Source organism: Microtus oregoni, unplaced genomic scaffold, assembly GCF_018167655.1.
Source record: "Microtus oregoni isolate MIOR12 unplaced genomic scaffold, Mior012 000020F_ref0000438, whole genome shotgun sequence".
Classification (NCBI taxonomy): Eukaryota; Metazoa; Chordata; class Mammalia; order Rodentia; family Cricetidae; genus Microtus; species Microtus oregoni.
In genome coordinates, this window is record NW_024543079.1 from 11234866 (window position 1) to 11295813 (window position 60948).

The 60948-nt window shown below is 50.2% G+C and overlaps 2 protein-coding genes across 3 annotated transcripts; both read right to left on the reverse strand.

The window, feature by feature from the left end:
* Positions 1-14735: 14735 nt before the first annotated feature.
* Positions 14736-48144, reverse strand: Arhgap40 (Rho GTPase activating protein 40). The gene is made up of 15 exons (XM_041670761.1): positions 48011-48144; positions 32190-32386; positions 28153-28370; positions 27579-27654; positions 27084-27235; positions 24586-24751; positions 22806-22897; positions 22250-22327; positions 21723-21882; positions 19652-19734; positions 19048-19251; positions 18375-18515; positions 17558-17727; positions 16174-16223; positions 14736-15278 (listed from the first exon to the last, which is right to left on the reverse strand). The coding sequence occupies exons 1-15, from the start codon at positions 48142-48144 to the stop codon at positions 15187-15189; spliced, it is 2013 nt and encodes a 670-aa protein (XP_041526695.1). The 3' UTR covers positions 14736-15186.
* A 4967-nt stretch (positions 48145-53111) lies between these two features.
* Adig (adipogenin) lies at positions 53112-60120 on the reverse strand. Of its 2 annotated transcripts, none has more exons than XM_041670043.1 (3): positions 59888-60120; positions 57484-57595; positions 53112-53353 (listed from the first exon to the last, which is right to left on the reverse strand). In XM_041670043.1, the coding sequence occupies exons 1-3, from the start codon at positions 60012-60014 to the stop codon at positions 53326-53328; spliced, it is 267 nt and encodes an 88-aa protein (XP_041525977.1). In that variant the 5' UTR covers positions 60015-60120; the 3' UTR covers positions 53112-53325. The 2 variants fall into 2 exon arrangements, with proteins under 2 accessions (XP_041525977.1, XP_041525978.1); XM_041670044.1 differs by having other exon boundaries at positions 57466-57595.
* Between the last annotated feature and the right edge of the window lie 828 nt (positions 60121-60948).

The following is a 60948-nucleotide window of genomic DNA, read 5'->3' on the forward strand; positions in this document are numbered from 1 at the left end:
GCTAATTTACAGAGCTAAAGGGCAGCAGCAACTGAGCTGGGACATCCTGCTCCCTGGAGATCCGTATGCGGTGGCTGAGTCACAGCATACACACTGGCTCCCCAGGCCCCAAAAGAAGCATCCTCTGCTCTTTCATAAGGGTCTTCTCTGCCAGGCTACTGTGAATGTGGCCTGTGGTTTGGCTTTTTTTTTTTTTAACTGTCTGTAAAATGGGATGATGTAATACCCATGCCAGGTTTGAAAGACACAGTGCCTACCTGAGGCTGAGGGAGAAAGATCACAAAGTCAAGGCCGCCCTGGCTACATAGTAAGTCAAAGTCATCTTGGGCTACAATGTGAGAACTGTCTCAACCAATAAATAAATGCAACAAAGGACATGGTGCCCAAAAGTGCCTCAGCAAGAAGCTTAGTGTAGAAGAAGCATCAGTCAGAGACAGCACAGGGATGGTGCAGACACTGGACGGGGTGCCTGGCATGTCCCAGTACAGTGTACATGGTCCCAGCCTTGTGTCATTAAGCATTTAGGGAACAGACAGGGAAGGCTGACAGGTCAGGATGGAGAAAACAGGGTGTGTGTGCTGCTGGCTGAGAGAGAGGCCCTCAGGGAAGAAGACCGTCAAGCTCAAGAAGTGAGACTATGCTAGGTGTCTTTGCCTTTAACCCCAGCACTTGGGAGGCAGAGGCAGGCAGATCTCTGTGAGTTTGAGGCTAGCCTGGTCAACATAAGAGAGTTCCAGGATAGCCAAGGCTACACAGAGAAACTCTGTCTCGAAAAACCAAAAAAAAAAAAAAATCAACAACAAAATAAAAAGAGGAGGAAGAAGAAGAGGAGGAGGAAGAGTTGAGTCTACACCCACATCTAACAGAGAGAGGCTGGAGTGAGGGTGAGGGACACTGTCTGTCACCATCGATGCCCCAGAGTCCGTAAGCACACCCATAGGCGAGACCACTCGTCATGTACACACTGGCAGTTAATGGCAAGCATCTTAGAAGTCAAGCTGGGTTGAGCCACCAGAGTGGCTGATGTGATGTTTGTTCACAACATCAGCTCATAAACAAGAGAACTGGCCATGAATATGTCCTTGTGGCTGGTGCTGTAGCCGTGATCAAGATATTTTCTATAATTTAATAATTATTAATATAACATATTATATAATATATGATATAGTATGAATATATGATAGCATTAATATGTAAATATTAAAGTTATGCTTCTACGGTTGCATAAATTATGTAAATATATTTTAATGTATAATTTATATTTATGTTAGCATCAGAAAGGGCCTGAGGGAGAGGACAGCCTAGCTTCTTACCCCCTGAATCAACTGTCAGAGTCTCGGGGCTCTACAGGAAAGATTATCTACATCCAGGCCCCCAAATGCTCAAGAATAATAATTATTATAATTATTATTATTACTATTATTATTACTTTTGCTTTTTTGTGACAGGATTTCTCTGTGTAGCCCTAGCATGTACCTTTATTTTCAGCACTTGGGAGGCAGAGGCAGGCAGATCAGGTAAGTCAGAGACCAGCCTGGTCTACAGAGTGAATTCTAGGACAACCAGGGCTACAGGGAGAAATTCTGTCCCGAAAAACAGCAACAACAAAAAACAAAAAACAAGGAAAAAAATTATTGGTATTTTATAAAAGATAGGGTCTTTACACACAGTCTGTGCAGTGCTGGGGATCAAACCCAGGGCCTTGCGTATGTTGGGCAAGCATGGTACCAGGTAAGCTACATCAAGCCCAAAATTAGTTCTTAAGGAGCTGGGGAGAATGTTCTGTTCCCAGAGCTGGCCCAGGCTCCCCAGCTTGTGCCTGCTGCCCTGATCTCAGGCTGTCCTACCTCCCTGAACACATTCCTCATGCCCATCACTCCCCCAGCAGCTAGAAGGGCCATTGCCACCCCAGCCTGGCAAGTGGGAGATTATCAATGTGTTGGGGGTGGGGATGCTGTTTTCTGCAAAATAACTGCACAAGGACAGAGAGGCTGGGCTGCCCCAGGCCCATCTCCAGCTCATTCATTGATGGAGACTTGGGAAAAAAAAAATACTGATTTTTTTTTTTTTTTCCTAAGCACTGGAGACAGAGAGCAATCTGGGTTGCTATGCAACCAGCGCCTGTGCCCAGCAGATAACACCAGAGGAATTAACTGTCCTTGTCCTGCTCAGGCTCCAGTGGAGGGGCTGATGCCAGTGGCTGGGCCACAGCCTCCCCCACCTGCCAACCTCTGGCTCCATTGTGGAGGGGGAACCTGGAGCCAGGTCCCAATCCCTTAACAAAGAGCATCCGAGGGGGACCCCTTCCTGTTTAGGGGGTCCCTGACTGCAGGGTTTGCAGGGGCCCTCTGAGCTCTTGGATGTCGGATGACCCTGTCTGCTTTGATCTTCAAATGAGCTGTGAATTCAAAACAAACCTGGACTGGAAGGGAAGCTGTGAGGAGGCCCTGGCTGGTGACAGGTTGGTGTGGGGCTGGCTAGGGCCTGGAAAGAGATGGGCAGAATGAGGCCATCTCCTGGAGCTGCAGAGAGGTCTGTGAGCTCGCTGGCCCCACTCCTGCAACAACCTTCCAGGCCCAAGGAGGAACAGCGTTGGGAGGAGGGGCAGGTCATCCTGGAGAAAACGGGGCCTCCTGAAGTTGGCAGGGCCTTGGCATGATAGGAAGACCAAGGACTGTCAGATCCAGGGTTGGAGACCTGAGCACAGCCTGTCTGAAGGACTTGAGATGCAAGGGTAAGACCTAGGGAGATTCAGGAATACATGCAAGGGCTTCAGACTGAGCCTAGCAATGGAGCTCCCTGCAGAAAAGCCCTGTGCTGTCTGTGAACGTGGGCCACCAGCAGCCTGGACACCAGGAGCCTGGACACCAGCAGCTTGGACACCAGCAGCCTGGACACCAGGAGCAGGACTCATCTTTCAAGGAGCAAGGTCATTGCACTTACAGATGCTGTCCTAGCTTCTTTCTTTCTTTCGTTCCTTCCTTCTCTCTCTGTCTCTCTCTCTCTGTGTGTGTCTCTCTCTGTGTGTCTCTCTCTCTGTCTCTGTCTCTCTCTCCCTCTCTTTCTCTCTCTCCCTCCCTCTCTCTCTCTCCTCTGTGAGTTATAACCCTAACATGGGCAATGAAAGACTAAGAGTCTATTTTCAACTTTTAGCCCAAAAGAATGGTAAATATGTTCATTTTTTCACTTTTGTATAAATAATATTGTTTTCTCTTAGTGCAGGCAAACATTCAGACCTAGAGTCTGGCCTTATGGTAGCAAGACCGGGATTCAAATACTCTCAGAGCTGTGTGATCTTGGGCTAGTTACTTTGCCCTCTGAACATTGGTCATTTTTGTCTATTTCACGAACTTGTGGTAAGGATGAAAGGGGCTGTGTGCCAGGTTGAGCTCATGACAAACCACCTTGCTGTGAGTGACAGCAGGTTGGATATTAGTTCTTTCTTTTGGCTCAAACTTAAGAGATGTACATTTTGGTAAATGGGAGCCATGGTTGCTGTCCTCTGTTGTTCTGGGCCTCTGGGTACCGAAGGACTGCAGGGTCTAAGCCACAGGCTGCTGCTCCAATGCCAGGGCTGCAGAGTGGTGATCAGGGAATCTCTGACCCAGGGGAGTCCCACAGCATCAGAGGCCAAGTTCAGAGGCTGGCCTTCCCTCGAGGCCAGCAGCAACCCCCACCTGGCCTCTATGTTCCTTTCTCTCCTTGTCCCACTTACTGAGCAAAAGTCTTGTTTCCGTGTTACCATGGTTACCATTTACCCTCACACCAGGCTCCAAGCTAACAGGCTTGGCGGGCATTATTAACTCATTTATTCCTAACAGCAGCCAAACTTGAACCTTATTTTTAACCCTTTGAGGTCATCTAAAAACTTTATCTATCTTGTGCGGGCATCATTCCTGAACAGCAAAATGCACTTATTCCCAAAACACAGACCTAGGAGTTTGGACAAACATGGCCATAATCCACGTGATCGGTTCTGGTCTAAGACTCTTTCCTCATCCTAGATTGCTCCCTGGTCCTCAGTCTGTGAGTTCTCCCAGATCCCCCCCAGGCCTTTCCTCCCACAGGCTGTCTGCCGGCCTGTCTGTCTCTGCCTTCCTTCCTCTTTTCCTTTATTCCTTTCTCCTTTCTTCCTTCCTTCCTCCCTCCATCCCTCCCTGACTCTCTTCCTCCCTCCTTTCTTTTTTTGCAGAGCTAGTGGTGGGGCACAGGGCCTTGGACACACTAGGCAAACACTTGAATCACTGAGCTACACTCTGGAGCCTATAAATGTGTTTTCTATCTTGCAGGTTAGTTTTGACTTTAAAAGTTATTTTATTGCCGGACAGTGGTGGTGCATGCCTTTAAACCCAGCACTCGGGAGGCAGAGGTAGGCGGATCTCTGTGAGTTCGAGGCCAGCCTGGTCTACAAGAGCTAGTTCCAGGACAGGCTCCAAAGCTACAGAGAAACCCTGTCTCAAAAAAACAAAAATATATATATAACGTGCATGTGTGTGTATAATGTATCTGTGTGAACCTGCATGCCACTGCTTCTTCTGTATAGACACCAGAAGACAACTTTGCCGAGTCAGTTCTCTCCAGGAGTTGAACTCAGATCATCAGACTTGTGCAGCAGGCACCTTTCTAACCTAAGACCTCTCCCAGGCCCCTCATTCGGACTTTTCTATGCCATAAGAACTGAATGGGGTTTGTTTCCTGCCTGCTTTCTCTTGCCTTGGGCTTGTTCCTTTTCAGAAGGATGATTTTGACGTGATCACTGTACTTTAAATACACGTGCCCCTCCCCTTTAATTATGGAGTAGTTGCTCCAGACTGATTTGTGCTGCACAGGAAGCCTCTGGGGAGCTGCACAGGCCAGCACCAGCCTTGGCCCTCTCTCCCCCAGAGCTGCGAAGGCCCTTTCTGTTGAGGCCCTGATTGTGTTAGGTCAGGCCCGCCTGATAGTTTATCTCTCCTTGGAGGCTTTACACACTGGGACCTGAGACCCAGCAACACCCAAGGAAGTGCCCAAGGCTCTGAACTTGCCCTACAGGGACTTCCCAGCCCCGGAACCCCAGGGCTTTCTGATCTCAGACCAGCTAGGATACAAGGGCCTCTACTACTTTACATATAGGTGAAAAACTAAGAATTGAATCTTTAACTGAGTCTCACTTGGAGATCTGGCAACCCAAGAGGAGAGCGGGCCAACACCCCCAAGGACCTGTCTTCCCTACCTTTAGCTGGCAGATTGTGTAGGGAGGAGAAATAGTGGAACATTTTAAGGTTTAGTCTTGCCCCTCTGGTCAGATTCTCGTCTGGACTCTGAGATTTATAGGGTTGTAAATGCCATGGCTCCCAACTCACACTTCTGAGGCAGGCAGGTCATTCGGATGGCATCTAGGCTGAACTCAAAACAAGCACATTTCAACTATGTGCAGAAGGAGATTTCCTCCCCCAGAATGAAGTGAAGCGTGCCCTGTGGCAGAGAACATCAAATGTGCCTGAGGCTGAGCCCTGGTCACCTCCAGATCTCAGCAGAGGAGGCCAATGACATGGAAGTAGCCATAATGGAGCCCACTTGGCAACAGGAAGCAGGATATATTACTAAGCATATGAATCCTGATGAAGTTAGGGGGCCATTTGGCCTCGGTGTGAGGTCTTTTATCTTTGCCCAGCAGCGTTACCTTGGAGTTGTAGACAGAGAGGACTAGTGAGGACAAGCAAGGTCAAGGCCAAGTTCTGGAACTGGGGCTCTGGGTCAGTACCCTCTGTGTTGACCCAGACTTGTCTTCACTCTGGTCTCAGTGTCCTTCAGTCATGGGGAATTCCCAAGTCCTGCTGACATCACTGCTTCAAGAGGTAGGGCACAGAGGGCTTGGCTGCCTGGTCCTTCTTTATTTTTTTTTTTAAGGCCAAACAGTTTCTTTATTACTTAACCAATGAAACAACAGATAGAAAGATCACCCTCCTCCATCATTTCCCCTTTTTCAGGGAAGATCTTAACCTGCGTCTGTCTTGAGTGGGAGAATCATGGCGACTCACTCTGCCTGGTCCTTCTTAAAGTCACTGTAGAATAGCAGCTCGCCTCAAACCAGTTGGAGTATCTTAGAAAGTTGCTAAGGTTTCGTTGTTTATATTTTTATTTTCTGACACAGGATCTCGTTAGGTTGTCTGGTAGCTCGGAGTGGCCTGGAATTCATCTTCCTCTTACCTCAGCCTCCCAGGTACTGAGGATCAGAGGCAGGCACCCCATGATCTCCTTTGAAGCTGTTACACAATGACAACTCACTTAGCTCTTAAACTCTCCAAGACAAACAATGAAATATTTTGTACATTTTCATTTGTGATAGACCATGCTACAAATTTCATTAAATATAACATTAATATTAAAATTTTTAGTGCTCAGAAACATACAACTGTAACTGGCAACACACTATGTGCTTAAATGAAGATCCAATAAAGTAGAAAGCTATTAACTAATAAAATATAGTATTGATGTTGAATATTAGAATTTTATTTTTATTTTATTTATGTGGGGGGGCGGTTAAGACAGTTTCACTGTGTAGCCCTGGCTGTTCTGGAACTCACTCTGTAGACCAGGCTGGCCTTGAACTTAGAGATCTGCCTGCCTCTGCCTCCAGAATGCTGGGATTAAAGGCGTGAGCCACCACCACCGTCCAGCGAATATTACAATTTTGGTACCATACAAACAAATCAGTGTTACTAATTTGAAAGGGTTACTACTGACTGCCAAATATTGAGGTGACTTTTGGCATTGCTTTCTGACATGACTTTTTAAAATGTGACATGCATGCATGCCCTGACACACATGACATGTGGGTGTCAGAGCACAACTTTCCAGAGGCGGTTCTCTCCTTCTACCATGTGGGTCCCAGGGATAAAACTCAAGTCTCCAGGCTTAGCGGTTAGTGCCTTACCCCATTGGGACATCTTGCTGGTCCTGGTAGTTTTCAAAGGGACTATGTGACACACACCACCAGTGTGATTTAATAAATATAACACCACAGAATGTCTTAAAATTTGAACTTTAATAAAAGTTAAATTAACTTTAAAATATTAATTTGAAAAAAAATCTAGCCGTAAACTGTAGGAATTACCAGTGGAAAGTCCAAAGGCTTTTCCTGAGGCCTGCTATTCATAGAATTCTGGCTGGCTTGGCTGTGCCAGGCATCCCTAGACCCTAACATCCCTTAGGGTGCCAAGCAGAGCAGGGGAACCCAAGGAAAGCAGCGTAGAGCCTGGTTCCTGGAGTGTGCAGAGCAGAGAGCATGTGAGCCATGCTCGTGTGAGGGGAGACCAAGGCTGCTTCCCAGGACCCGAGGACACAGCTTGCTAAGGGCTTTGCTCAGGGCCTGGCTCACAGCCAGAGTCAGGGGTCATTTGCCATTTCCCAATCGTCTGACTTTGAACTCTCTGAGGATGCAAACAAAGTTCAAGTTAAGTGGCCACGGTCATGGGATTCTATGCAACGTAGAGGATTCAGAGGGGTGTGTGTGCGCGCGCGCGCGCGCGTGTGTGTGTGTGTGCGCGTGTGCAAGGTTGGCAGATATTTTTCATAAAGAAGTTTCAACGAGAAGGGAAAGTGGGGTCTCATTCATTTCTCCGTCCCCACCCTTTCAACTCTGTTCATTTTGCTCCACCCACCGACTCTGTCACTCACTTCCACCTCCCCTCAGATCCATCAGGGCCGATTGTTCTCTGGTCCTCAGTCCAAAGCTCTTGATGGATTTGGTAATTGGGGTAATTACGGTAATTTTACCTTAAAGACAGGCAGCTGCGGATTCCCTATTGGGGAGCTCCTCCCTGGGCCTCCTGCCAGTGTTCAGGGACAATGGCAAGTGGCTCCCATTCCCCTCCCCCCCAGAATACAAAGTAACTGGGTAGGGGTGGGAGAGATGCGAGACAGCCCCTCTGGCAGCTCAGGGTGGGGGCTGGGACGGCACAGCGTCATTTTCCTCTCCACCACCCAGCGCTGGTTCTAGGGATCTGTCAAGCTCAACGCATACACCCCTCCACTCCACCCCCACCTTTTTCCCTTTCAGGCCTGAAAACCCAGACAGATAAAACCCACTGTCTCTCATGCGTGGATGAAGCCCCTTAACGATGCCTAAAAGCTCTTCAGCACCCATCCTTCTAATCTCCAAGGATGAGGAACCAGAAAGAATGATGGATCTGCACCTGGAGTGTCATTTGCCCGAAACCAGGGACCTGGAAGCACCTGCCAGGCTTGGAGGAGCGGGAGCCAGCGCTGCTCTGCCCCCAGCGGCATCTTGAGGAACTGCATCCTAAAGCACTGCCTGGGACACCAGAGCCACCCTGCGCTGAATAAGGTCGCCGACTGCTCCGTCTTCGGATTTTGAGCATAAAAGGCATCTCCAAGAGCAAAGGTGTCAACCAAGGCCACCAAGAATGTGTGTGATTCCCCGCTGGAGTGTTTGGCAGTGAGAGCCCCACACAAGTGCCCGGAGCAGACCAGCAGGGCAGGCTCTTTTAGGGATATTGCGGTTGTGTTTAGGGGGAGCTGAGGCAGCCCTGAGGTAGGTTCAGAATTTCAAGTTGGTGGCTTCCCTCTTCCAAACCCTTCTGGAATGCATCTTCTGCACCGTCCCAGGCAGCTCACTCCTTTGTCGCCGCTGGGCACATCCTAGCCTGCAGTCTCTTCAGGTCAGGAACAGTCCTTGCTATGCTTGAACTCTAAGAGCACTGTTCCCAGCTGCTTTCGGGGGCCCTTCCACCTGTCTCCTGTTTACTCTCAAGTCTCACCTTGAACTCCACTGTGCTTCAGTGGCACATCCCTGGAAACTCACCTCTCCCCAAAGGAAAATTCCAGGCCTGTTTCAGCTCCGGGACTCCAGACACTGAAGGACCCTGCCCCGCCCTCCATCTCGTTTGCCAATTGTTATCACACAGCAATTGGAGTGGTGCCTCGTGTTTAGCAACTCTTTCTCCACCGGACTGCAGACTCAGCAGGAAATTCGGCCCCGATTGACATCCTGTAGCTGAGAGAGAGAATTCTGTTGCTGCCTGTTGGAGGTCCGGTCACCGACTGGCCAGAGGCTGTGTCTTTCAGCATTGGGCAAGAGGGGTGGGGTGCGGCCTCGGAATTTGTCAGTTTGCCCTGCAGCCTCCTTGCCCTTGTCCTCTACTGGTTAGCTCTTCTCGTCTCTCCCTCATTGCATAACAGAAAGCCCTCATTTCCTGGATTGAGCCCCCCAAAGCCCCACCTCCTGTATTGGATAGCCAATCCCTGACTCGACTGAAAGTTGGGGGCGGGGAAAAGGAGGAAGCCCGACTACAGGTAGGGTGGAGGACCTGGATAGGAAAGCTGTGGGCATAGATTGAGCTGTCCCTCTGCCCTGGCAGCCTGAAGACCTTTCTGACTCAAACACCTGGGTGAACTTCAAGGCGACTTGGCTAGAAATTTTCAGCTCCTTCTATGTGCAAGTCTTTGCGGTCAGCTGTCCCCATGGCTGCCGGCAGTTTAAAATCCATTCAAGTGTCACCTCTTTGGTAATGTCTCACGGGCCCATTCCATCACATCCCCTGGGCACCCATGACGCCTGTACATGCCACGGGGAGCTCTGTCCGAGGTCTTGCCTGTGACGGAGGTGGTCAGCCTGTCTGCACGTGGGCAGAGCATGACACCCACCCCACCCCCCAGCTCTTGACTGGGAACAGAACACACGACTGAGGTTCAGAACTCCCACCAGCACTGAGCCCCAGTTTCCCACAGGCCAGCTCTAGGGGGCCCAGCTCCGGACCGCTCGAAACGTCACACATTCCTGGCCTCCTCTCTCCTCTCTGCCCAGTTGATTTTCTCCACTCTGATGTCTTTCATTTCTGAGTTGATGTCTGCCTTGCCAGTCTATGAGCTCCGTGCAGGCTGCGTCATTTCCTGCCCTTTGCAATACTCTGAACTTTCCAGCCTAGTGCTGGGCACACAGAAGGCATTCAGTGCAGCCACTGAGAGACTGTAGACCCCCTCATACATCCTCATAGTTCTTGCTACAACTTGGAAACGGTCTTGTGGCTCTTTAGGTGCACAGAGCAGTTGGTCAGGCTACCTGCAGTCTGCACAGGTGGAATAAAGTCCAAGGCTTGAGTGTTCAACCCGGCATAGCCCTGCTAAACGTTGGGAGAGGACCCCTTCTTTACTTCAGGGCACCAGCCCCATCAGCCTAGTACCCCACACAACTGCCTCCTGGAATTTTAGCCCCCTTTAAAGGCTTCATATCCAAACGTAGCCACTTGGAGGTCAGAGCTTCAATATTTAGGTTTGGGGAGGATGTGATTCGGTTCCTAAAGCACCGGGTAAGAGATGCAGGACTCAAGCCCAGACTGCAGAGAGCCCGGACAGCCGAGCCCCCACTGTGAGCTGTGCTAAGCCTGCAGAGGGGCGGCTGTGGAATCATCAATCATGGAGACACCACTGCGTGGAATACGATGAGTTCTCAGATAGCTCTGAAGATGAATGGGGCAACTGACATGCGATTAAACGGGGGTCCTCCCCCACAGCCAGGACTTGCTGCAAGCCGAGGCTCCCGCACATCTTTGAGTGTGTGCCCACCTCCAGCCTCGGTTAGTAAACTACAGAGTTTGTGGTCAGCCTGGCTGGGAGAGTGAGTGACAGAGGTAGGCAATGAGGCCAGCACAGGGACTGAGCCCCATGCAGGGACAGTGTTAGTTACCACCTTAGGCTGCCTGGCTCACGTTAATAATAATAGTACTGACAAGGAGCTGTGGGCACGCCCCGTGAGTTTTCTCCTCTGTGGTCACCAAATAGGCAGGTCAGAGTAAGGACAGGTGGAGACTGTAGTGGCTTCTGGAGCAGGCAAGCAAAGGTCCAGAGGACAAAGAATGAACACATTCATTCATTCATCCAGTCAATCAGTTTTTATTATGCACTTATAGTGCCATCAAATCTACAAAGGTGAGGAAACCCCCACGTGACATCTGCCTCTGAGGAGCTGATCCCCAATCACAGAGATAATTTCATTCAACTAGATTATCTCAGGCAGTGTTAAATGCTAAGAAGAAAATTAATGATGGAAATTCACATGTATGGGGAGGGAGGGAAAGAGAGGAAGAGAGTGAGGGAGAGAGTGGGAGAGGGGGAGGGAGAGAGGAGGAGAGAAAGAGAGAGAGAAGGAGGGAGGGAGAAAGGGAGAAAGAGAAAGAAAAAGAGAGAGAGGGAGAGGAAGAAAGGGAGAGAGGGTGGGAGAGGGTGGGAGAGGGAGGGAGAGAGGGAGAGAGAGAGAGAGAGAGAGAGAGAGAGAGAGAGAAGGGAAGAGGGAAAGAACACAAGGGAGCAACTTCAGGTGGGGTGGTCTCTTGGAGGAAGGAACACTTGACCTGAGACCTGAAGGTGGAAGGGGTTGGCAGTGGGAAAGGATTCTAAGTGAGATAATTACAAGGGCAAGAGCCCTGAAATGGGCATGGACTTCGGTTTTCTGGGGACATGAAAAGAGTTGCATGTGTCTGGCAAACACAGGTCACTGTAGAGATAGAGTCAGGGACACTAGACAGTCTAAAGGTCCAGAGAACAAATAAAAAACTGCTTTAAATGAGAGTCTTCTAGGTCTTCAGTGGGAAAACTTTCAACAGGATTGAGATTATCATCATCATCGTCATCATCGTCATCAATTACTACCAGCACCATTATTCTCACTAATCACCATCCTCACCATTAGTACCATCATCACCAATCATCACCACCTACACCAGCATCATCAACCCCAGTCACCACCACCACCATTACCCATCATCCTCACCATCATTGTCACCAATCACCACCACCACCATCTTACCATCATCACCAATCACCACCACCACCACCATCTTACCATCATCACCAATCACTACCACCACCATCTTACCATCATCACCAATCACCACCACCACCATCTTACCATCATCACCAATCACCACCACCACCATCTTACCATCATCACCAATCACCACCACCACCATCTTACCATCATCACCAATCACCACCACCACCATCTTACCATCATCACCAATCACTACCACCACCTTACCATCATCACCAATCACCACCACCACCATCTTACCATCATCACCAATCACCACCATCACCATCTTACCATCATCACCAATCACCACCACCACCATCTTACCATCATCACCAATCACCACCACCACCATCTTACCATCATCACCAATCACTACCACCACCACCATCTTACCATCATCACCAATCACCACCATCTTACCATACCAATCATCACCATCTTACCATCATCACCAATCACTACCACTACCACCACCACCACCTTACCATCATCACCAATCACCACCACCACCACCATCTTACCATCATCACCAATCACCACCACCACCATCTTACCATCATCACCAATCACCACCACCACCATCTTACCATCATCACCAATCACCACCATCACCATCTTACCATCATCACCAATCACTACCACTACCATCTTACCATCATCACCAATCACTACCACTACCATCTTACCATCATCACCAATCACTACCACTACCATCTTACCATCATCACCAATCACCGCCACCACCGCTGCCACCACCATCGCCACCAATTACATTCTCACTATCACCGCTATCACATCACCAACTGCCATCAGTACCACCATCATCAATGCCATCCTAGCCATCAATTCCCAACACCACCACCAGCATCACCATTACATAATTAGGCCTGAAGAGGTGTTTTCTGCCGCACACGTCTTTTCACAGTGATTTGCAGCACCACTCTGTGAGAGCCTAACTTAGGAGTGCATAACAGCTGAGTCTCGGACCGCCACAGCCGCTGAGTGCCCAGCAGGGACCATGGCCAGCTGACTTGGGAAGGCAAAGGCCAAACTGAGAGCAGTTAATCTGTGTCTATGCCATTTCAGTTTCCTGTCTGTAATGTCTGACCACATTCAATTCCTGAGCTCTTTAAGGCCCTTCTAGTTTGGAAGCCTGCTCGTTTCTAGAATCATGAATGAAGCCAATGTGATATTTTAATCTGGGAATGAAGAGATGGCTTAGTGATTAAGAGCACTGGTTGCTCTTTAGGGGATCTGGGTTTGATTCCCAGCACTCACATGGCAGCTTACAACCGTCTGTGTTTCTAGTTCCAGGGGATTGGATGTCACCTTCTGGTCTCTGTGGGCACCAGGCATGCAAATGGTGCACAGACATACATGCAGGCAAAACATCCAATTGCATAAAAAAGATATTTAAATTCCCCATCTTTATACAGTCATAGCATTCAACATGGCACCACCACCATTGCCACCATCACCATCATTGCCACCCCATGACCACCACCATTATGACTTTCATTGCCACCATCACCACCACCATTACCACCATCATCATCCTATTGTGATCACCATCGTCATCATCACCATCATCCTATTGTGACCACCACCATCATTATGACCACCATCATCACCATCATCCTATTGCGACCACCGCCATCATCACATGGTCACCCTCATCACCACCATCACCATCACCCTGTTATCACCACTATCATCACAACCACTATTACCACCACCGTTAGCATGCCATAGGATGACCCAGACGTTATCAGTGCCAAGCCATCTCTCTTCCTCCAGAATTCACAGAGTCAGTGCCCAGTAACCATTTTGAACTGCATCTGTATCTTTAGCCAAGAGCTCTTCAGCAGTCGGAGCCAACTCTACAAAGCCCTCAGGCAGCCTGGAAGGACAAGGGAGCACTCCCCTCATAGTCAGTGTAGTCTGTATCCAGTGCCTGGACTTGAATCTTTCCCCTCTGCTCCCACACACCTTGTTCTCTACCTCTGGGATGGGGCAACCCAAATGAACAGTTTCTACCATTGTTTCTTGGAGTCCCTCAGCAGAATTAAGCTCTGTCTGCCTATTTCGGCAATTTGTGTGATAATGTACCCTCTAATGGTGGTCTTCCCTTCCATCTCATGTGCTCAACCTCCAGGCCTCCAGGAGCACTCATTGGTCTTGAATCTGTCTCAGAGTCTACTGGGAAGAGCTGAAGTGGAGACACTAGAGTATGGTGAAGGTGGAGTTTGTAAAACTCTTAGTATAATTTAGAGGCTCAGCACCCTCATTACTGAATGAATGAATGGATGAGGCTTCACTTCCACTGAGGAGAAGGCAGACTCGGGCAGGAAGAGGAAGGGACAGAGCTGGAATCCTAAGTGACAAGTACTGGGAGTGCCAGAAAGTCAACCCTGCCCTGCAGAGATTGCTGTCTATAGGCAGGGCAACCAGAATAGGAGAATTCTGGGAAGGGGAAGGGCTCAGTCTGTAGTCCTCATCCTAGAGGAAGCAAGATGAGAATGCCTCACTGATAAAAGATACCAAACCACGTGGCTAACACAGACAAGAATTATGGGCTAATTTAAGGTGTAAGAATTAGTAAGAAGCCTGAGCTAATAGGCCAACCAGTTTATAATTAATGTAGGCCTCTGTGTGTTTCTTTGGGAATGAACAGCTGCAGGACCAGGTGGGACAGAAACCTCTGTCAACAGCTGTTCTTCCTCCAGCAGCCCTCCCTGCTCTGGAGTTCCTTAGGGTCCTGCTGGATGGGGCAGGTTCAGGTGTAGCCAGAGCCCATGGGAAAAAAGGCACAGTAAGGTGTTTCATCTCCTAGCTCCAGTCAGCTGCCAGAAAGACAACATCCACCATGAGCCAGACTGGGAAGAACAAAGCAAAGGTGGCAATGAGCTAGTGATGAGTTTAATGTTGACGCAACTTAAATATGCTATAAAACAACACGTTTCCATAAAACAGCATTTAAGATACAAGAGGGCAAATCAAAGTTTGTTATCTGTCCAGGGCATCGTTGGGGTCTCAGAGAAGACAAGGGGTCCTCCATGGTCACAGTGGTTTCCCACTCCATACTGTGGGGTTGCCTCTAAAGGAACATTCTCCGGAAGCTCCCACCTGTTCTTCAGAGGGGTGCTACAGTTTAGTTCTCCGTTTCTGGAAATTGTGGACAGACACCTGTGGAGATGCAGGTGCCCTGGGTGGCATCCTCGGGGGCTCTGTGTGTGCGGCGAGGAGGGGGGGAGCAGACCCAGCTCTGTGTTGTCTGGCATGGAAGAGGTATTTCCTGGGAAGACCCAATCTTTCCACGTGAAGAGCTCTGCTCCCAGGTTGGGTGTTCCAGGCTGTTTCTTAGGACTCGAGGCTTAGGTGGGGCTCTGTCTAATGACCCAGTCACCGTGGGGGTTGGCACGGTACAAATCTAAGAGGTAGGCGTCTGGGTCCAGGCGATGTTCACCTGTAGGAAGAAGGGAACCCGGAGGTTGAGAGTGTGATTGGGAAAGATGCTGCTGTCTTACCCAGAGCCTCTCCCCAGACAAGATACCACCCTCTGGCTATGGGAGCCTTGCTATGGTTCAGAGTTACCCCCTTTCTCTGAGGTGATTTCTGATGGGGGAAGATGTTTTGCTGGGAAATCTAACCCCTCTTCCCCAGGCGTCCACACCAGAGGTTGTGGTTTAGCCTCCAGCTGATAAAGCCATGCAGCATGAGTTCCAGCGCCCCCTGGTGGATCCCACAAGCTCCTGAAATGCCTCCCTGAGCCTTCTCCACTCCTTCCACACAAGGCTGTCCTTTCAGCCACCACATACTCCTGGACCTTGTCTTGTCTCCCCTTCTTGGCCAGTGGTTCTCTGAGGGTAGTCCAGTCCTTGGACCAGCAGCTTCAGCGCATGAAGGAGCTTATTAGAAACATGAGTTCTCAAGACACAGACATTTGTCATTCCGGCCCCTGGAGGTGACTCTAAGGCCCCAGTCAAGTTTGAGGGTCATTGCTTGTCCCTGGTTCTCACAAAACAAGGACCCTAGGAGCTGGATGCTGGTGGGCCTACAGCATTCCTCAAGGCATTCACATGCAGGACTGAGATTTCCCTTCCCTGGGGGTGTCCTTGACACATCGTGGTAACACTGACAACTTTCATACTAAACACGGGTCATTCGTCTATCTGGGAATCAGCCCTGTGTAGAGCTGTCTGTGCAGGAAGAGTTCCTAAATCAGCCATGCTCATCTTGACCCTCACAGCAGTGCCTACCAGTTGCAGGAGACAGACCTGGAGGGAAGGCTCTTTCTCTTTCAAGGTCAAGGAGCTCTCGGGAGCCCAGGCTTCGGGCTCACTTCCCACATGGGAACTTACCAATATTCCCTCCAACTTCATAGACAAGGAAGGTGGCTGGCTTGGCGGTGCTGTGAGACAGAGAGAAAAATCTACTGAGCTCTGCTGGAGAAAGCAAAACCACCTCATGCCTGGAAAGGGCGTCTTCAAGGATTTGTGGTTCCAGTTGGAAGAATTAAGGACCCTTCTGAGAGACCTGGAGCCCCTGAAGGAAGCCAGCAGCCAGCAGCAGGGAGTGGCATCCAGATAGACCTTGGCAAAGACCAGCCCCAGGCGCTCTGCCACAAGGTCCCTTCGTGCTAGACATCGGAAATAGGCTTCTGAGGGGTGAGATGGGGTGTCACATGGGAAGAGACACCTCTGCCATGAGAGGCAGATTCGGCATCAAGGTGGAATGTGGGCATTGTATGATTCTGTGTGATAGCTATCATGAATAACTATGGGGATCCTGAATTTAGCTTCAGGATCTGCCCCTGACTCTCTCTGTGGCTTTGGACATGCCCTACCCCCTCTCTGGGCCTTCGTTTTCTCATCTGTAGAAGGAATTGGATCAGACACTTGGTAAGGACTGACACTTTGAGGGTCTTTGTGACAAACCCATGAAGGAAGCTGCTGAGGGCTCTGGCTACTTCTCATGTCTGGGAATGACGCCCACATCTGGGTCTCTCCCATGCAGCCAGCTGTGCTGCTCCTTGCCGCCTTGGGACCCTCTGCACGTGTAATCTCTTTTGCCCCGAAGCCTTGTTTTTTCCTCAGACTACAGTAGGCACCCATTGCCTGTTCTTGTTGCTCTCTGTATCTCTTAGAAAAGCTAATACAGTTTTTAACTTGACAGTTGGTGGCAACTCTACTTATGTCAGTCTCTTCCATGTATCATGAGCTTGTAAGGCCAGGACCTCTTTGGATTTTTTTTATAATCCGTTTTAATTATGAGTATGGGGAGGTATACGTGCAACTGTGTATGAGTGTCTATGGAGACCAGAGTCGTCATGTATTCTGCGGCTGGAGCTACAGGTGGCTGCGAGCTGCCTGACCCGGGAGGCTGGGAACTGAACTCGGGTCCTCTGAAACAGCAGTCAGTGTTCTTAACCACTGAGCTGTTTCTTCAACCCCTCTGGTGAGTCCTTTCATTACTATTTTAGCATTCCACATGATGTCTGACCTATACTAGCCATTTATTAAGCGTATATATTAAAACCAATTATGAATGGGGACTCTCGTAATTATTATTTGAAGAAACTCTATAAAGGTTGGAGAACCTATTGTAACCACCCAGAAAGAGGAAGGCCAGGGGCAGTCAAGGACACATTTAACTCCTCATGGCCTGGAGCTGGGAGGGATTGAGCCCTCCCGGTACCCTGCAGGAGAGAAGGGAGGCTTGGTGCCTCATGGAGGTGGCCCTTACTCTGAGAGAATGCTGCCTGAGTCTTCCCTGCCGTCTTCAGGCTGTGACCCAGGGTTGAGGCGCTCTGTGAACAGCTTCAGGATGTGGGTCACTCTGGTGCTAGGGTTCAGAGGCACCTGCAGAAGATCCGTGCTAGGCCAGGTCACCTGGACCTTTGCCACTTTGGGAGTCTGGAGGGAAAGATGATGGAGATGAAGAACAGAAGGCTCTTTCATCCCTGGAATTCAAACACACGTGTGCTTGGGCCAGTATTCACATGCATACCACATACATACACAAACCCACACAGACATCCAGGTGTGGAAATACATGCACATCGGAGCACATGCAAGCTATCTACAGATGTGCACATATGCCCCCAGGCTCATGCCTGCTCCCCCCTTACACACACACACACACACACACACACACACACACACACACACACACACACACACACACACCCTTTCCCAAGGGACTGTGTTGTGGACTCTACCCTGCTGTGTCCTCCAGAAAGACTCTTCTTCTTCCACAGCCCTGTCCCACAAAACGACCCCGTCCACTTTCGGACCCCCGACACAGACACACAAAGTGCCTTCTAAAATTAAAGCCAAATATGTTCTTCCAGGAGAACCCCCACCAGGCCAGCTTCCCAACCCCAAGGCCTCAGCTCTCTAGTACTCCACCGGCTCCTTCACCTCTGCGATGCGGCTCGGGCGCCCCCTGGCGGTCACAGACTATGATACCAGGCAGCTTGGCGGCAGGGATGATGGAAACCCGGATGCCCTCCCCCAACAAGGTGCCTTTTCTCCATTCGCTTGGCATGGGGGGCACTCACCGCCTCAAGCCCGTCCCCGGTCTTGTCCCTGTCTACATGTGTCCTCCGCAACCAAGTCTTGAGGCCCCCATCACAGAGCTGGGAACGACGGCCATTACTGTCATTCAGTTTTCGCACTTGGGCTACCAAGAAAGAGGCAACCTGGCCAAAAGGAATCATGGGTCGGCTGGGGTCTGTGGTGCTGTGGGCAAGAGGCCAAGCAAGGCCCCATTCAGGCCACCGCGGCTCCTCCCACACAGGGCTTGGAAACGGACTCCTCGAAGTGGCTATTAGTGGGACAGTTGCTAGGTGTTCAGTCCCACAGAGCACCCTGGAGTATTAGATTCAGAATGGAGTGGTCCCTGAGGTTTCTGGAGAGAACTGCTTACGTGGGGAGCTGTTCATTGGCACCTCAGGCAGAGATGTCCCCCGAAATACACCTGGACTGGCCTCCTGCTCTGAGAACCCCAACCAGTGGGCCTGGGGGAGTTCCTGAAGACCTGCAGGTCAGCTCAGCCACGGTGCAGTGAGAATCTAGTAAAGACTCCAGGATCCTAAGAGGAGCCCTAACTAGCAGCGTGAAACATGGCGCCCGTGACAGATAGCCGCAGGTAGGTAGCTACACCAGGGAGACCAGGTGGGTGGAAACCGTGGACAGCCCGCCCCTGAGCTTGCTGTCATGGCTGCCACTCACCGTCCAAAGCAGGTCCTGGTACTGCACCATCAAGCACATCACTTCAGCTGCGCCCTGCGCTAGCTGCTTCTCACCCTTGGGGAGCTTGGGAGGTCGTCCCCGGGGCAGGAAGAGGTTGGGGGCCATCACTGTGGAAACATTCCACAAGGTCATCTTGTTGTGCTGTTCCTGGGCTGCCACCTTCCTGAGGAATTCCAGGAGCGCCTAGGGAAGGGCACAGAACCTGCCTCGAATTCCAGCACAGCCCTGGGCTTCCCACCCTCAACAGTACTTCACCCTTCTTCCCTGGGCAGAAAGGGGTAGTTCACAACTGCCCCCTATTGACGCCTTGTCCTTCCGGCCCAGCAGCTAACCGCTCACGCGGGGTTGCCAGTTCACTGATGGTAAGACGGCAGAAAGACCGCACGGGAAGTTTTACTGTTGGACCCATTTTGCAGAGGAAGAATCTGGCTTAGAAAATGTGCCAAGGGTCACATAGTAAAGATGAAAGGAGAGAGGGATGGGTGGACGGCGTGGCTGTGGGATTGAGTCATGAACAGGGTAGGCACCTTCAGAGCCAGCACTGAGGCTGAGGGCTGAGGCAGGGCACCAAAGCCACTTTTACCTTCAAGGTGTTGCGGTTGGGTTCAGGCAGGAGGAGGACTAGCAGGTGGAGAGCCTGCAGGCGCTGCTTCAGGTCAGGGATGTCTGCAGAAGAGGGAGGGAGAGACAGAGAGGCTCCTTTATTCCTCCAGACTCTTCCTAGGAGAAATTCAGTGCTGGGAAGCCCAGCGGGTCCTTTTCCACAGCTTGCCACTACTTTCTGGCTAGCATGCTCAGACAGAAGCCCAGCCAGTACTGGTCAAGACACCACACTTCGCTAGTGAAAAGCAGGCACACATGTTCAAGGCATGTGACTCATACATGCACATGTGTGTCTGTATACATGCCCAGATGGAGAGACACTGAGTTGAGCTATGTCCCAGGGTCAAGAATGCCAGGGGCAAGAAAGTCATCGCCGGGAGGGGACATGCGTAGCTCACTGTCCAGGATGGAAGGTTTTGTGATCCCTTTTGCAAGATGAGGGCTGGAAAGGAAGCTGGCCCGCACCTGAGGTCAGAGTCTCTAGGAGAAATAGGGGTGGAATTTATAGAAATACATCTCGTGTCATTTCAGGGGGGGCTCCTGAAATTTGAACTTGGGCAGGTGGCAGTGGTGTGTGGGGAAACCTCTTCTAGTCAGAGAGCAGTAGGCTTGGAGGACAAAGAGACAAGATGAGGAGGAGGAGCACCCTCTGTAGGCATTTTACCCACAGAGGGGGGCCTAGGAGAAGGTGGGTCAGGGCCTGGGAAGGAGTCAAGTCCTTTCGCCAGTGTGTTGGGGATGGTTGGCTTGATGCATGTTTGAAAGGAGGCTGTGAGACACAAAGGCAAGAGAGACACTCACTGCCCTGCTGCAGCGGATGGTGGAGTTCAGACAGCCTAAACGTGAGTGTGTGTGTGTGTGTGTGTGTGTGTGTGTGTGTGTGTGTGTGTGCTTATGTGTGCCAGCCAGAGGTGGACACCAAATAGGGGTCTTACTCAATTGCTCTCTATCCTGCATTTTGGATCGCTCACTGAACCTGAAGCTCGCTGACTGGCTAGGCTGGCTGGCTAGGTTCTCTTGCCTCTGATTTGCCTGTGCTAGGATTGCAGAGGCCTGTGGCTCCATATCTGGGGACATGAACTCAAGTCTCTACACTTGTGTGGAGAGCCCTTTATTAACTAATCATCTCAACAATCAACCCCACCTGGAAGGAGAGATGGGGCGGAGAGAGAGAGAGAGAGAGAGAGAGAGAGGGAAGGAGGGAGAGAGAGAGAGAGGGAGGGATGGATGGAGGGATGGAGAGAGAGACGGAGAGAGAGAGAGAGAACCTTGTCAGATTTTCCTGGGTTTGTACAGGAAGGATCATAAAGAAATTCAATGAGGAATTTATGTGTGTGTGGAACAGGAGGGTCTGACCTGTGTATGCACAGGCAGAATGACCAACACACACAGGTGTCCAGTTACATAAACCCGATAAGCTCCAGCCCATGGATATCAGGACCATGTCCTCTGACCTCCACATGTGCACCATGGCATGTGCCCCCCACATCCTCTGACCTCCACATGTCATGTGCCCCCCCCAAACAACAAAACTTTTAAGATGCAATAAACATTTAAGAAAAGAACTAAAGTCAGCTAGCCCCCTGTCCATGTCAGGGCTGATAACAGATCCAGTTCCCAAAGCCCCAGCCTCTTCATCTTCTCCTGTCACCCTATGCAAATGTGTACAAAAGACACACCTGACAGACACACATACCATTATGCACCTCACAGGTGCCTGTGCATACATGGACATGTTCACATACATGAAAACACACTTCCTGCCCCAGCAGCTTGAGACCCCAGGAGACGGACATGTCTGAATAGGTGGAACAGTCTGCCCACCACTGCCCTTCTCCACTTTCTCCCAACTACCAAGGCCAGGGGCTCCCAACCTCCCACGGTGCCCTTCACATCACAGGACTGCTACAACCCCCCAACACACACACATGCACAGGACTGCCACAACCCCCCCACACACACACATGCACAGGACTGCCACAACCCTCCCCCCCACATGTACGGGACTGCCACAACCCTCCCCTCCACATGTACGGGACTTTCACACGCACTGGGCACTGCTGCAAAAGCTGGAAGATACTCGGTTGTGAGCAGAGGTGCCGGCAGCCTCCGGAGGAACCTCTTGAGCAGGTCGGATGCGTCATTGGGATGAACCTTGTCCCAGCTCACGAGGCCAGCATAGAAGCCTCGCTCCAGCTTTTGCTCCAATCCCTAGAGAAAGGAAGGCCACCAAGAAGTTGCCCACAGCTCCCATGTAAACTGCTCACCCTATCTGGGCTTCAGTGTCTGCTTTCAAGGTGGGGACAGCCATGGCACCTTCCCAACATGGTTACTATGAGTATCAGATGCCATTTTGAGTCAAGCTATTGAATGCAGGGATCCATTCCACAGGTGTGGGCAGCGTGACCCCAGAGCCCCCCCAGAGCTCTACTGGCCCCCTACCTATCTCCTGGAATCCCATAACCACACCAAAAGCAGCTCACAGATCAACCAGGACTCAAATTCTCTCCCAGCCAAACACAACATTGGGCTTGGAGAGGAAAGGCAGCCTTCAGAGATGGAAGAAATCAGCCATTACCTTGACTCTGGCCTGGGATCCAGGAACTCTGAGGATGCCTTCTGTGTCCAGCCCTCTTTTTTCCAAACAGGACAGCAACTACCAGAGGAAGAGACCATCACTCAAGTCAGCCACCGCTGGTATGCGGGTCGAGCAGAGTGTGTCTATCTCTCGTGAAAACTGGGAAGGGGAGAATTCTAGAAGGACTCCTTCAAATAGCAAGGTGGAGCCAGGGTCCTGTACATGCTGTGCAAGTGATCTACCCCTGAAACCAAATCCTCAGCGCTTCTGAACTTCCTGACCACTCTGCGCTAAGAGCTTCAGGGGCATGTGCTCCCTCAGTCCTCAACTAAAGATTTGTGTTAGAACCCCAGCTCACAGACATTGAAAGAAAGGATCTAGAAGTTCAAAATTGCCCCCAAGTCTCTGAGTCAGCAGTTTCCAGTGGCAGAATTTAAACCCAGGTCCCCTTCTCTAAAGCCCAGGTTCTTCCCCTTGTGGTAGGCATCTCCCAAATGTTCCCAAGAGCCAGTCCTTCAAGGAAGGGCTAAGTAAGCCCAAGCTGGGGATAACTTACAGCTTGCAGGAGCAGGGGGACCTGGGCGCTGGGGAGGACTCTGTGGTCAGCTTCCAGCAGGCTGTGAAGGGGCACACCAAAAAGGCCCGAGTCTGCAGGAGGCCAGAAGAGGAGAAGGTGTATCTCAAGGTCTGCAGGGATCCCAACAACCCAAGGCTGGCGGGGCCACTGGGATCAGACTTGTTCTGCCAAAGGACCAAGTTCTGGGAAAGGTGGAACTGAAGTATCTGACCGCAGCACTGGTGACGTCAGGCAATGCCACAGCGCAGACCTGTCCCCCAGGTAAGGAAGAACTAAGAGGAAAATGTCCTGCTGCCCTAGTGTGAGCCCACAGTCCAGGACAGAGCTGCCTAGCTCCGCAGGCATGGGCCAAGAGCCAGGGATCTCGGCCACCCTGGCTCAAGGTTGTTCCCAGACAAGCCCTCCACTGTCTTCTGCTCTTTCTTCCACTGCTCTTCTCCCCCCTGCTTGAAGGCCCCTCCTTCTACCTTTCTAATCCGCTGTCCCTTGCCTTTGGACAGATAGAAAAGGGCCAGCAGAAGTGAGGACTAGGCAAGGGCAATGGGTGGATTTGAGCAAGGTACAATGATACACTAAAATGAAAATGTCATAATAAAATTGATAATTTTGTACAATAGCTAGAAAAATTAACTTAAAACTGTTAAGATTTAAAAAATTTAAAAGATTTTAAAAATCATATTTTTTTCTTTGTGTGTGTGTGGGGGGGTGCATGCATATCACTTGAGGACAGCATTTGAGAGTTGGTTCTCTTCTTCCACCATGTGGGCCCCAGGGATCGAACTCAGCTCTTCAGGCTCAGCAGCAAGCGCCTTTCCTTCCTGAACTGTCTCATAGTCCTGAAAATCTTGTTTCCAGAGAAAGTTTAATAGCTGTGGTAAGTGGAACTATTGTTCCAAATTCGGCATGCCTTCTGAACACCCTCTCTGCTGTATGAGCCTGTATTTTGTCCCCACTGGGAATGCAGAGTGCACCCCACCCCCTGTGTGGGGCCTGCCTGTGTGAATAGTGGAGACTGATCACACGGTAACCTGCACAATGTACAAGGAGGTGCTGGTTAGGTGGGAGTGCTGGCCCGTGTTTCTGCTCTTGCCAGGAGAATCTGCTCCGGATGGCCAGGTGGTCCAGTAAGGAGAAAGAGAGCTAGAAACAGCCCCAGCTGCATGAACCAAGCAAGCGCCAGCTCACCCATGTGAGTGAGAGATAAGAATGATTAAGTCATAGATTTATTGGGGGGGGGGTGGCTGTTCATTATGAAGCATTGCTATAGAAAAGGTGCAAGATGTAGAACTGGGAAAGTGAAAAATGGCCACAATCATCATATTAGGGGGGATATGCATACAAGGGTGTGTCAGAGAGAGAGAGAGAGAGAGACAGAGAGAGAGAGAGAGCACTGAAATCAAACACTGCTTATATCTGCATTATATTTTACTGTATTTACTTAAATAGGAACAGAGTAAAACGAGCATGAATTGTGTTTTGTTTGTTTCTTCAGACAGAATCTTGCTATGTAGCCTAAGTTGGTCACAAACCCATGATCCTCCTGCCTCAGCCTCCCTAGAACTGGGTTACAGTTGCACCGTGCCACTGGCTAGGAACTGTTTCCACTTGTAGAAAAAAATCCACAGGAATCAGAACCATGCTGAGTGTTTCCTGGCAGCGGGACAGACAGTTCAAGTTCACAGAGCAGAGGGTGGATAGAGGAGGGGTGTAGAGGTGGCAAGCTTAGAGGGGCAGGCGGGGGTCTGGCACACACGCTGACCTGAGCCTTTCCACTTCCCGGCTTTGCTCCTCTTCAGGTCCAGGCCCAGGATGTCATAGAGGGCTGTCAGCTCTATCAGGGCCAAGGGAGGGATCTTCTTCATGTCCCTCGAAGACAAGTCTCCTATCCTGGTCACACCCAGTCTGCCTTTGGGGATTCGGAACCTCTGGGGAAGGGAGGAAAGACAGCCTGTCGGGAGGTGGTAAGATGACGTCAGCGGCATTTGGGTGGGAGGAGCCCAGAGCGCGTAAGACCCCAGTCAGGGTCCACACTGGACTCAAGTCTGAGCTCTGTCTCTTGCCAGATGGTGACTTTCTTTGCCTGAAACTGTACACACCACCCACCTCAGGAGGCTTTTGTGAGTGCCCCGTGAGCCTAAGCGCAACTCTGTAACAGGCTCAAAACTAGCAATGCCACCACAATGAAGATGGTTTTGCCAGCTGCAATCCAAGAGGAAGAGAAGAAACGCCATGGACCTCTTAGCATATTTCTATTCTTGCATTTTGCTCATTTTACCCATACTTCTACTTCTGTCCCAAAACTTGGTGTATAGACAATCATAGCTCCTCTTTCTTCCTGTGAACAAAGGTGAAGTAGTAATTGAAGAAAAATAAAGGCTGCTCAGCTGCACCACTTAGAGCCTACTTTGGGGTTCTGCAGGCAGCTTTTAGCCTTGTGAAGTCAGAGGTGGCCAGCAAGAATAGCCTTCTGACATTTCCTGACAGGCTTGATCAGATCACCTTCCAGTGTGCCTTTAGGGCAACAAAGGAAATGGAAGCATCCCGTGTTGTATTTGTTTTGCATGTGTGCATCTGTGGTATGCATGCATGTGTGTATGAATATAGCAGGCATGTGAGGCACATGTGTATGCCCCTGCATGTGGAAGCCAGAGGCTGAGTCAGGTGTTTTTCATCTGTCTATCTGTCTATCTATCTATCTATCTATCTATCTATCTACCTACCTACCTACCTACCTATCTACCTACCTATCTCCCATCTACCTATCATCTATCTATTTATTGGGACAGGATCTCACTTTGTAGCTTTTAACTCACAGAGATCCACCTGTCTCTGCCTCCTGAGTGCTGGAATTCAAGGTGTACACCACCACACCTGGCAATCACTTTTCATTTTATGGAGGCAAGGTCTATAACCATGGCTGCATTTTATAATTATGGGTAAAATATAGCCCATAGGCCTTGAGCTCCTACTTCAGAGATTCACACGCTGATTTGCCCTTTAACTTAAACACTCAGGAGGCAGAGGCATTCAGAACTCTAGTTTGAGGCCAGCCTTGTCTACATGAAGAGTTCAGGTCAACCATTGGCTGTATAGTTCCTGTGTGTGTGTGTGTGTGTATGTGTGTGTGTGTGTGTGTGTGTGTGTGTATACATGTGCCACAGCATACATGTGGTAGCCAGAGGACAACTTGAAGTAGTCGGCTCTGTCCTACCGTGTGGGACCCAGACGCTGAAATCAGGTTGTTAGGCTCAGCAGCAAGCACCTCTCTCCACTCAACCGTTTCACTGGCCCTAACTTTCGATCCTAAATACTTAATTATAAATAACTGATCCTAATATGCTGAGATATTCAACATTTGGGGAAGTAAAACAATAAAACCAAAAAAAGGTGGGTTTCTCTTACCTAACAGGCTCCAAGATTAATTTTTTAACATAACTAGAAAAGCTGGGTGTTGTGCCACACGCCTTTAATCCCAGCTCTTGGGAGATAGAAGCAGGCTTATCTCTGAGTTAGCGGTCAGTCTGGTCTACATGGTGAGTTCCAGGACAGCCAGAGCTACCATGCTAAGACCCTGTCTCTAAAAACAAACAAAATAACTAGAAAAACTATTGAGAGGTGGTAATCAGCTGCTTGGATAAGGGATGACTCCCCTAAAGACAAAAGCAATGAGGAGCCTCAACCGAGGCACCAGAGAGAGCCCCCAGGTGCCTGCTCCTGGTCCCTGACACCTAGCAATAAACACCCAGCTAAGGGCTGCAGGGGGAATCTTCAACGACTCCCCTGCTGGGTGCCCGGCAGCCTGGCAAGGGTGAGGAGCTGAAGGATGGAGAAGTGATGTGGGAGTGATTTCTTTCTAATCTGTTGTTTTCATTGGTTAATTAATAAAGAAACTGCCTAGGCCCATTTGATAGGCCAACCCTTAGGTGAGTGGAGTAAACAGAACAGAATGCTGGGAGAAAGAAGCCGAGTCAGGAGTCGCCATGATTCTCCAACCCAACACAGCCGCAGGTTAAGATCTTCCCTGGTAAGACACCTCGTGGTGTTACAGGGATATTAAAAATGGGTTAGATCAATATGTAAGAGCTAGCCAATAAGAGGCTGGAACTAATGGGCCAGGCAGTGTTTAAAAGAATACAGTTTCTGTATAATTATTTCGGGTATAAAGCTAGCCGTGCGGGCGGCCAGGTGCCAGGAACGTAGCCTGCCGCTCCCATTACAACAGAGGAGTGCCCAAGGACCTTGGGGCAGCATCCTCACCGGCAGCAATCCCTTGTCCCAGGCACAGGTGTCTCCTGGGGATGACCTGGCCCTCTGTAGAAGCATGGCAGCTTGTTCAGAGTAGGCAGAGTCCATGTTGAAGACTTCTTCTGTTCCAGCTGGTTCCTGTGGTCCCCTGAGATCTGCAGACCCTTTAAATCAAAAGCAGAGAGACTGGTCTGACTAGCCAGCAAGTTCTTAGGCTATGGACTCAGGCATGCTGTCCAGGAAGTGGTGTTCTAGCTGGGGTCATTGCCCAGAAACTGGTTTCTTATCTGAGCACCACAAAAGTGATCACCTAGCCCCAGATTTTCTGGACTGAGGCCCATGGGCTTGATGACAGTAGATCCTTTAAGGGCCCAACTTGTCCCATTGATGTTTCTTTCTACTGCCCTTGTGCAGGGAGGGAAAGGAACCAGGAGAAAGTGCAGAGGTGAGCATTCTCTGCTTATGCAACCTGGATTCTCAGGGCCCTGAAGAACAAAGGCCACTTACCTACAGGAGATGCAGAATCCACAGGATTGATCTGGGTCCATTTCATTCCCAAGGTCCCATTCTCTGAAACCACTTCCTATACAAAGTGTAGACAGCATCAGTTAGTCCCCGTGGGAGGTGATACACAGACACTGGGAGGTAAGAACCACTCACAGGTACAGTGACTGAAGCTCAGAGATGCTAAGTTACTTGGCCAAGATCCCACAGCAGCTGAATGGTTGGGGAGGGAAATGGGGGCCTGACTGACCCAGCTTTGATGCCTATCATTTTAATCACAGGGTTGCACCCTTCCTATGGATCCCAGAAAGAAGATGCCCACAGTTTGCCAGGCTTCCGTGCCAGCAGAACAGGCAAGTGACAACAAAAAGCACTATGTTTGCATCAGTAATGACTTAGCCAGAAACTTTCAGATGCGTCCAAGGACACGGTGGCAAAAAGCACATATACTCTGTCACGTGCAGCATACGAACAATCCCACACAGCCTGGGGACACAGTGGCAGGCAGAGAGGCACATGAGAGTTGAAACGACAACACAGAAGCCCCCAAAGACAGTGCCCAGTGGCCCTTACTCACCCTTGAGGTGAAGACCCCAAAGATATCCCTGACATCTCTGATGGGTGGCTTGTGTCGTCTTCGGGCTGAGCGGGCATAGGTGTCTAGCCGGCGGCACACAGCAGCCACCTGGGTCTGTGTCAGTGTAGACAGGAGTCCCTGATGATCACCATCCGAGCCCAGGCCACCAACAAGGCCAGTCAGACCTGTGTCCCGTAGCCACTGGGATTCAGTGTCCCCTTTGGCCAACAGAGGGAGGAACATCAGATAAACACACAGAATTCTGTATGTGGTTAGCCATGCTCACTAACATAAGCCTCACGTGGAACCACAAATGATCGTACAGACACGAGGAGCTTCTGCGGTGTTCGTATAGAGGCCCATTAGCACCAATCTGATTCTCCCCAGGTGGGAGCTAGGTGTGCTTACGAACAGTGGCTAGCATCCAATGAACGCTTAGAGACAGCAAACCAAGGAGGGCCCCATACACTCTGGTTCTGCAATATAGCCACAAAATCACTTCCACTCCCGGTTCTGGCAAAGACAGCAACCACAGGATCATGTAGATCCAGCCACACACAGCATGAACCCTCTGTTCAAGACCTTTGTATGTTGAAGTAATGGGGTGGGTTCCATGCCAGCATCCTATAACAAAACCATGCTGAGACTGTAGCTTCCATTCCCACCTGTGAGAACTCTGCTCCAGGACTCAGGACAGGGGCTGGGATGCTGCCTAGACCACTGTCCCCCGTTACCCAGACCACCCTGGGGAGGCACTGGCCTTGTTGTGGGGGAAACCGCCAAGTGCTCACCAAAGAAGTTGTGCAGGCCTGCGAGCAGGCAGGTGGGGCATGCGCCACTGTACATCATGGGTTGAACAAGGCAGTCAGAAAGGAGATGGTGGTTTCAAAAATAACTAAACAAGGGCTGGGGGAGACGACCCAGTGGCTAAGAGCACTGGATGCTCTTCCACAGGACCCCAATTCTGATCTCAGTACTCTCAGAACAGCTAACAGTCTGTAACTCCAATTCCTGAGGAGCTAACACCCTCTTCTGGCCTCTGTAGGTAGCGCATGCACGTGTTATCCAGATACACGTGAAGGTAAAGCGCCCACACACAAATAATAAAAATAAATAAATCTTTTAAAACTATAACTTTTCTGTCATACCACACTTTTACCTTTTATTGTTTTTTTTTAAGCTTAAAAGAAAAATTTTAGGGCAGCAGTTGCCCAGAGGAGGGAGAGAAAAGAGAGAGGAGAGAGAGAAAGGGCCATGCTGTTGACAGGTCAGCCTCGGGTGACAAGCAGGCACATGGGGGTAGGGAGCTTTGGAGAATGGAAGGAAAGCACAGAGTGTCAGAGGAAGCACGTCTAGGCTCTGCTCAGTATCCGGAAGAAAGAGATGAAAGGAAATTCAAAGGCAGGAGGACCCAACAGAGCCTTGCGGCTGCTTGTAGATGTTAGAACACGGTCTAAGAATAGAATTGTGGGAATTCTGAGTCCTTGTGAGAAAACTCCAGGAAAACAAGAGTCCTGTGACCTTAGTTTCTTCCAAACATGGACTTGTTCTTGGACTATGCTTTTGTGCTCCTCCTAGGTGTAGCGGACAGGCGTGGGTTTACTTCGGATTATTCGTTACAACTGTTATTATCTGTTTATGGAAGAGCATGGTTTTTTTTGTTTTTCTTTTTAAGATTTATTTATTATGTTTATTTGTTTATGTGTATACAATGCCTAAATATGTACCTGCAGGCCAGAAGAGGGCACTAGATCTCATGATAGATGGTTGTGAACCACCATGTGGGTGCTGGGTATTGAACTCAGGACCTCTGGAAGATCAGCCAGGGCTCTTAACCTCTGAGCCATCTCTCCAGCCCCGAAAGAGCATGTTTTTGCCACCTGTGGCTGTCCTTGTGGCTGTACACTTTCCTCAGGTGACTCTTCTTAACCCTCAGAGTACAAACTGTCTGATGCTCTGAATAAAGTTGGCTATTGCATGAGACTTTAGTCGGCCTCGTTTCTAGACTCCATTCTCCCAGGTGTAACTGCTAATAAGAACAACAAGCAGTAGGGACCACCTTAAAGCCACATAAAGGACAATAGCCCCACCATTGGTGGAGTACTCGCCACCACCTGCCATTTGCGGAAGGCGCCATAGAAAGAACCGTCAGGAGAAGGGATGGGAGAGGGCAGTGGGAGGCATGGGTCTGAGTAAAGTAGAACAAGCTACGTGTGCAGAAACATCACAACAAAAGCCGTCGTTCCTGCACTGAAGTCAAATGATATAATGAACTACACATGCTCTTGACTCCTTCTGTCCTGAGTCTACACCAGCCCTGTCTTTATTCTGTTGTCTGAAAAGTCTCCAGCCTTTGGCACTCTTGACTCCAGCCCTTTGTTTGGTTTTTGATGTGTTTGCTGGCTGTGGTATAAAGCAAGAAAGCCCGTCTCTAGCCTCCACCTCTGGCCTTACCAGAGATTTGCATTTACGGAGCCCCTGCACCAGTCCATCGGTCCTCTGAAGACCTGAAAGTCCCAGGTGGCCTATTTGACCAACCAAGGCCAGCGAAGCTGAAGCACAGGCCAGATCAGACTTTCCACGTGGGCAGCCTCGTCACGCCCTCATCACTCCCGCACTTGCCAAACGAGGGAAGATGGGGAATGGAAACGTGCCCAGTTCACCCAGATACCAGCACACAGGCGGAAGCGGGGAGCCTTGGTGATGCCCTGGCCCCATGGAAAGTGGAGGATGGCTGTACGTGAGCAAATGTTCTGATAGTGCCAAGGCATGGTTGCTACAGCATTGAATAACATCGGGCCAAAGTCTAAGGGTTACCAGAGTGCTGTGGTATAGAAGTTAGGAAACACTTCTGAGCCCAGCACCTGGACAAAGAATATTCTGGAGGGAGGAGGCAGTGAGGACAAAGGCAGGGGTGTGCTTTCATGGTCAGAAACAGCACGGAGGCCTGGAGAGAGGAGAGCGCGATGGAGTGACAGACTAGATGATGCGGCAGAGATGGGTCCCAGGCCAGTTCTGGAAAGGTTTGCGGGCTATGGGAAGTGTCACCCCACTGAGAGGTGGTGTCTGAGTCCCCTCCCCTGGCATCTGGGTGCACATTGGTTAACAGGAAGTGAAAAACAACAGTGGCTGTCTCCCAAGGCTGGCCAGGGACAGCGTCCCTGGCTCTTTCCCAGGCTCTTACTCTTCACACCCAGATGCCGTGTTGTGAGGAGGCCTGGGCCACACACAAAGGCCACATGGAGGTGTCTGGACCCAGGTCATAGGTATGGGAGGTCACACACACCGCCAGACAAAGGGGTAAGAAGCCCTTTGAGAGGACTCTGACCCAAATGACCTTGGGCTTTTCACTGAAGGACAGACTATGCAAACCTCCCAGCTGAGCCCTGCCACCCCAGAACTGTGAAACATGTTAGCAATGGCTTGGTGCTCCTCTATGCTACTGTGTTTAGGGGCCTATGATGTGGTTACAGGGACACATGGCTGCTGGTATCCTAACAGGGTAGGGGGTAAATACTGGACAGAGTGCTTAGAATCTGTCAGAATTTCAGGTCCTCCTAGACTGTTTGGTGTTCTCCACTGTATCTCAGTGTCTAAACACTGCCTGGCAGTGGGGTGTGGTGGCGCATGCCTTTAATCTCAGCATTCGTGAAGCAGAGGCAGGCAGATTTCTGCGTTCGAGGCCAACTTGGTCTACAGAGCGAATTCTAGGACAGCCAGGGATACACAGAGAAAGCCTATCTCGAAAAACTAAAACAAAATAAAACAACAAAAAATCCACTACGTGGCAGACAAGAGACACTCGATAGATCTTTCCTAAATTATTTCATCAAATGGGTGACAAACTGATCGGCCCTATCAGAGGATCCTTTTGAGTAGCATAGAACACATAGAGCAGGGAAACCAATGGAGAGACCACTGCAACAGTCCAGGCAAAGAAATCCTCCAGGCTCCCAACCGTGTGTGGGCCCTGGCACATCCCTCCCCTGGAATAACGCCTTAACATCCACCTCGCAGGCCCAGTTAGGGTCCCTCACCTCCTAGGAGCTGGCTTCCGCTTCCAGCCCTGTCCTCCTCCTTCAGGTCGCCCTTCTGCTGGATCCGTTCCACCTCCAACCAGAAGCCATCCATGGACAAGCTCTCTGCCCAGGACAGCCGGGAGTGGGAGCAGTCCGCAGGGCGTGACTTCAGAGGACGCTGTTGCAGATGTGTGGGTCCTGTAGAGGGGCCAGGGCTGTACGAGTAAAAAGGGGGTGTCAGGTCAGGCTTGGTTCTTGCTGTCCTGAAGTTAGTGTCTCTCCAGATATCAGACACTGGCTCCCAGCAAACAGACCGGGATCCTTGACCTTTTCAGAATCCTTGGTCACAAGCAATGCTGCTGATGCCAACAGTCCTTGTTCTGGGGGATGGTCAGTTTTGACTGTCAACTTGATAAAATCTAGAGTCACCCAGGAGACTGGCCTCTGCAGCCATGATAGATGGGGTCAGGGTCCCAGTTCCAGACTCCCATGACCTGGACTGTAGTTTGTCTTTCAGGCTCTCTGCATCCCACCCTTGACCCCTTCCTTCCACACGACATAGAATGAATTTCCACTTTGTGCAGTCAGGTAACTCTAAAACAAGACCAGGCTCCTGGTCCCAGCTAACGACAGCTGAGGATGACCAGTGAACTTGAGACAATGTTTCTATGCTTCCATCAGAGACAGAGGCTTCAGGGACCTCTCGGTGCTAATAGTGCCCCAAACACACCAATCTTGACACCCACATCAGTGACAATACCTCCAGCTTCCTCAAATGGGAAGTCAGTATATCTAGAAGATTCTATAGCTATTTGAGCTTAACATTAATACCAGCCAAGATCTGGCCCCTCTAATGAAAACAATAAGATGCTTCAAGTTTCAAACTTCCCAAATTAGAAAAACAAAAAGACAAGAAAAAAACCCTAAATGCTCAACTAAAAAAGCAATCATGAAGATGCTGCTTTGCAAAGACAATAGAGAGCTGGTCGCACAGCGTGAGGACTAGAATTCAAATCCCCAGTACCCACATTAATGCTGGGACTGTAACCCTGACACTCAGAAGGCAGAGACGGTGGATTCTCAGGGACAAGCAAGCTGGCTAACTAGGCTCACCAAATTTGCAAATTCTGGGTTCAAGTGAGAGAGCCCACCTCCTTCTATAAGGTAGAGAGCAATCAATGCAGACACCCAGTGTGTCAACCTCTGGCAAACACATGTCCACACACACACACACATACACACACACACATACACATAAACATACACAAGAGGCCAGGGGTCAGAAAATAAACAAGGCTGGTCATATGTTGGATAAACATTAAGAAAGAGAATGAGCCCAATATTACTTTTAGATTAAGATGCATTCCCAGGAGGGGGAATGTATTCAGAAAGGGCCTAGGGTGGGAACTTTCACACCTGGAACTGTACGGAAACAGCAGAACCCAAACCTAGCAACCACGCAAGTGAACAAGCACCATTAGAAACGTGAACCTGGGCCAGGCTGTGGTGGTGCACGCCTTTAATCCCAGCACTCGGGAGGCAGAGGCAGGCCTGGTCTACAGAGATGGGCAGCCCTCTTGTCTAGCTGTTTCCCACTAAGGAACCTGGCTTGAAGGCGTGGCATTTACACTACTCCAGCTCATCCCTGACGTCAGTGCGAAGTCCGTCTCCTCCTCAAAGTGCAGGCCCCCTGCTACAAAGGCAGCACCCTTCCCTTGGGTAAGCCCTGGCCATCTTGTGGTAGAGACCACCTACCAAAAGGCAGCCCAGAGAAGACAATGCCAATGTCAGGTGCTCAGAAGCTCTGATGGTTTCAAGTGGACATTACACGGTAGCTGGGACAGCACAGCCATACCTGTGACACCATTGCGAGTGGAGGATGGCAGGGTTTCTAGTGGGGTGACAACATGCTCTATGATGGCTGCCCAGCTCTGAGAACACATGCGACCCCGCTGACCCTCACAGTGTGAATGCATGAGTGTTGTAGCGTTGACAAGCTCAGGACCCACACAGCTGGTGCTGGTTGCCTCTCAAGATCTTTCTGAGGTGGTGACACACCTATCAAGACAGACAGTCTTTGGAAGGCTGAGGCAGGAGGATCACGAGTTTTAGACGAAAACACCCGTAGACTTATTTCTCATCACTAACCGCCTTGCAGTCAACACAAGGATTCCTGCAGAAGTAAAGCAGGGAATCTTACCCTTGACCTTGTTACACATCACCCCTGTGGACCCTGACGGGAAGATGCAGGGAATTTCTCCTCAGGTGCCTTAACCTGGGCGACATGCCCTATTCTTCACACAGGGTGACCCAGTTTCACTCCTCAGGGAGCCCTAAGGCTCAGTTTCCTCACTGACCACACAGGAATGGCAATGATACCTTCACTAAAAGGCCAGCGGCTACCAAGGAAGAATCCCTGCCCTTCCTTCACAGGGCAGCTTATTTCACAGATCCCTGTCTGGGGAGGGGACCAGCCACCCCGTGTCGCTGCCGTTTGCATTTGCCAGGATGCCAGGATGATAATTGTTGCGGTACATGCCCCGCCCCTTTGTGCAGAGGTAACCACAGGAGAGACTTCTGGAAGCAGAATTGCTCAGAGTGGCGAGATAATGGCGCTTCTTGACAAACTGCCATCAAAATGGACTGCTATAGTAGACTTTACTCTCGTTGCCTGTGTGGCCTCTGAAGCTGCTGCTCCCCACCCCATCTGAGCTCCACACATTGAATATCCTATATTCCAATGTGACCCAGGGGTGTGACCCAGGATCCAAGGCCAGCTTCTGTGTATGCATGACCATACAACTACACCGGGAAAAGAGTTTGTTGGCGGTGGTTTTTTTAGTCTTATTACTCTTTCGGGGGCCCGCCACCCAGGTCCCAAATAAATCACACACAGAGGCTTGTTCTCAATTATAAATGCCCAGCCTTACTTGGCTTGTTTCTTGCCAGTTTTTCTTAGCTTAAATGACCCCATGTGCTTTTTGCCTCTGGGCTTTTCCCTTCTCCTCCTTCTGTATATCTTACTTTCACTCTAACGCCATGGCTGGCTGTGTGACTGTGTGACTGGCCCCTAGCATGCTCTTCTCCTTGTTCTCTTGCTCCTCTTTCGCCCAGATTTCTCCTCTTTATTCTCTCTGCCTGCCAGCCAGCCCCGCCTACCCTTTCTCCTGCCTCACTATTGGCTGTTCAACTTTTTATTAGCCCATCAGGTGTTTTAAACAGGCAAAAAAAAAAAAAAAAAAACCCACAGTTTCACAGAGTTAAACAAATACAGCATAAACAAATGCAACGCACCTTAAAATAATATTCTACAACAAGAGTGTGCGGAGGAAGTTTCCATTCCTGGCTTCATGTTCTACTGATGCTACACACTGGATTTTATTTATTTATTTATTTATTTATTTATTTATTTATTTTGAGATAGGCTCTTGTGTAGCCTGGGTTGGATTCAAACGCACTACACAGTGTAGCAAGAATGATGGGGTTACAGGTGTACACTACCACATCCTGTTTTCTGTGGTGCTGAGGAGCAAACCCAGGGCCCTGTGTGGGCTAGATGAGCACCAAAGGAACCTTAGCTCTAGCCCCGCCATCTTGGAATTTCAATCATTCCTGCATGAAGAGCTCCACACACTTTTTACACCACTTGTCCCTCCTGTACCTCAGCCCAGGACTCTGGCTGTGCCTCCCGCTGTCCCTGAGCTGCCAACAGTTCCACCTCCAAACACACTCAAGTGTGGCAAAGTATGAGGGTGTCGGGGCCTGGAGGAAGAGGGGAGAGCTGGCCATTTTCTCCCAGCAGCGGCATCCTAATTGGAGATCCATTCCCAGTTAATGATAAAATTGGCTGCTGGGCTCTGTTTATGCTTTTCCAGAAGGCCAGAGCCAATGCCTCCCGGGAGTCTGTTTACACCCCATGCTGGCGCACAGCTCTGTGCTTAGCCGCCTCTAGAAGCCTTTGGAAATTACCGGCATCTGCGTGTTTTCCTGACACTCTGAAAACTGGAGAAACTAAGTGCAAACAAGGGCCATCCACCGTGTCACCTTTCGCTAGCGGAGCGGCAAGAGGGGAGCAGTTATCCATCAAGGTCAGAGAGAACAAGCGGGAGAAGGGGAAGAAGCAACACACACGCGGTTCCTGAGGTCACTTCATGTCATGTGGCCATATGTCCCCTTTTAGCAAGAAGAGGCAAGTTGAGCACCATCGTGGAATTTTCTCAGAGCCTCCAACCACCCTTGATTTGTAGCCAGTGTCAGGCATGCAAAGAATGGCGACCTACAGTTCCCAGGCCCCTCTCACTACTGAGCATGCGCACATGCCTAACAGCGGACCCAGGCTTATTTCAAGTTGATGTATCAGCCCCGTGTGAGGGACACAGTTTTCCCCAATTTACAGACAAGGAAATGGATCCAGAGAGATGAGAGGACCCACACAGACTTACCCAACAATCAAGGGATAGAGCCAGAACCCCACACCAGGTTTCAGGTTTCAAAGATCTTGGTGTGTGGTATATGTGCAGTGTATGTATATGTATAATGTGTATGTATATGTATGTTTGTATGTGGATGCGTGGTATGTTTTGCCTCAGTCAGTTTCCACCTTATCATTATTTATTATTATTATTATTATTATTATGTTGTTGTTGTTGTTTTAGACAGGGTTTTTCTGTATATCCAAACTCAGAGATTTGCCTGCCTCTGCCTCCTGAGATCTGGGATTAAAGGTGCGTACCACCACACCTGATTTCCACCTAATGTTTGAGTCAGGGTCATTCCTTGAGCCTGAATGAAGCCCATTGATTCATCTAGCTTGGTTGGTCACTGAGCTCCGGAGCTCCGCCTGGCTCTACCTCCGAAGTGGTCCGCATTACAGAAGCAGGTCCATGTGCCTGGGTGCTGGGGAAGGAACTTAGGATGTTCTTGTTTGGCACATACTCTATTTACTGAGTTACATCCCGGTCTCTTAACAGCTGCACTGGATGGTTTGGGGTCCCGGGTATAGAGCAGGGGATCTGAACGCATTGGCTGCCCCATAGCAAAGCTGTTCCTCTCTGAGTTCCCCGTGGCACCTTCTCTTTCTCCAATGGCCCTAGAAGTCCTTGGTGGAGGCCCAACCTCACCTATTCTGTGTGACAATGGAGACAGTGATATGTCTATCCCTCGACAGCCTGGTTTCTGTAAGACGCCCTTGAAGAGAGGTTTAGGCCTGCAATTTTACCAGCTAGCTGACAGCGACAGAGGCCTTGGCTGCAGAGCAGGGTAGAGCTGCAGGAACACACAAAAGGCCAAGAGTCCCCGGAAGGGAAGGGAGAAACTCCTCAGAGGCCAAGGTCAACATGACTCTGGGACCAAGAATGCGGCACAACCTGGTGAGCAGGTGGAGGTGTGGCCGGGGCTCCTTGCCAGCAGCCACAAAGGCTACAGCGGGACAGGTGGTTAAGCCTGGCACCCCAGGAATAAGAGCCTTTATGCTGCACTAACACTGACTATAGTCACAGCAGCAGGGCCATTATCCTCGCGTACACACTAGAGGACATTGACATAAGGAATAGGCTCCTGTCACAATACAGGTGATGTGGTTAGAGTGACAGTTGGCCCTAACCCAGGTCCCCAGAGAACTGCCATTTGCCTGTGCCTGGTTCTGCTCTGAACCCCACAGTGTGGCTCTCCCAGCTGGCACCAGGGGGTCACTGGCTCGTGACGAGGGCCATCCCTTGCATCAGGAATGTGCAGCAGCATCTCTGGCCTCTGTCCAACCGGACAATAGCATTCCTCCGTTGTGACAACCGGAATGTGTCGAATGTTGCCAGAAAACAGCATCATATCTCTATGAATGGGGATACTCCCCATTCACACGGGCCGATCCATTTAGCCTTCACTGCTTCTCATTGTCGCTACCCCATCCTGCAGATGAGAAGGCAGAGGCGCAGAACAAGAAGAGAGTTCACCCAAGATTTCCTGCCAGAAAGGACAGTCCAGGCCTTCTGACCCATAGACTATGTTCTCAAGTACTAGGCAAGTCCCCTGTGTGCCTTTCCTGCTAGGTGTGGCCTCTCTTTGATTGGCTGGATACAGCCTGAATGGAGAGGGAATGCCACCAGCCTACACATGCCCATCTTGGCCCTATCAGCTGAAATCCCTGTCTCTGCCACACCAGCCGAGGGCTGTTGGTCTGTTTGGGAGCTTCCTCTTTTCTCACAATTACTGTTGTGCAAGGATAAATGGATTGAGACAGGTCTGAGTGGGGCATGCTGGGAGTGCAGTAGGCCATCACTGCTGGGCCAGCACCAAGGTTTGCTTCGCTGAGCAGGCAGTCAGAAGAAGGGAAAGGCTGGGGACAAAGAGAAAGAAGAGCAGTTGGTGATAGGCCAGAGATGACGATGGAGGAAGGGCTGGATAGTGTGTCAATGCCTTTTGCCACGCACCGCGCCCCCTGTGTCTGTGCTCTGTGCTCTGGCACCCAGTTCGTGAGCTTCAGGCAAGGGGGCTGGAGGTTAAAATACACAGACACACACAGACAGAGAGACAGCGACACGGGTCATCCCTGAATTCCCCAAGAATGCCCCTTTATTGTGTTCAGGAGCAGATTATATAGAGATAGCCATGCCCCAGCCAAACCCACCAGAAACCACTCTCTTGCCATGAGGAACTCCTGAAGGTCTCGTGCTCAGAGCAGCATTAGGCACTCAAATCAGGGGATTACAAGAAATTCAGGATCTGGGGTCTCACTGCTCCCAACAGCCTTTGACTTTGGAGAAAGCCAAGTAGAGCCCAGGCTAGATTAGCTAACACCAGGCACACGCAAACATCTGAACAAGAACAAATGGTTGATGAGTTTCTGAATGACCGATGCTGATGTTGGACCATTTGTTATGCAACCAACAGCTGATTAACACAGGGTACTCCTGAGCCACCAAATTACTCTGCCAAGAGGGGTAGGAGCCCACGTTTCCTCGCTCAGACACATTCCCAGATGCCACACGCATGCCACCAGAAGTGTACACGCTTCACGTATTCCAATTGCCAACCCTAATGGGTGACTCAAGTTCAAAGTAGGGCAGGTATCAGGCCTCTGAGAGCAGATACTAAACAGTGATCTCAGGACACAGCCATGGGCATATGGCCGTGGCAGGGAAACGTGGGTGCATACCCTTTGATAAGCATATAGACAGACATGGGTTCTCCATGCCTCACGCACTGTCCTCACTCAGCCGAGGACCATGGTGTAGACGGCATACCTTTGGAAGCATGTACTTATTTCACAAGGCACAGTGCACAGTCTGAACCTTATTGTACAGTGCACATCAGAAGATGGCTGCAGTGCCATCTGTGAGGCAGGGTCTGTGTGGAGAGGGAGAGGGCAGGGGGAATGAGAGGTTACAAGAGCGGTGAATGCCCACGTATCCTCGGCCGGGCTCTTCAAAACCCTCTAAGGCAGTAGTAGCTTTCCTCTTAAGACAAAACAATAAAAACAAAAGGTGACTCAATCTTTGTACTCAGTCTCTGAGTTGTAATAGTATTCACTATGCTGAGGATGTAGCTCAGGAATGGAATGCTTGCCTAGTCTGCACAAGGCTCTGGGCATGTGCACACACATGCATGCATGTGTGTGCATGCATACATGCAAACACACACACACACAGAATTCATCTCTCTCCACCTATGTCTCTGTTCCCTCAAACCATGGGCCATCTGAAGCCGACTTACATTGCTCCTGTTTGGTACCTTGTCACAAGGGAAAAAGGAGCCACCACAGCATCGAGGTGTGTTTAGGACGGACGGACACCTTGGGAGCAGGAAGCCACTGCCCAACTGTGACCCTATGTGCTCTCAATGCACATGGAAGCTTCCACAGGAGACGACAGCATCACAACAGATGTTGCTATAAATGGAAACTAGGTACCAGATTTGGAAGTGTAAAATGTCTGCCTGTTAAAATTTCATATTGGTTACATGATAAAATATTTTAGACATACCAGGTGAAAGATGTATCATTAACCACATCAAGCAGGTTCCAAACCCCAAATCCCACCATAGTCTTCCCTGTGCCCTGATGCATCCTATCACCTTGATGGCCCAATCAACTGATAGGGCCCTGGAGGCATGGCTTTTGGTCTGTAATGTGTCTTTAGCTGACTTTGGGGAAGGAGGTTAGGGAGAGCTTTTAAAACCTCTGAGAGGGACTAGAGATGGTTCTGAGGGTAAAGTGCTGGATATGCAAGCATGGGGACCTGAGTTTGGGTCCCCAGAACCCAGGTAAAAGCCAGGCCTGGTTTGCACATCTGGAACCCTGACATTGGGTCAGGGGCACATAGAAAGACAGACTCCAGGGCTTGCTGACCAGACAGGCCAATCAGTAAGCTAGCTCTAGGAAGGCCCAGTAGAGGAAGACATCTGACATTAACCTCTGGCTTAGACGCATGAACACACATGTGCAATTACTCCTACACACAAGGGCACACAGCAAATACACACACACACAACTTTTTTTTAAAAACGGTCTTAGGTCTCACAGGACCCATTCTTGCTTCCTCAACACCTGTTCTTCAAAGCAGTCCGAAATCAGTATCGCCGTGGGAAAAGCACCCAGCTGCCAACCTTGGACTGGCTTGTAAGCCGTGCCTTGCCACGAGGGCCTTCACTGCAGGGTTCTCCCCTTTCACCTTTTTTCTTGGATATTCAAGAGCTTAACAGCCAGACTGCCAGAGTTGGGAGATGGCTCAATGAGCAAAATGCAACTTTAAGGCCTGAGTTTGGATTCCCAGCATCTACGAAAAAACCAAGTGCAGTAATGTGTATCTATGATCCTGGTGCTGGAGAGTGTTGGAGACAGGAGGATTCCAGAGGATCGTTAGTCAGCCAGTCCAGTTAAAACAAATGAGCTTAATCTAGTGAAAGACCCTGTGTCCAAGAATAAAGTAGAAGCCGGGCAGTGGTGGTTCATGCCTTTAATCCCAGCCCTCAAGAGGCAGAGGCAGGTGGATCTCTGTGAGTTTGAGGTCTACCTGGTCTACAAAGTTTCTAGGACAGCCAGAGCTACACAGTGAAACCTTGTCTTAAAAAAACAAACAGAAAACAAATAACAAACCAAAACAAAAGACACCTCAAGTGAAACTCTAGCTCCACACCCAGATGCAGAGGCAGACAATACCTAAACACACACACACACACCCCACGCACACACACTAAGTAAATAAATAAATGTAATTAAAAACCAAGTGACAGTGTTTTATCTAATCATATAAAGAGTTCCCAGAAATCAGTAATAAAAATACTAATTGACTAGGAAAGCTGGCATATTCTACACACTTGGAGACAAAATATCAGTGCTCTCTCTGTGAAAGGATACAGAACCCACAAAGATCAGGAAACAGCAAATTCAAGCTGGTGAAATATTTCACCCATCAGAATGACACACAGCCAAGGGAACCCTCATAGCCGGTATGAGTGTGAGTCGGGACAAAGGCATCCTCAACGCTCCTTCAGCATCTGCCACGGAGGTGGTAGAGTTAGGGATGCCTGGCAGAAGAGCATGTAAACAAGGTCCACACTGCAGGCAGGATGAAAATCCCAGGGCCGTGGTGGGCAGCAGGGTACCAGCACCCCAGGGACCATGCTACAGCCTCGGAGCGTCTGCCCAGCTCTGTGGGCCACAGTGGAGATCCCCAAGGACGTCCATGTGGATGATAACCACTCTCAGAATGGCACCAACTTGAGTACAGGCTCGGAGAAGACGGGGTTTTCACGGGAGGATGTGGATTCAGAACTCTAAGTCAAACTACCACTGCAGGAAGCCAATGGGCCTGGGTGTGCTGTTCCCATGGAAACGGCCTCTAAGCATGCTCCCTTTGACCGCTGATAGCTGAGGTACTGTGCCAAGCACAGACTCCATTTTATCCTCACAATGAGCCCACGTAGGCACTGCTCATCACAGACATTTAGATCCAAGGAAAATTAAGATCAGAGAGGTTGAGTGGTGTCCCTCAGAGGCCCACAGCTGGCAGGTGAGGTGCAGGTTAACCTTGTCATTTGAATAGTGTGCCGGTGATTCATTCAGATCTTGCATCTGCAGACGGAGGATGCTATCTGAAGGTCAGTTGACCCTGACCTCAGTGGCAGGGACCTGGGCTGCACGTGACTGAGGTATGAGTTGAGGATGTTACGGGTGATTTGGCTCATGAGCCTCTTAGGTGTTACTAGCCAAGTTACCTAGCTATTATTGATGAAGGGAATCCAATGGCCAACCTAGTATCAAAACGGGTCTTCCTGCCTCTCGGCTCCAGCTTGGAAATCCTACCAGACACTGAGCATGGGAAAAGCCGTTCAACCTATCAACAGTGATCTTTAAAAGGCAAAATGTGGGGCTGGTGATGCAGCTCAGTTGGTAGAAGGTCTGTCTAGGGCGCACTGTCGGATCCCAAACACGACATAAATGGTGTGGTGTGTGCATAGCAGTAATCCCAGCACTCTGAGGCAGGAGGATTAGAGCTCAAGGTTGTCCTCACCTATATTATGAGTTTTAGGAAACATACACACTCTCTCTCTCTCTCTCTCTCTCTCTCTCTCTCTCTCTCTCTCTGTCTCTCTCTGTCTCTCTCTCTCTCTCTCTCTCTCTCTCTCACACACACACACACACACACACACACACACACACTCATTACAAGAAATTTATTTGGATCCAATTAACAAAAACTAAAGAATATAATAATATACTGTCAATAATGAGCCAGGCATGGGTGTCACATGCCTTGAATCCCAGCATTCTAGAGGTAGAGGCAGGCAGATAAATCTCTATGAGTTCAAGGCTAACCTGGTCTACATAGTGAACTCCAGGATAGGCATAAACACATAGTGAGACCCTGGTTTTTTGTGTGGTGTCTTTTTTATTGTTGTTTTTCAAGACAAGGTTTCTCTTATATCCCTGGCTGTCCTGGCACTCTTTATTGGCCAGGCTAGCCTCGAACTCACAGAGTGCTGTGCCTCTGCCTTTGGAGTGCTAGGATTAAAGGCATGCACCACCCCGCCTGGTTCAAGACACTGCCTTAAAAAAAGGAATACCAAGAAACGGGGCCAGCGAGATGGCACAGGGAGTAGAAGAGCTTGCTGTGCAAGCCTGAAGGCTTGAGTTTGAGTCTCAGGACTCACATCAACATGGAAAGACAGACCAGCTCCATAAAGGTGTCCTCCTAACCCCACAAGTATGCTGTGGTACACAGCAGTGCACACCCCCCGATAATGAAATAAAAGCTAAAAACAAGTATATAAGGGTGCAAGTTCATGACCCCCCCCCCTGACACCGTAAGGGGCACAGCTTTCCTGGAACTCCCCCTGAGGACATATTTCAATGTCCTCAAAGTCTGTGTCTTAGGACCAGAGGTTCCTGTCCTGCAAGTTTGTCATTAGGATAAATCTCAGAGATTCTTGTCTGAGAACACTGACGTACCCTTTACCATAGCACTTGTCCAAAACAAGAGCCAGGAAAAGATTCCACTCAGAGGAGGCCACCTAACAAGGAACAAAAGGAAATGTCAGGCAGCCATGGAGAGGCAACATCAACCTGTCTCCAGCAGCTGGCGTGAAGTGAAAAAGGCCGTTCACTGCTAGTCAGTACCATACGTCAGGGAATAATGCATGTGTGTGTGCGTGAACACATGCAGTTAGAACATGAAAGGACCATGTATGTTGTCTTAGTTAGTCTCCTGCTATTGAGATAAGACCTCTGACAGAAGTAACTTAAGGATGGAAGTATTAACTTTGGCACGTAGTAGGAGAATGTACCCATCATGGTGGGGTTCAAGGCGGAGGAGCTTGGGCCCACTGAACCTGCAGCCAGGAAGGCCAGGGTGCGGGATACTTGTGCTCAGCGTGAGTCCTTTCTTTAATTTTTATTGATTTATTTTGAAATAAGGCATCACTATGCAACACTGATTGACCTGGAACTCTCTATGGAGACCAAGACCAGGCTGGCCTTGAACTCACAGAGAACCGCCCGCCTCTGCCTCCTGTGTCAAGATTAAAGGAGGTGTGTGTACCCAGGACAGCTTCCTCTTTCCATTGCTGTCAAAGGAATCACACTCCCTCCTTTAGGGGATGTCTCCGGCCCTAATCAAGAGTGTCCCTCACAGGCATGTTGAGAGGAATGTAACATCAACAGTTCTTCACTGTGGTGTTGGGGTTCTGTCTAAAGTAATTTCAGATCCTGTCAATACGAACCATCACATGTACATTATACACACATGTTGATGTGTATTCACAAAGAATAGTATCCTACAGGCTGGGCACTAAAGCATCCTTGGTGACTGTCCTTGTGGGTTGCAGGTGGGAGGAAAAGGGGAATTTTGCTTGTAATGTTTTTCCATGGTAAACACTGCTTTCTTGGTGGCGGTCAGCATGAGTCAATACTGCTCTCCAAAGAGGCCACAATTACTCAGCACACCACCGGTCCACAGAGAGATGAATGATTTGACGAAGTAATAGCTAGGATGGCTCATGTCCATTCTGCTTTTGGGGAAGCCAAGCCACAGTCAACAGACACACAGCATATACCGTCCCCACTCTAAAACAACAGACACTCTCTACCAGAGGGTACCGGTTGCCTGTCCTCCAGATGCACCGGCCTACACTGTCCCCCAGACACACCGACCTACAATGTCCCCCAGACGCGTTGGCTCACACTGTCCCCCAGATGTGCCGGCTCACACTGTTCCCCAGACGTGCCGGCTCGCGCTGCCCTCCAGACACACTGGCTCACGCTGTCCCCCAGACGCACCAGCTCACACTGCCCTCCAGTCACACTGGTTCACACTGTCCTTCAGACTCTCTGGCCCACACTATCCTCCAGAAACAGCTTGTGTGTCCCTGGTTTCAAAGTGCTGATGGTTCTCTCACAAAATCTAGCCAAGAGTCAGCAGATGCTACAGCACATTGGCTGCTCACTAACCACGATGAGTGAATACCAATGCCAGGAACAAAGTTGTCACATGGCTGTGGTCATTGAGATGACTCAGCCAGTAAAGACATTTGCCACCAAACCTGACAACCTGGGTTCCAGCTCTAGGTCTCACAGGGTAGGAGGAGAGAAACAACTCATACAAATTATTCTCTGACCTTCCTCATATACATACACACACATGCATGCTGTGGCATGTTTGCATGCACACATAACACACACAAATAAATAAATAAATTGCAATATAAATATATTTGCAAATTACATGAGAAATGGAACTTGACTTGCAATTTTGTGTAGCAAACAGAAAGTATATTTCTACTGGGCAGCGAGAAGAGAACCCTGCCAAGGTCACCTTGCTCAGAGGAACTTTAAGGCTCCTCCCAAGGTCAACACTGTGATATAGTTTTTAAGATTCTGTGCTTTGACTCCATTCACTTTATAGGAAGTGCTACTAGATGAGCCGCTGACTTTTGCCGCACCCCAGCTTAAAGCTTCCTGTGTCTTCCTTCTAGCCTTTGACCTTCTACCTCCCTGTCCACCTGGAACTTCACAAATAAGCAGTGAGTATTGCATTCATTGAGTGAATATTTTCCCCAGCAGCGCTGAGGGGCCAGCCCTAGACCTCCACAATAGACGCAGGTGAACAGAGCCATGTCACACGGAGCACGGCACCTGAAGGTTGTGGCCTCGCTGGAACCTGCTGGGTAAACAAATGACTCAGTGAATGACAGTGAATGACAGCTGAGACGAAAAGGCTCAGAGGTGGGAGCCTTGAGGTAGTGACTTTGTGGATGGCACATTAAACCTAGCCTGCAGGGGACACAGCCACACTGTCCCAGGGAAGTGGTATTCTGCAGGGGGACAGTGGATGCCATTCTCAACCAAAAGAGAGAGAGAACACCCTGTTCAAGGCTCACGGTGAGAGTTCGGTACAAGGCACCTACTGATCATATGTTCTAACATTATTCTGATGGACGAAAGTATTGAGTATATAGCACATTTGAGGAAATGTTTTCAGTAGTCATTTTATTTCTGTGTGTGTGTGTGTGTGTGTGTGTGTGTGTGTGTGTGTTACACGTATGTGGGTGTGAATGGGTATGTTGGCCTGTGCAGGCCAGAGGTGGACAATCAGGTATCTCCCTCTACTGGTTTCCACTTTACATTCCTGAGACAGGGTCTCTCACAGTCTCTGCAGCTCCCACTTCGGACAGACTGTGCGCTCTAGAGATCCACCTGGCTTCACACAGCTCAGGCTTAGCCCTGCCCTAGCTCTGGGGTCACAGGTCCACATTACCACACCTGGCCTTTACCTGCATGCGTGGGACTTGAACTCAGGTCCTCATGTTTGCACAGCGAGAGCTTTACCCCCAAGCCATCTCTGCATCCCCTTAACTAGTTTGCTTTTTTTAACACTTGAAAAATATAATAATGCTGAGCGTGGTGACCTCATCACTGGGGAGGCTGAGGCAGAAGGACTGAGAATTAGAAGCAAGCTTAGGCTACATAGTAAGACCGTCTCAAAAATAAATCATAACAATAAAACTAAAAACAACGCTTACATAACCGTGGAGTTTGGAAAGCCATTTTCCGGGAGGCAAGCATGTCTCACTTTCGTTCCTTTTGTGTTGCTGCAAGTAGACAAAGGGGTGCTATGAAATTTCACACTCAGAAGGAGCATTCATTTGTTCACTCAACCATAATCACTGAGCACATTCAATGGGCCAGAGGTTCTCACCGTTGGATCCAGCATTAATAACAGGAGATTAAGAGGGGAGGGGTAAGAAGAGCCACATTTGCAAATAGGTTGGTAGGTTGGTTTTGGATAGACAGGTGGGATGTTAAATAATGGATGGATGGATGGATGGATGGATGGATGGATGGATGGATGGGCAGGTGGATGGAAGAGTGGATGGATGGGTGGGTGGATGGGTGGATGGATGGATGGATGGATGGATGGCTTGATTGATGGATGGATGCATGGATAGATGGTGATCACAGTATAGAGGGATGGATGTATATATTCATAGATAGAATAAGCGATGGTCCCTCAAAGATGTTCGCATCTTAATCCCCACAATTTGTGACTATGTTCTATGATTGTGATTGTTCGGGTCCTCTAGATGAGGGGGAGCCTGCACAACCTGAGGGAGCCCAAGGTCACCACTGGTATCACCTTATTAGTGACAGAGGCAGGTGGGAGAGGCAGAGGTGACAGAAGAGAAGGGAAGGGAAGGCTGAAGGTGCTGGGTGCTGGTATTGCAAGTGGAGGAAGCAATGTGTGGGCCCTTAGCATTTGGGAAAGAAAGCCAGTTCCCCTGAGAGCCTGATTCAGGTGGAGTAAGAATACTTGGTTTGGGGATGCCTAACACACAGAACTCAAAGAGAGTAACTATTGTGCACATGTCCCAACAGAAGCAGCAGGAAGCCAACACATCCAACAGGCCAAGGCTAAGTGGACAGACAAACAAGTTTCCCCTATTGAGCCCATTACCACCCCTCATGGGTCAGAACCCCCACCGGCGCTCAGTGGCTATGTTAGGTGGCACAAAGGTCTAGGAGTACTACTCCCTGCCAGAGCCCGGAGTAGCCCCATTTAAGAGTACCAACCCCAATTCCTGAATCGCTCTTTGGGGAAGGACCCCGGCCAGTATCCAGGTGTTTGGGCAGCAAGTGAGGGTGGCAGAAGCCATCAGCATCCCAAGGCTACTTCCGCACCTGCAACATCCATCTAGGGATGGCTGTGCCCAAACTAGTCCCCAGCACCACTCAGAATGGCGAACAATCAGGACCAGCCTGAAAGGACTCTTGCCCCACAGGACTGCTGTGAAGGCTGAGGAGACACCTGTCCCCGGCACACAGCCTCCCTCCACCACCCTTGAACCAGTACCTGCAGCCCATGGGGGCCCATCGCCCCGGTGGCCTGGCGATGCGGGCTCGTGGGATCCGGGGGCAGGGTGAGGCCAGGGGCAGCAGGGCCAGCCCTTCCATCTGGGCAGCGGGGAGAAGAGAAGGCTCTGTCATGGACAGGCACACAAGGCGGCCAATGCTGCTTCTGGGACCGAATGAATCACCACAAGAGTCGGAGGAAGGTGGCAGGGCCTGTGGCACACCCTTCCAAGACACCCACTGAGGTGGGGCTGACTTAGCCAGGACCGCCTACAGGCAGGTATGTGTGAGCACACACTTGGCCCCTTGCCAAAACAGAAACGGCACAAAGAGGCATAAATTAAACATGTTACACCTGCCTATAACCCCAGAAGTTAGAAGGTAGCAAAAGAAGATCCTGAGTTCAAGGCCAACCAGGGTGGCAGAGTGAGGTTCTGCTTCAAGAACCAGGGCTGGAGAGATGGCTCAGCAGCTAAGAGCACTGGCTATTCTTCTAGAGGACACAGGTTTGAATCCCAGTGCCTAATGACAACTCACAAACCTTGTAACTCCAGTTCCGGGAGGGCCAAATGCCCTCTTCTGGCCTGTGTGGGCTTTACACGCATGTGGTACACAGACATACATGCAGGCAAAATACCTATACACATATTTTTATCTAATAAAAAGATTTTTAAAAAATTAAGTAAGCAAATACACGTGTACCAGACACAAACTATGCTGTTGATCTGGCCACTCTCATCCCCACAGCCATTCCAATTTCAAAATAAAACCAAAAGGATTAAATAAAACCAAGGAAGCCAAGGCTTCACCTTGGTATAATCCCTCCCCATAAGCCTCTGGGAGCTGTGACTTCCTCCTCTGTGCAAAGGTGGTGGTGACAAGCAGGCAGAGAGTACCAAGGGGCGGCAGTGAGGCTGGCCTTGCTGTGGAACAGAGGATGCCGAGAAAGCGCATGGTGGAGTAGCTGTTGGGGCGGGGGGCGGGGGGGGGCAGTGTGGAATTCCTGCAAGGGAGGCGGATGTGTCATCTGTGGTCCTAACCCTGCCTCTGCTGCAGAACACAAGCCCCTGCTCCCTGACCAGAATGCCATGGCCTTATTACAAGGATAAGGCTGCCCTTCTAGGAGAGCTGAGAGCCAGTGACCGTGAAAGCATATTTACCTTCAAGAAGGGAAGTCCCAGGCACTCTTAACTGGGGAACCAAGTACACAGGAATCAAGCAATGGAGTTGAAGAAACTCAAAACATGGTTCCGTAGGAGCCCTAGTCCTAGAACTACGCATGCTCCTGGAAGATGGAAGACCTCATGGGAAAAGGACCATGGGAGGCCTAATTTGCAAGACGCCACCACTGGCTCAGACAGGTCATGCAGGGAACAAATGTCCACTTTCCCAGCACTCCTTCCTCAGAAGACAAGAGAATGACGTCACAGGAAGGGAGAGGAGCTGGGGTCCAACTGCCAAGGCTCCTCCCCGTGTGTAAGAAGAATCAGCAAGGAGGACAGGGGTGAAGATGGTACATGATGAGGGTTCATGGAGCTGCGTGTGGGGAACACAGTAGGTGCTTAATAAAGGATGAGTCATAGGCGGGTGGACAGGGAGTGGGTGGATTGATGGACATGTGAGTGAGTGGATGGACAGATGGACAGATAAATGGATGGATGGATGATGGACATTGATGGACAGATGGATGGGTGGGTGGGTGGATGGACGGAAAGGCAGATGAATGGATAGGTGGACGGATGGTGGAAGAACAAGGTGAGGGGTGGGATGAGAAAAAATCCGAATGGCTGGAAAGATGGCACACTGGCCAAGAGAACGCCTGCTCTTGCAGTGGGCCAGAGTTCAGTTCCCAGCTTCTACACTGGGCAGCTCACAACCCACCTGTAATGACAGCTCCAGGGTATCCAGTGCCTTCTTTTGGCCTCCTTGGGCTTCTGCAATGCATTGTGTACATATGTACACACACACTACACATACACACAATCTTAAAAAAGAAAATGACTGAGGGAGGGGGTCAGTCACAAGGACCTTTAAGTGAGAAGCTAGATGGCTGATGGGCAAACAAGTATGCGGGTGAGGGGAAAGGAGGCTGTGTGGGGAGCCAGCAGGACTGAGTGACCTGATAAAAACAAGTACCTGGGGAACGGCAAATGGAAGCGGGATGAACGCCAAGTGAGCAAGCTAGGGCCTGAGCAAATGCTAGCCTAGAACTGCAAACCCAGCTGCCGGGAGAAAGCAAGAGGAGTGAGCAACTGGCCAGGATCCCACACAATAAACTCTGGAGCAGAGCTCTGGCAGGAAGTGCCGCCTCCCAGCTTCCTGGATAGCCGCGTGTCTTTAGAATGAAGCCTGGGGGCGGGAGTGAGCCCCACCTCTGCACCCCTGGCAACATTCCTCAGCCCCGTGGCCCTGTCCCTGGAGTATCTGCCAGGCCAGCTAGGTCACAGTGGTGACTCAGACCTGTGGGCCCCTGCACCTGGCAGGCTGCCAGCTACTCCCTAAGCCGTCTGAGAGCTGGACAACCCTCTTCCTACCGTGGACTCCTGTGTCCCTCAAACCTGGTCCCCGGGACCACGTTCTTGGCTCAGAATCTGCTCCATACCTCTGTGCCCACGACAGGACTATTCCACCCGGTGCAGTACAGTGGTGCCTATCCTGGGGGTGACCTTCAGCTTTACCCATGTGGTGCAACCTCCAGTAAATGCCTTAACCTCTCTGAGTCGCATGTCCTGGGAGTTGCTGTAAGGACTCAGAGAAACCAATGACAGGCCAGCACCTCTACTGCCCGGGCACATGAGACACAGCTCCCCTTGGGTCCAGGGGCCTGACTTTTTTTTTTTTTAATGGAAATTTATAGTCCTAACCCCCAGGACCTCAGAATGTGACCTTATATGGACTTGGCACATGGGCAGGAAATCAAACAAAGAATGAGTCATTAGAACAGGCTCCAGTTCCGCATGAGCAGGGCCCTGGCACGGAGGGTCGATAGGGGGCGACAGCAGACAGCGGACATCTGGGGGACTATGTGAAGACAGAGCTGATGGCATTGCCTCGAGACAGGACCTGGGTTGCAGCCACCAGATGTTGGGGAGCCCAGGAGAGATTCTGAGGGACAGCTTTCAGTGGGCCCAGTCTGGTGTGCCCTCACTTCACCCAGGTAGTTTCTGTCACTCAAAGATACTGCCTGCAGATACTCAAGGCCCCTAAACTTGTGCCCTGTGCTATGGCTCCCTAGAGGGCACTGGCTCTACAGATGAGGACATAAGGCTCAAAACAGTGGTAGGGGAAGAGGAGGGGGCTGCGGGGAGGGAGCCCTGGCTTGTGACCGGAAGTTCAGAGTGGAAAATGAAAACAAGACTGCAGGTGTGTAAGGAACATGTGGCAATGTCAGAGACCTAGAGGCTGTGGAAAGACCCAGGCATGCATGCGCGCGCGCGCGCGCGCACACACACACACACACACACATACACACACACACACACACACACGGTTATGCGCGAGTCCATCCTTGGCATTTGACTGTAGGTGTGACCAGGGAGAGACATGGGCTGCATCAGAGATATCAACAATCATACCTTCTCCCAAGAAATCTTTCCAGCTGCCTTGGCAGGTGCAGAAGGGCCTGGCTGCTTCTACTTCCCCTCAGGGTCCACTCCACATACTTCCAGACAGGTTGGAGCAGTGATGGAGAGCTAGACAGCATGGCCAGGACTGCACGTCAGTACCCAGCACGCCTCGCTGCAAGGGGCTTCTGACCTTTGAGCAAATGCCAGTTCCTTACACCAGGGTTGGTATAGAAGACTCCAGGCAAAGCCAGGGGGCAGCTCCAGCCATGCTGCGTGAGAGCCATTACAAAGATATTTTGTTCACATGCCACCAGGAAGCCCAGGCCCATCAGACAGATTGCAGCCCTGATGAGGCACGTGTGTACCCGTGAGAACCTGAGGATGTGTGTGATTCTGCGTATATGTCTGTGTGCTAGTGATGTAGAGAGGTTTAGAAAAACATGACCTTCTTGTGCGGCGTTGGTGTCACCCTTTGTGGGGAGACTTGGCAACTTCTGTGAGCTGTACTGTGTGGCCTGCCCTGCACCTTCTGGAACATCTCCACAGAGGGGCAGACTTGTGGGTGAAGTCAGACATGGTCTTCGCATTCCACTGGTGGAAGAGAAGCCTCACCAGCAACATGGGCTGGGCTAGGATCCCAAAGGGCAGCACTACTCTGTGGAGCTGGGACTCTGGGCAGGACCGCAGAGAGCTACAGTCAGTCTTAGGGAGATGGAAGTGCTCCTGTGGGTGCTGTGGGTGGGCCATTCTCACAGGACTGAGGAGCAATAGTGAATGGTCACCGATTAGCAAGTCAGGATCTATCTTCTTCTCGGGACGCCTTCAGTTTTTGTGGTGTCCAGTGGGATGTTGGGGGAGGGACAATGTGACATCAGATAGTACCTGGGAGGCCTGTTTCCTCCCTTAGTGTATCTTCCCTGTCGCCTTGGGGCAACCAGAAGGGCTGCAGGAGACTTTGGGAATTCTCCAGGCACCATGGCACATTCCTTTAAACCCAGCACTCTGGAGGCAGAGGCAGGCTAGTCTCTGTGAGTTTGAAGCCAACATGGTCTACACAGTGAGTTCCAGGCTAGAGCTACATAGGTATGCCCTGTCTTAAAAAAAAATTAAAAGTCTCCCACCACCTGTGTCCAGTTCCCCACCTGGAGAGGATGGACACTGGGTCAGCACATGCCTGAGGAATCACTGGGCTGGGTAGGAATCCCTGTTCCTCCACTATGTCTTGACAAAGTTGCTCAACTGCTGTGCCTGTTTCCCTCTCTGTAACTGAGGGACAACCAAGATCTCCCCTCATAGAACCCTTTTAGCCTCAGTCCCACTTGAGCCTCTCAGGAGAGTGGGGCTCACACAGCGAACACTCACACATGCTCCCGCTGTAAGGAGACCACAGCAGACATGGTAGACAGGCACACTACAGTCTAAACAAGGATTGAGCTTGATGGGTGATGCTGGAAGCTCAGAGGGACAGAGCAGACGTGAGGGTGGGACAGTCCAGAGGGAGTCGGGGGTGAATGAACAGACACCAGAAGCTCTGGCAGGGCACAGAAGAACCCCATTTCTTTAATAGGGACCCCACACCTCCTGGGAGTTGAGCTGGCCAGCTGTCCCCTATAAACTCCTTGGGCCTGACTCTTCTCTGAAAGGCTTCCGGTCATCTGTGTTGATGGAGGATGGATGATTCGGCAACAGGCTTGGTAGGTCTGACCACCGGAGGTCCCAGGAAGGCTCCTTGGTGTCCAGTGTTCTCTTTCTACCATCCACTTGGGCCCAGATGATACCTAGACGAACATGCCAGGAATAAGAAGTGCTTGGGCTAGGAATGAAGTCAGTGAAGGGTAAGGGATGCAGAGCCATAGTGGATTGGGGGGGGGGGGGGCTATCTGTTGTTGAAGGGAGCTGCGGGTTGCATTCCGCCACCCAGCTCCTGCCACCGGCTAGCTTTACCCGAAATAATAACACAAAAATTGTATTCTTTTAAACACTGCCTGGCCCATTAACTCTAGCCCTTACAGGCTAATTCTCATATCCCGATCAACCCATCTCTAATAATCTGTGTAGCATCAGTCTTACCGGGAAAGATTCTAGCCTACGTCCATCCTGGGTCTGAGCTTCATGCATCTGCCCGGGAGAGGGGAGCATGGCCTCTGAGCTCACTTCCTCTTCCTCCCAGCATTCTATTCTGTTTACTCCTCCCACCTATGTTTTAACCTATGAGGGCCAGCCAAGCAGTTTATTTTTTTAACCAATGACCTTCCTCCATCAATCTGTAGACAGGCCGAGCCCTTTTTTGAAGTCAAAACATTCTTTGCTTGCCCCGTTCATTGACTATGGGGCCCGTTAACAATGGACATGGATGGTCTCTTGTTCCCAAACTGAGAATTTTGGATGGCGATGTGTGTGACTCCGTGGTACAGAGCTTGCCTAGTATGCTTGAGTCTCTGTGTTCAAACCCAAACACTAAGACACCAAAACAATTAAAGACAGCCATAGCAGGGAGTGAAGTCAAACACAGACTTCTGACCATGGGGCCTTGTGTGATTTCAACAATCATGAAGCCCTCAGTGCACCAACCCATCACGAGATTCTGTGAGAGTTTTTCTGGGGAAAATGTCTCACTTGGTGAGGCTGTGGCCCAGAAAGTTTAGGCAAGGGCTCTAAGGCACGGCGAGGGCTGGGTGAGGGGTCCTAGTTCACAGTTCCACCTCCACCAGTCATGTCAACTAGAGAGCATGGCACTTGACCATGCTCACAGTCAGACAGCCGTGAGGACAGAGAGATGTGTGTCACCAGGACCTGCAGTCATGGCTGGATGTGAGGGAGCCTGAGGTTGAGCCAGGAGGTGGTGGCTAGAGTCAGCTACTTGAGTCAGCTGCCCCTCTGTGTGGAGGGAGGTAGGAAAGAGAAGGGGACAAGGCCACTGGGTGTTGGGTGGCAATGGGAGTGGAGAATCCCACCCCCAGACATGGAGAGCTTAAATGGGCAGGTGACAGAGCTCAGAAGAAGATTAGCGTGATGTCGACACGTATCAGGGAGTCACTGGCTGGAAATGGCATTAGCCCCGTGGAAATGGATGCCAAGACATTTTGTTTGCTGACAAATGTGCTGACATTTTGTTTGTGACCTAACAGATAAAGCTTACCTGAAGATCAGAGAAGCAGAGCAGCCAGTCACTAGTTCTTAGCTCTACCAAATCCTCAGACTGTAGGAGCCAGCCATGATAAGCTAAATATGAACAGATCATCCAAAGGAAGTTCTTTACTTCCAACCATTCTCACCTGCCAGTGTAGGACTCAGCCATCGAAAAATTTAATGGAGGCCTGAGTCTTGGTAGTTTACCCTGAAGCAATACCTGGTTGCAGGAAGAACCACAAACGAGATTACCTGAGCACCACCCAAGAACAGATCATCCAAAGGAAATGCCTAACGTTCCAAGCGTTGTAGATAGGACCACCTGACAGCACATACTCACCAGGACACCCCTAGACAAATGTCAGCCAATCAGGGGTCCTGAACCTCAGAAACCCCTCACCCCCACCTTTACTACTATAAAAACCCTACTCTAACTGAGCTTGGGGCTCTCCATTTATTCCAATACGTTGGACATGTGGAGAGACCGAGTTTGCAAATTTGCATAAAATAAAGGCTCTTTGCATTTACATATGGGACTCGAACTCCTTGTTGGCTTTTGGGGGATTTTGCAGATTTGGACATAACACAGACTGAATGGGGTATCCTATGTCTTCAAATCCTCAGACTGAATGCCCTGAGTTCCTATCTCCTCCCACTTTATATTCCTCTCTCTGCCCAGCCATAACCCTTCCTGTCTCCACCTCCCTAGTGTTGGGATTAAAGACATGTGACTCCCGAGTACTGAGATTAAAGGTGTGGGCCACCACTGCCTGGCTGTTTCTCTTTGAGACTGAATCAATCTCCGAGTAGCCCAGCCTTGAACTCCCAGAGATTCTCTGCCTCAGTCTCCCTGTGTTAGGATTAAAGGTTTGTGCCATCATTGCCTGGCCTTTATGGCTAATTAGTGGCTAGCTCTGCCCTTTGATCTTCAGGCAAGCTTTGTTACAGCACAAAGTATCACCACACTGTTCCTCTGGTTAATTTTTTTTCAAGACAGGGTCTCTGTGTAGTCCTGGCTGTCCAGGAACCCACTCTGTAGACCAGGCTGGCTTCCAACTCAGAGATCCACCTGCCTCTGCCTCTTAAGTGGCAGGGATTAAAGGCTTGCACCACCACCACTTGGCATTTTGGGTAAATTCCTTAACCAACCTGGTACTCCAAGTTCCCAGCGTATATGGAGATGGGAATATCCTTGCCATAGCTCTCACAATGAGAATGTAGAGGGGACACACCTGGCACATTCCAGGACCATCAACCCAGGACGAAGACTGGTATCAAGGGCTGTAGTAAGAGGCTGCTTATTTGTTCCTGGCTGCCCAGACTTGAAATAACCACTCAGAAACCATATTATTTGCAATACTGTTTGGCCAATAGCTTAAGCATATTTCTAGCTTGCTCTTATAGCCTAAACTAACCCATCTCCATTAATCTGTGTATTGCCACGTGGCTATGGCTTACGGGCAAAGTTTTGGCATGTCTGTCTCTGGAGGCGGTTCCATGGCTTCTCTCTTTGACTCTGCCTTCTTTCTCCCAGCAGTCAGTTTAGTTTTCCCTGCCTAGCTCTACTCTGACCTATCAACAGACCAAGGCAGTTTACAGAGGGGAATCCCACGTCAGCCCACTATAGTCTTCTTCCCCCAGATGTGTGTGCCCTGAAGACTGCTCTCTTACAGAGACTACACCTATGGGTTGAGCTAAACCTGTCTCTTCACCTGATGTGGGATTCCCCTCTGTATGCTGTGAATACCATTGGTTAATAAAGGAACTGCTGTGTGTCTGTAGCAGAGCTATAGGGGAACAGAGCTAGGTGGAGAAAACTAGACTGAATGCTGGGAGAAGGCAGGCAGAGCCAGTGAGAAGCCATGGAGCTGCCGTTGGAGACAGTCACGCTGAAACTTTGCTGGTAGGCCACGACCTAGTGGTGATGCACAGGTTAATAGAGATGGGTTAAATTTAAGATGTAAAAGTTAGCCAATAAGAAGCTAGAGCTAATGGGCCAAACAGTGATTTAATTAATACAGTATCTGTGTGATTATTTTGGTTCTGAGCAGCCAGGAACCAACTAGCGGCCTCCTCCAACGTTCACCCAGCTGTGTACCACAGATCCTGATTTCTCATGGTGGTTTGAATGGAAATGACACCAAAGGTTCATAGGGACTGACACTATTGGGAGGTGTGGCCTTGCTGGAGGCAGTGTGCCACTGGGGGCAGGCTTTGAGTTTCAGAAGCTCAAGCCAGGCCTAGTGTATCTCAGTCTCTTCCTGCTGCCTGTGGGTCCAGATGTAGAACTCTCAGCTACCTCTCCAGCACCATGTCTGCTGGCACGCCACCGTGCTTACCACCACGAGGATAATAGACCTAACCTCTGAACTGTAAGCCAGCCCCAATGAAATGTTCCTTTTTAGGAGTTGCCACGGTCATGGTGTCTCTTTTCAGCAATAAAACCCTAAGACATTTCTCATCCAGCTGTATACCATGGACCCTGCCTCCCTATCCCTGTATGCAATAAACATGCTCCCTCCGAGAACCCAGATCACCCGGTCCAAGCTTTTCTATGTCTGTGTCTGCCCTGTCTTCATATCCTCACTGTCCCAGTCAGGTCACATCCCTGAAGCCGTGTAGAGCATGTCAGGACAGTCAGTTCTTCAGCATGACCAGGGCACAGGGCAGCCATACAGCAAGGCAGCCTGCCCTAGTGAGTCAGCTGCTGGCAGGCCCAAGGTCGTCCTGCAGTCTCGGGGCTCCCCCACAAAGATCTTACCAGGTAGAACAGGCTCACCAGTAGTGCCTGTCCTCATAGTCACAGAATGTCTCCTCATGGCCAGACTCAGAAGGTCTTTTGCTCCAGGGCTCCCAGTTGAAACATAAATCTGAATAATCTTCCTTTGACTCTGTAGAGACAAGAAACACTGAAGAGACCCCGCGTCACCGACCTGCCCATCATTCATCTTCTAGGCCAGTCATTGCCAAACATCTGTGATTTGTACTGCTCGGTGGTAAACACACATGCGAAGGAAAGAATTCCTAAAAGCACACACCTCTATCATGAGAGGCCTGGGCGACTCAACCGCCACACTCACTTCACAGGAGACCTCGGTGGCACACCCGAAGCTGATGGACGCCTGAGGTCTACCTGTATCTTTCAGAATGTATGACGCTAAAAAACTACAGGCCTGCGGTTATTGAGGCTGCAAGCCACCAACCACCTTGGACCAGATCCCAGCACCAGGGCAGAACACACAGAGAAACTAAGAGTTAGAAGACAGTGACGCCAGGGTGCTGTCACCTCTGAGTGGCTGACTTCACTGAAGATCAAAGGCGGAGGTAAGATGTCATCTCCAGAGAAGCCACCCAAAGTCACTGCTGTACTTCCTTCCACACTGACACAGCTACCATTGACTCAGCCAGCCCTGGCTGAGCCTCCAAGCACCTACTAGGTACCATGTACACAGGTCCTTGGCTCCCTGCAACAAGAGCACTAGATCTCATAAAGCCTTTCTTCAGCCTGAAAGTCGTGTACCTGTGTACGGGGGTGTGACTGCCTTCACTTTGTGGTGAGGAAACTGAGGCTCAGGCAGCCCTGAAATTTGTACCGATGACATTGCCCAGGCTGTGACCCTGGGCAGGTTGCTTCTTCCTGGCAAGCCTCAGTTTCCCCACGTGGGCAATGGGAACTCTTTACAGGATTCTCCTCAGGGTTGGAGGGAGACGGTATGCGTCAGGCATTCAGTATGACTTCTAAATGTTCAAAGTTGACTTGAGTATAATCTATCAAGGAACCGATACTAGACTCCAGAGGGAAGGTCTGGTGTATCCCAGACTTCAGACTTGCTGAGGATGACACGATCCCCTTGTGTTTACCTCCCGAGTGCACAAGGTATTACCATGCCTGGTTTATCAGAACCATGGCTTCCTGCGTGCTATGTGGCACTTTACCATCTCACACCCCCAGCCAGAGACAGCTTCCAACAAGCCTCAACTCCCCTAGCTGCCAGGCCTACTGCCTGGGTGGGGCCCCAAGGGAGGACTCTGGCCCACCCTGGGAGTGAGGTGAATATGCTTAAAACATGTTTTTCAGAAACTCAAGGCCCTCTGAGGCTCTTGCCGGGAAACTGTTGTGAGATCATGAGCAGGCCAGACAAGAGGATCATGGGGCAGGCGCTGCAGGGTGCTGCTAACATCACCTCAGTAACTTGTGACCAGAGCTGGCAGCAAGCTGGCCATACTGTTGCCCAGTCGACCTAAGGTCACAGAGCCTAGAAACAGGAAAGAAAAGCCTCTGAGTTAAGAGGGATCTTTGGGGAGACAGGGTGCCTCTTGCTATATCCCAACTGTCCGGCCACCTAGCCTCTTTCATGTTAGCCTTTAGTTCAGTGGCTCTCAGCCTTCCTAATGCTACGACCTTTAATACAATTCCTCAAGCCGTGGTGAACCGCGACCATAAAATTATTTTCATTGTTACTTCTTCTCTGTAATTTTGCTGCTGTTATGAACTGTAATGTAAGTATCTGACATGCAGGATGTCTGATGTGACCCCTGTGAGAGGGTCGTGACCCACAGGTTGAGAACTGCTTTACCCAGTCTTGCTAAAGTGCTGCAGTCAGGATCATTGTCAACAAGCCTCCATGATCCTGTGTACCAGAGAAGGCCTGGCCAAAAACCAGAATAGTGTCACCTCCCCCCTCAAAACAGCAAAGGCTGCTATGCCCCACTGTTCACGTTGTTTACAAAAGCACACGGGGGAGGGCCCGAATAAAGCTGAGAGCCAGTCCGAGCTCTGCTTGGTACCTGAGCACTGTTTCCTAATTCAGCAGCTCAGCCTGAGCACTAGCAGTGGCCCTGAGGGGCCACAGACAAGCAGACACGCATACATGTCAATCAAACTCTGTTAAGAAACTCCCAACTGCCAGCATGCCAGTGCACACCTTTAATCCCAGCACTCAGGAGGCAGAGGCAGGCAGACCTGAGTCCAAGACCAGCCTGGTCTACATAGTGAATTCCAGGACAGCTGGGGCTGTCTAATAAGACCCTACCTCAAAAACAACAAAACAACAACAAAACACGATAGGGAGGAAGAAAGGAAGGAAAAAAACTTATTTCAACTGGAGCTGCATTTAAAATGCTGTGCTATTCCCCTTCTGTGCCCACTTCCAAAATTAAGAGACCAGCCTGGACTAGCTTACCTTGACTGAGTAAGAATTGTAACCAGAGGATCATCAAGAACAGCAGCAAAGCCACGGGCAGGCAAAGCCAGAACACCAGGAAAGAGAGCGTGAGGTCGTTCACCAGCGGCACCAGAGGGTACTTCATTGTGCACCTGTGGCCATGTGAAGCCACCTGGATTGAGCAGGCAGGCTGCCCCTGAGTGCCTGGTGGCTTGGCCAGGCTCTGCTTTCAGCCCAATTGTGACTTAACAGTGAGCATGATGTAACAAGGAAGTTACAGTCCTCAGGCAGAGGGAGCTGAAAGGATCTGGCTGGGAGACAGGCTGACTTCTGAGAAGGACGGCCAGGGCTGGACTAGCCCAGCAGCCACAAGGCTCATGTGAGCCTCTGAGGGAACTGAGCAATTCTAAACTCAGAGAAGCAGAAGGACAAACATTGGCCCACAAAAGGTACTCGCCTACTCATAGTTAGTGTGGCCATGAACCAGCTAGGGCCCTGGGTGCTGCTTCCAGTGGCACGTACACACACACACACACACACACACACACACACACACACACACACACCAGCATACGGCTGCGCTTGTGGACAGGGCACTGTAGGGAACAGAGGAAACTCAGCGCTGGAAGGTAAGAGACTGGGGAGCTCCAGCAACAGTTGCCGCATAGGAAAGGCAGATGCAGCATTGCCACACTGCCCACCCCCACAAGAGGCTAACATCTGGCTTTTATGTGGAGTCTCCCAAGTTTAAAACAGGAGATAGGGAAGGAGGATAAGATGCTTATCCCACAAATATGAGGCCCAAAGTTGGGGGCGTCTCCAGAATCCACATAAAGGTGGGTTTGTCAGCCTTCCTGTAATCCCAGCAGAGGCAGGGAATCCTAGGGCCAAGCTGGCTAGCCAGAATAGCCGAAATGGCAAGCTCCATCCAGACAAAGACCCAGTTCTAATAGAGATGAGGAGGAAAACACCTTGGATGCATATGCCCCTCCAAACACAAACAGATGGGATCAGACTTTGTTAGAACGTTGTAGGCTAAACCTGTCGGGCCACACACTGAGCCACCACTTAACAATAAC

Excerpts from the sequence above, each read along its gene's own strand:
- Arhgap40 (XM_041670761.1), bottom strand. The coding sequence starts at position 48,144 with ATGACAGAGCCTTCTCTTCTCCCCGCTGCCCAGATGGAAGGGCTGGCC. Across the intron at positions 24,752-27,083 it reads GGGACAAGGGATTGCTGCCG|AGGTTCCGAATCCCCAAAGG; the intron begins GTGAGGATGCTG and ends TCCCTTCCCCAG. Across the intron at positions 21,883-22,249 it reads GATCCCAGGCCAGAGTCAAG|GGATTGGAGCAAAAGCTGGA; the intron begins GTAATGGCTGAT and ends TCCTTTCTCTAG.
- Adig (XM_041670043.1), bottom strand. The coding sequence starts at position 60,014 with ATGAAGTACCCTCTGGTGCCGCTGGTGAACGACCTCACGCTCTCTTTC. Across the intron at positions 57,596-59,887 it reads ACAATTCTTACTCAGTCAAG|AGTCAAAGGAAGATTATTCA; the intron begins GTAAGCTAGTCC and ends TTGTCTCTACAG. Across the intron at positions 53,354-57,483 it reads TATGAGGACAGGCACTACTG|GTATCATCTGGGCCCAAGTG; the intron begins GTGAGCCTGTTC and ends ATGTTCGTCTAG.